General features: G+C 37.3%; 2 protein-coding genes across 6 annotated transcripts; both read left to right on the top strand.

Moving 5' to 3' along the window:
- Window positions 1-12,107: 12,107 nt before the first annotated feature.
- On the top strand, window positions 12,108-63,672 carry tead1b (TEA domain family member 1b). 5 transcript variants are annotated; one of them, XM_014987587.2, is made up of 14 exons: window positions 12,109-12,675; window positions 28,253-28,505; window positions 46,440-46,504; window positions 49,181-49,243; window positions 49,334-49,396; window positions 51,945-51,956; window positions 53,380-53,511; window positions 53,767-53,813; window positions 53,915-53,976; window positions 54,744-54,868; window positions 55,682-55,855; window positions 56,990-57,130; window positions 57,281-57,433; window positions 60,012-63,672. In XM_014987587.2, exons 2-14 carry the CDS (start codon window positions 28,349-28,351, stop codon window positions 60,123-60,125), a joined length of 1,308 nt encoding a protein of 435 aa, XP_014843073.2. In that variant the 5' UTR covers window positions 12,109-12,675; window positions 28,253-28,348; the 3' UTR covers window positions 60,126-63,672. The 5 variants fall into 5 exon arrangements, with proteins under 5 accessions (XP_087860416.1, XP_014843073.2, XP_014843074.2 ...); XM_014987588.2 differs by lacking the exon at window positions 51,945-51,956; XM_088004290.1 differs by lacking the exons at window positions 51,945-51,956; window positions 60,012-63,672 and having other exon boundaries at window positions 12,108-12,675; window positions 57,281-58,354.
- Window positions 63,673-66,945: 3,273 nt separating this feature from the next.
- Window positions 66,946-70,051, top strand: rassf10b (Ras association domain family member 10b). The gene has a single exon (XM_014997200.2). The coding sequence runs from the start codon at window positions 67,102-67,104 to the stop codon at window positions 68,422-68,424; it is 1,323 nt and encodes a 440-aa protein (XP_014852686.2). The 5' UTR covers window positions 66,946-67,101; the 3' UTR covers window positions 68,425-70,051.
- The last annotated feature ends 2,038 nt before the right edge of the window (window positions 70,052-72,089 follow it).

The raw sequence follows: 72,089 nt of genomic DNA, 5'->3' as shown, positions 1-72,089 counted from the left end.
AATAAAAAAGAAGATTAATTTTCACCAAAACAAATGGTTTGTTTTCACATTTTTGCAAAATGTCCAGCAGAGGCAGAGATAGGTTTGCTTTGTTGTGTTTACCTCTGCAGAGTCTAATCTGTTTACTGACCTCTCACAACTCGTCCTTCTCTTTTTTCTTGTTCAATAAATGACTTTTTCTTTAAATGCATAAAGAGTAAAGGAGAAGAGAAAACAGGCCGCACAGTAACTATGATTAACCTCCAAGCAAAGGAGCAATCAGAGTCTGAAAATTGCATTGAAATTACAGAAGCTGTGAAAGTTGATGAAAAAACTGGAAAAGCTGGATAGTGATAAATCTAAAAATAAAAATGTCATTATTTTTGCACTTTTACGCAAATCACCCTGCATTTAAAAACAATTCATCAGTCAGAGGAGACACAAAGCGCTGCCAGAGTTAACAAACAATGTAAATGTTCGGCTGAAAGTCAAAAAGCAGCTTTCATTTCACCATTCTCCTCCATTCTGAACACTACACAATTCTGTGAGTGCAAACTTCTGGCTTTACCGTGCAGAATATGAACAAACAGAAACTAGAGGAAACTGGACAAAAGGACCAGCACAGAACCTCTCGCTCTCATGTTGCCACACAGGAACATCATGAGTGGGGTCATTCAGCGCCTCCGTTCTGCCTGCTGCATTTAACCTGCTGACTTATAAGTGGAGCTGTGCTCGCTGTCTTTAAGAGTGCAGCTGCTGCTTCTGCTGGTTCGACGGCAGAAACAGCTGCACAAATAGGCCAATGCTAAAGCTACTTACTAGAAAGGAAAATTAAAACTGAGATTGTTTGATTCTTCTCATCCGCATCTATCTTAGTCTAGGAATTTTTAACATTTAAACGATCATTTTGACAACAATATGGTCTTTGTATTGAAGAAATCGCAAACAACAGAGGGCATAGTGCAAAAGATGATCTTTTATGTTTTAATTTTTTTTTTTTTTTTTACCCAAATGAATGGTTTGGTTGGTTGTACTTCTGTGACTGCAATAAAATTATTGGCAGATTATTTAATTTGTTTCTCCCATTTCCCTTTTTTTATGACTTTATGCCAAATTTATTAACATATTTTACATGTCATTCTAACAAGTGCGATTTCTTGAAAATGTTGTGTTGTTTTGCATGCCTTCTCAATGAGATTCTGTTTTCCTTCTTTTATTTCTTTACATTTTTTTGTACAGTTTTGCAAGACCCAGCTGTTTACTCATGCTCATGTTCAACTGAGTAAATTTGCAACAAGAACTGAAAGAATCTCAAGAGGGTGGAAGATGTCCTTATTTGTCTTTTTTTCTTTTGGTGCCAAATTGGCAACAAAAAGGAAAAGATTACAAAGAAAATCAAAATTATTTCAGGTATTTGAATGAAAAGGCAACATATTACTAATGATTAAGTTTGTTTACTTACAAGCCTATTATATAAAACTATGAAATCTATTTTAAGCTCCAATAAATTGCAGAATTGCTATACAATGTTGTGTCTATTTCCTGTTTTCTCTTTTTTATTAAGATGACAGATCTTTTTTTTATTTCAATGGCAATTTTGGCAAAACAAAAGAAATTAAAAATACTAATTTGAACTTAAAAAAAACATCTGTTTTTTTCTCAATTGATTAGATACTTTATGGTTCCACTCCCCCAAGATTTATGTTTCTTCCTTTTCTCAGGAGGCTTTTTGAATTAAGCTCATCTTCCCTTTGCATCTGTGGTTCCACAAGTTGTTCTGCAATTCCATAACTCAGCACTGGACGACTGTCAATGTGAATTTATTAAGTGGAAAAATGCAGCTCAGGATCCTTGAAGAAGTTAAAATAAAATAAAATAAAATAAAATGTTTTTGGACATGTCTCCTGGATTCAGCTGGTGCTGGGAACCTCACACACATAGCTGTAATTGCATTTTTAAAATCTAATCAAGAAGGACAAACATGACAGCCTTCAACACAACCAAAGTCCTTCAGATTTCTACATGGCGCCTGAAGCAAAAAAAAAAAAGAAATTCCATCAAAATGCTCAAATCATGCCTCTGCAGCACGCCAAACAAGGTAGAAAAAATGTTGTTCAGTCTTGTGCATTGTTGCTTTAGTGCCGGGATGTTATCATTTCAATTTTGATCATTTTCTCCATATAGGTAGGCAGAAAGACAAATAATTGCTGTGCATTATGTGCTGTACATAGTTGTATAGAAAAGCTATTAAAAGAAACCATATTTCTGGTAAATGGACTCGAAATGAGGACGTGAAAATCAATTTAGATAAAAATGTCACGGATTATTACTTTAATTGCATTCCACATACTTGTCATTTACCAGTTTTCAAAGTGGAATGAAATATAGCTTTTCTTAATAATGCAATTATATTTCTGAACTAAATTATATATAAAAAAAAGCTGATAAGTGATACTAAATTCTGGGAATATTTTCCACTGCATCGACTAATTGAAACATATTTTAACTGTTTCACATAGTGTTTTTCTAAAGGATTTTAATAATTAAACCGTGTATAGAATAACGCTATTTAATCGTCTGTAAATCAGAGAGAGGTGAACTTTCTCTACGCAATGTGATTTTTAATTACTTGCATTTTTTTTTGTCCTAAGGAAAGTCAGGTCAGAATTATGAAAACATCACCGCATTTTCTCATTTTCTGTTCAAAGATCTTTTTAACGTCTCCTGTGGGGGTTTGCTTATAAAATTCAACATGTATGTGAACGTGTGTAGCCGCAGATGCAGCCTGATGTTGGAATTAACTGAAAGAAGTCCGGTTTTCTTTTTCAGCCTACTGATGTGCTCTGATTTATATCAGCTAAAGAGGCTTTCCACAAGGACGGATGCAGCAGTCGGAAAAATGGGACTCGTAGATGAAAACAATAGATGAGAGGGTGGCACGGCTACCCTTCCTTCCATTAAATTATTTTTCAAGATTATTAATTCAAGTGGGTGAATAAGGAGAATAGATATTACAGTGATGGGCCAAAAGGAATATTTTAGGAAACCTATTCCAAATCTTTTGATACGATTACACAAGATGTTTTTCTTCTGTGTGTTTTATTTATGTGGTTGGATAAAGAGCTCAGTGTTAATGCAGCTCATAATGATATTTCAAAGAGTGAAACAACAGGGCACACAATATAAGTCTGTAAAAGGCTGAATTAATACTTTTTTTTTCAATAGCAGAAGAACACTGATTAAATGTAATTTTTCCTTCTTTTTTTTTACCCAAGTATGTCATAATCCATTGAGGGTTAAATGAGGTAATTTCTACTGACATCCTGACCTGATTTGCATTTTGCATAATGACTTCTTAGCTGCTCATCATGGTTTAGTGGTTAAAGAAATGTCTCACTCTCAGGATTAGTTCAGGTAGAAATTCTGCTGTCAAAAATACTCATAAAAAAAACAAAAAAACTCAGAAGGTGAATGATCTCTGCAGAGCCTTTGTAAAGAGGTCTCCTTTTGGAGATAGAGTATTCTAGAGTTACTCAAAACTGTTTACATATTGTGGTCCTGATGCGATGCGTCATATTTAGGTTTGCTTGCATGAAGCCTAAGTTAAAATATTTATTGTGTATTAAGAAGTAAAACTCTTTTTTTTATTAAATAATTTAATTAAATCCAACTGGAGGTATACCAGCTGAGTTCAAGACTGTAAAAAAATAAAAATAAAAAATGTCCATGTACAGAGTTTCAGTTCCTGACCTTTGTTACACGTCTTATGTCTTACATCTCTGGAGGCTTTCAGCTCCCCTGATGCCAAACAGCAAACTTTGGAAATCAAAATTACACTAACATGGAAGCTTTATTATTTTTTTCCACTTCTCTCACCTATTGCTTTTACTTCTGAACACCTTTATCAGTGGATCAGGTAACTGAATCAACCATTAAAATGGTGACACAAGCACCAAACGTGGCACAAATACTCCTTAACCACTGTGTTGGTGTTGTTGGTAGTTAGATTTATTAGACTTGCCGACTTATGATGTCACACTATTTGACTATCTGATACACTGCACACCTGTGCAGAATCAATAGTGTTTTTTCATTCAAAATGACTCAGGAATTGAAGGAAAGTCATTAAATCCTTTTATTCGGTTTGACTATTATTATTCCAGTGATATTTCAAATCAGTTCTAAGAGCCTTGAGCAGTTATAATGTGTTATGTATCCATTTTCCTTAGAAAATTAAGTCTTGTTTTTTTTCCATTGTTCAACCTTGACAACTTTCTTATCCTAATATTTAACACTTTTCACACGTCTCGTTCTCTTCCTCCCTCTTTAGTTAGTTTTTCTTATTGTATCACTGAAAAGGATTTAAGATGTTTTATTCCTGTGTGATTGATGTTTTGGGTTAAACAAACCCAGTGCCCTCTTTCCAGGTCTTCATTGTTGGAAAAAATAAAAATAAAAGGATGGCAGCTGGGGATAAATCTGATTACTGGCAGCTGGAGAATGCTTTCTGTCTTGTTTTATTAAAGTATTCATACATATTTTCAACAGACTAGAATAAATCTTCAACACAAAATATGCAATGATTCTAGGAAAAAGAAACCCTTTTTTTTAAGATTTTTTCTGAAGAAGTTTAATTTAAAGTGAATGAATAAATTGGCATTATGTCTGATTTTTAGCTAAAAAAAGAAGTATGCTGTTTTTTTTTTACATAATGGTTTATAAAAACACAAAATACAAAGTCGTATAATTTTAAAGTTGTACAGTTTATGTCAGAATCACTCCCAGTTCGGTGCCCCTAATTTCGATTGTAGGTGTTCACATGAACTAAGTCCAGGTTGTCTTGCCAGCCTCCTCCTCTGACATTTAAGCTTGGATTGTGACAATGCATTTCAATAGCCTATTGTTCTGAACCTCTATCATCTGTGGCGCCCAGTACCTGGATGCTGCGCTTTTTTCACCAAAAAGCAGAAAATGATCACCCATAATCAGACATCATACACCAAGATGTCTTGAACAGGAGCATTTCCAGCCATTAGGTGTAATTACAGCCCTGTATCTGCCTTTATATACCACTGTATTCATATCTAATAAGCCTCTCTGCACCTACTAAGACCACAGTCTCTCGCTGGCCTTTTTATAGGACAACAGCGGTTCAGCAAGCAGTTAAGAAAAACACCCTGAAAAAGTGTATACTTGGCAGAGCCGAAACTGGGGATGAGTGTCTATTAAAGGTTTGGAGCTCGCATGTGCTTGTTATTGATTTGTGCTAAGGCGACAGAACGGGAATATTTCACAAAAATTATCCATGTTTTCCGCTGTTATCATGTCTCTGTGTGGACGTGTAAGTGCAGGTTTGTGGATTTTGAAAATCTCCAGAGAAAATCAGCACCCCTTTTTAAAAATATACACACCAGAAAAAAAAAAATTATGTAGGGAACATTTTTTTTGTGTGTGTGTCATAATTTTGGAGCCCAAAAGCTTTTTTTGTGCCAGATAGGAGAAATTTGACAATAGTGTTAGTTGTTTTGTGAAGCACAACATACAAAAAGAAGAAAAAAAAATAAAAAGGAAACAGGCATCTGTGTGATATCAAAAAATCCTCTGCCTGAGATACAATCGGAGTGCACATCTGGTCATAATCACATTTCAAACATTGGTTATGCAACAATCTGCCTTTAATGTCTGCAGCCCATTGGCAGCACCATTGAAATGAGATAAAGAGATTTGTAGGTATCAACCATGTATGCAAACTGTTTAACTGTGATAAAAAACAGGGAGTGCAGTGTTTATTAGGATTTAACATAATTCCATCGAGTGACACATTTTTCAATCACTCCTCCACTATCCGTTTTGCGACTGCATACTCCTGTGTGCTAGTACACGTGGTATGTAATATCTGATGCAATTTGGTGTTTTGGTTTTATGGTGACTTTGTCATTTGATAAAAACTCACAACTATAAATTAGGTGTTGAAATGTTGGGTGAGCTCCTATTTAGAAACGTGAGAGTAGAAAGAGTTTTTGACTATGAGCTGAAGAACCGATTGCTGTTGATCTGAAAGAGAAATGCTTTCCTACTTCTTCCTGATTTCAGCTGCTCAGTAGAACAGGGTGATCTTTTGTTTTTCTTTTATTCATAGGGATGGCAGGCTTTTCAAAAACTTTCTTTAGGTTATCAAAACAACACAATTCTTGAACGGTTGGAGCATCGTTGATGGCTGTAGTTGGTACAACTGAGAATCAGTTCAACAAAATAGTTGACCTTCAGAGTATTTTTTCAAATGAAGACAAATATTTTCTCTCACATTGGAATTAAACTCGAAATGAAAAGCTTTAATAAATTTAGTTTGGTCTTGCATTCCTCAACATTTTGTCTCTGGGTCTGCTTTGATAAGTACAATAATAAATCACCTTGTTCTAAAAAAAAAAAAATAATAATAATAACTTAGCAAATCTGCAATGTTGAGATATTGGAAGTTCTACCAAACTGAGCAGATAATATTGCATGTTTCTTTGTGGAAAACCATGTACTAGTCATTTATAGATAATACTAAGTGGATATCTGGTTTTGTCATTTATTGAATAAAAAAGCAAGACATTAGTCCTGTACAACTATCTATCAGGTGAATTTTCTGTCAGTCTCGCCTTCATTTCTACAGATTTTCTCACTATTGTTTTCGAAAGGAGAAAAACCTCTGGCAAAAAAGCCAAACAGACACGTCAACAAAGAACTAGTTGTAAATTATATATATAGGCATGCTTCCTTGCAAGGAAGGACACAAACTATTCCCATTTCTTTTGGCTAAATTTGGCTAAATTCACAAAACATGACAAAGAAAACAATGGTTTGATGGTGCATAAATACCATTTTATGCCAGTCTATGAAAAATGTAAGAAATTACTTTAAGTAACAAGTCACAAGTTTATAGACCTGTAATGTACTCCAACCTCAAATGCTGGTTGCTTTCACAAATGAAGTTAAGGGTAAATAAAAACGGAATGACACAGAGAGCAGATATTGACCACACTTATGGTGTGGGAAGCAAAAATACTGATACAATTAGACTGTTCGATTTGACACCACTTTCTTGGATCAGAACCTGGAATATATTACCTGTAGCTGAAGTGTTAGGGTCTTTGGTAATTTGAGTTTGTTTTGGGCTTTGTTATTTGTGTTCCTTAATTCTTATCTCTATTAATTCTGCTTTGTTTCTGTTTTCACTTCAGTTGAATGACATGAAAATAGACATTGGTTGATTTTACTTTGACTACACATATCCTCTTCAAAGCTTTACTTTCCTTGTTGCTCACCTAGAGTTTGTGTATAAGTGCAAACTTCATTAATTTTCTTTGCTGCAAATAAGCAGATACACATCTGTTCATCATATTCCTAATTAAAATCACTTTTTGGTATAGTCAGTGTCTGATTTGGAACAACACCCTGTTAGACATTGAGGATCCAGATAACATGTTAGATGGTTACAAAAACCCTTTGTTTCTTCACAGGGTTTTAAAAAACTAATGTCTCTTTTGAAAAAAAATAAAAATAAAAAAGGTAAATACTGATTGGGAATTATTTAAGTTGCATGTTTTAAACATTTCAATATTCATAGCTTTATGACTAAAATAATATATTTGCTCTTTCGCAATCTGTTGAGATGTTTGACTTGAGTCATATAGCCATTTGGCAGAGTAATATAGGAAAATAATGAGTTAAAGTGACCAAAGTCAAGAAGCATCAATGGAATAGGTATAGCTATGCTTTTAAAAGAAAGCTCAATTAGTGATATAGCAGTATTTTAACTTTCAGAGGCTGTGTTCCCTTTGACCACAGCAGATAACCATGGAAACCAGAGCACTGTGGCCATCAAACTAGGGAATGATTCAGCAGCTGAGGTCTTTTGATCCAAAAAGGAAGATAATTAAATTCAGTAGAGTTCTGAGCAACTACTGGTCTATAAGTAAAGATGGTTTAAAAGTGAGGCTTTTGGATTTTGACCCAGTAATTATCTGTGCAGCAGTTCAGAGACTTTTAGCTGTAACAGTGTTCAGATTGTTGTTTTCAATTTTTGGCATCATCATCCTGAGAGAGGATCGAGTCTTACTGCCAGCGCATCTTGTTTTTACTTTCAACTTTATTTTTTTTCCCCTTACACAGCCACAAGCATGTTTTGATTGATATTTGCTTATAAGACGATGCTCTCCTCACACCTTATTTAGTCTGCAACCAGTGCTTTAAGATCATTCTGCCACTTTAAGGGGTGATGGAAAGAGACCCTGATATGAAAAAAGTGGACACAAAAACTGGGTTATTGTGTCACCATGGAAACTCTCATCCCCACTGTATTTTACTGCATATGCCCAATCATGTTTACTGCCTTTGACTGCTTTCATTTTCATTTTTGAAACCATGCAGATTCACAAGAAAACCCTGCAAAGCTTGCCCATTTTCAACAGTTGGCTCACTTCTGAAAACGCTGATCAGTTACAGTTCACTCTCCTACATCAAACTGGAGGCTTTCTCCAGTACATGATTTCATTTTAAAACATTACTGGGGTTAGAATATTCTATTCTATTTAAATGACTTGCATAAAATAAAAATAATAAATAAATAAATAAATAAAAATTGTAATTAGGAATGTGAAAATGTATTAGCCAGGTAAGATCAGTAAATAAAAAGTGAATGTAGCCTTGTGTCATAAAACACATTTTCTTTATGTGCTTTGACACATAAAGAATAAACACATTAAACAACACGAGTGCAACATAAATATATAGAAAGAGGAGAAGCTGCATTGGCTGAGCGGTGGGCTGGCCCATTCCTTTTCGTTTAACCTGTAAGTGGCCCTCACTAGTCTCTCTCTTATCTCTGAATAAAGTGAATCAGTGTGGCTGGCTGAGCAGTCTAAGCGGAGAGCCAGGAGAGCACCTGGCCTTACACGGCGATCTGATTAGAGGAGGTTGCAGGCCAGGCTGAACCAGACCAGGCCAGAATGTGGCAGCAGCAGGGCATATGTGAGTGAAGTGAACAAGATCAGACTAATTCTATTGCACCATTACCTTCTCCTTTTTTGACGGAGCAGGGTCAAATCAAAGCATTGCCGCAGCACAGACCAGCCTTTTCAAGCCCAGTAACAGGAATGGGGGGCAGGGGGAGCAATAGACACACTACTGCTTTCCTGGTTCAGAACAGATGAGTAAAGTTCTGTGAAGCGTGTATTTAATAATCCAGGTGTAGTTATCTATGATGCCCCAAATTGGCTTTCAAATTAGACTTCTCTGACATATTTTTCTCAGTGTGAAATTGAGTGAATATTGAGAGTCACAGTAAAAATTGAGGCATTTTGTAGGGTTCTACACACAGATATGAAAGGCAATGAAGAGTTATCTTTTTTATTACTATGATAACTCATTGTTTGGAAATGGGGTTAAAACAGAAGTTAATTATGGTGATATGACATATTGTAAAGTAAGTGTAAGTATGTGTTTGACAGTAAATGGTTAGTTTATATGATATAAAATACATCTGGGTCTGTTTTTGCTCAGCTAAGTCATTCTTTATAATTTACTAATTGCTAATGGTTTGTGAGATTCAGTAAAAATAACTGATGGGGGAAGTGATTTGGTTTGAACAAAATTGTTCATACGCAGTCAGTAAATTAACTTCTGTCATTGCCGTGTTTGATTGCCTGTGCTTCAGTTCAGATTCACCTAAATGCAGATTTTTCTGTGAAACATGCCTCCAGATTATTAACTCGCCGATTCACAGATTGTTTTTTTGTAAAACATATCAAAACTGTTTGAAACAAGCTAAAAAAAAAATACCTCTGCACAGTTGGACTTGACATGTTGTTGTCTGGCGTTGCAAAGCAGCCAATCCAGGAGTGGCTGCAGTTAATAATGACAAGGGTTTTAAAGTTGAGTTAGAACAACCTATTGAAAAGTAATCAATGTGAAAAGTTTGGTTCCCGTATTCCTTTGAAAGAGGAGAAGTTTGTTCACTCCAAGTAAATTAACTTGTTCAGGGTATCTCCAGTTGAAATGTAATAAATTGTAAAATGAAAACTGTGAGTTTCTCCAAACACCAGACGTCCAGGATGTCTTTTTTTTTTTGGCGATTTAAGCTTAGCCAGTCATCACTCACATTCAGCCCCCAAATTATTATTTTTTTCCTATTTTCCTGTCCATATTTAATCTTAACGACGAGAACAACTCTGGGTTTAATGAGCACTAAAAACTTTAAGAACACATTTAGACATCAGCAGCAGACATCCTCAACAGATTTTTCACTTTTACTCATTGGTCTCTTGTCTCATAAATTAGTTAATGCAACTTACACAACAAGAGCATACTGTACACCACACTACCGCTTTCTGACTAAACAGAAAGTCACTGTTCTTCTTTACTATTTGTGAGAATGATCAGATTTAATACAGCCACTACAAACAGGAAGATTTCATTTCTTTCAACAGTTTAGCTGTTATCATTTGGTGAAACAACTAGCAAATTCTGTCCCTCCAGGACACTGAAAATGACTCAGATCCTCTTACACGTCCCCTCTTCTGACACTGGACACATGCGAATATACTAAGTAAATAAAATGTAATTTATGCAGCACCTTTTAAGATATAAAAATCACAAAGTGTTCCACCGTGAACCAACACAACTTCACAAGAACCTTGAAGCCTAAGAACACAGCACTGCTTCTAAGCAACACTAGTTGACAAATTGCCAGTTTTGGCTCCAGCTGCACTTTTACATTCTTCTTCAGTGTCTTACCAAATATACTGTTCAATATTTTTCTGGGTGACATGATATTAGTTGCTTTGATATTTGGAACTACTTCACTATGCAGATAGCTGGATGGAAAAGCAGTGGTCTTTTAAACCTGAACATGCAGAGACAGACGTTAAACGGTGTTGATGGATGTCCTCACAGGAGCAGTCGTCCATCTTCATACAGGCATTTCTTCTTGGGGATCGGTGTCAAAACCCTGGCTTCTGATGAACAACTTGTTCAGGCAGGACTGGAGCTGTGTGTCTTCACTGTTTCCTGTCGCACTGTGTTTGGAGTCATTCTCGTTAATGGAATCAAGCTCATCGTTATTGGAATTAAAATAGTCCTAAAATGGAGTTTGTGCTAAATGACACCAGCAAAGCAAAAAAATAAAATAAAATAAAATAAAAAAAAATTCAGTTGCAGTTAATAAAAAATGAGCTCTTATATTTTCTTATAGAGCCAGGTGGATTTGGATAGTTTTTTGTGTTTGTTGTGTTTTAAGAAAGTGTTATAAAAAAATGTCAGTTTTTTTATTTATTTAGTTTTTACTTTCAAAGCTGCGTCTTTTCATCGGACATGGGGGAGTATCTGTGGTGTTTTCGACACATTTTGTGTTGCAGTTAACTAATTTTATTTCTATCCAATGCAACGTTCAACAGAGTAGATATCCCTGGCTCAGCAGCACCTGGTGAAATATGTATTCTCATAAAAAAAAATGTATTAAATATTAACATTTCAACTCAGATTCTCAGACTGTAAAAAAGATAAGATCTATAACCTTATTGAATGTCCAAATGAGAGCGTATTAATGATTGCAGTGCATGGGCAGCTTTACAACTGTAAAGCGGTGATTAAAAGTGAGAAAACAATGTTTGTATTGTTCTTCTTTTCGCTTTGCCTCCGTGGCATGCAGCTGGTTTCATTCTGCGAAGCTAAGAATTCGGAGTTTTTTGTTGTTCCCTGAAGGCGTCAGCTCCTGGGATGTTTAGTGCCTCCTCCTCCTCCCAGTCCCCGCTGCGCTGCTGCCGCTTCGCCGCTGCTGCTGCTGCCTACTGCCCGGGCTGGCTGCTGGCCGCTGGGCCCGGGATGACGCCACCTCTCGCTCCGCCCCGGCGTAAACTCGCTCCCTGCGTTCATTTCATTCCTGCTCTCATTCCGAACATTCTTCGCATCTCTGTCAGTGCGCGAAGCGATTCACCTACACCTTTCCTGGCTGGCCCAGAAACACTAGAATAACTTGACATAGTATTCAAAATACCCACTAACATCACATTAGCAAAAGAAAGGGACATTTGTAAATGAGATATCAATAACGAGGTAAGTTTCATTTGTAGTTGCAGGTATGCAAACTGGTTGTAGACTTCTGCTCCCGAGGGTTAGTTTAGGTGTCTTAGAGTGACTGCACAATGTATTAAAATGTTATGTTATTTAGGTATTTAGGAAATATCCCATCTGGTGAAGTAAGGTTTGGTCGTTTGTTTCCTCGGTGGGGATAGATGGCCGCTGTTGCAACAGGGTGCTCACTTTAAACACTCTGCTGTAGCCCACGGCTTTGACACGGCAGCGAAAATCTTTGACATTTTTCACATTTTTTGAAAAGAAGCCCTGATCCTACGCCCCTTATAAAAGCCTCTGGTGGCGTTTGACCCGTGTCAGGCTGCAGGGAAAACTCGCTTTGGATTCAGGGCGAATAAAAAATAAATACACAAGAGGAATTGAAGCTTTTTTTTTTTTTTTTTTTTGGGACAAGATGACGGTTGAAAACGTTGCTGTTTTTCTCTCCGTAGTTGGCTCGGCCGGGAGTTGTGGGAGCATTTTCGGACCACCTCGGAGAAAGAAAGAAACACGGCGGGGAGACTTGTTGCTTCAGCTCGGCTGACGGCGCTGTTTTAAAATCGCCGTCGAAGTTTTACCCGTGTAAGTATCGCTTTTTTTGTTTGTTTGTTTTGTGTCCCTGTGTGTGTGTGTGTGTTTTTTTTTTTTTGAACGCTTGCTTGTGATTTATCTCTCAACCGCCCGTGTGTTGCTCTCCATGTTGTTACTGCAAGTAACAAAACCGACTGAACAGTGGGAAAAAAAAACTCCTTATTGTTTCATATCAAATCTGTCCTCTTCGTCTGAACAGGGCAACTGAGTTTAACAGCTTTGCACATTCTGTGACCCTTTTTTAATATTCTGAAACCGTAGTAAAATGGGATCTCTCGAGATTTTTCCTGTTTGTTGTTAATGAGAGAAAATTTAACTAAATTTATCAGCAACTCCCTCCTTTTTACAACCGACTATTCCTTTTATTTGAAGCTATAAAACGCCCTGTGCCGACTTATTTGAACTGAAACCAGACTATATGGAGTTTATAGCGCTTTAATCTGGGGTTTCCTTCACTGTTGTCCTTTTCCTTTCTCTGCTTTGGGAAATGCCTGCTCAGCTAAAACTAGAGTGCCCCCCTCCCTGTCCAGCTGCAATCCAGCTCCGTTACACTGATTTCATCCACTTACATTGGACTCTGGGGACAACTTTTCTCCTTCATAAAGAAATACTTTTTTAATAGAGCTCAGCTTTTATTAGCTACTCTTTTTTGTATTATTACAGTGGTGCAATTATAATTTTTCAGTTTTTGTACCTCATTGTTTTCTCAGACTTTTGGGAAATGCTTAATAACAATCTTGGAGGAAAACAAAACATATGCGTTATCAAATTATAACACAGATGCATGCATACAAAATTATGTCTTGCAAAGCTATTTTACTCCTTGAGCTTTTTCACATTATGCCAGGTGACAGCCACAAACCTGAATATGTTTTGTGTGATAGGCCAAGTTAACGTTGTACAAAACTGAAGTAGAAAGGAAACAATATTTTTTTCAAAAAAAAAAAAGCTCTTCTGAATAGATAATGTGTACATCTCACTGTCATTACAGCTGCATGTATTTTGCAGTACGTCTCCACCAGCTGTGAAAATCTAGGAATGAATATTTTGCCTGTCTTTCTTTACCTCAGTTCAACATCATTGAGATTGGATGGGGAGCATCTGAGAACAGCTGTCAGATTAGTAATTGTATTTAGGTCTGGACTTTGACTGGGCCATTCTGACACAAATAGGCTTTGATCTAAGCTATTTCATTGTGATTTTGATTTATATATTTAGGATCGCTGTCCAGCTGGAAGGGGAACAGTTATACAGTTGTGGTCAAAAGTTTACATACACTTGTAAAAAACATAATGTTATGGCTGTCTTGAGTTTCCAATAAGTTCTACAACTCTTATTTTTCTGTGATAGAGTGATTGGAACACATACATGTTTGTCACAAAAAACAGTCATAAAATTTGGTTCTTTCATAAATTTATTATGGGTCTGCTGAAAATGTCACCAAATCTGCTGGGTCAAAAATATACATACAGCAACATTAGTATTTGGTTACATGTCCCTTGGCCATTTTCACGGCAACTAGGCGCTTTTGGTAGCCATCCACAAGGTCCTGGCAAGCTTCAGGTCGAATGTTTGACCACTCTTCTTGACAGAATTGGTGCAGTTCAGCTAAATGTGATGGTTTTCTTGCATGAACCTGTTTCTTTAGCACTGTCCACATGTTCTCAATGGGGTTTAAGTCAGGACTTTGGGAAGGCCATTCTAAAACCTTAATTCTAGCCTGGTTTAGCCATTCCTTTACCACTTTTGATGTGTGTTTTAGGTCATTGTCTTGTTGGAACACCCAACTGCGCCCAAGACCCAACCTTCGGGCTGATGGTTTTAAGTTTTCCTGCAGAATTTGGAGGTAATCCTCCTTCTTCATTATCCCATTTACTTTCTGCAAAGAACCAGTTCCACTGCCAGCAAAACATCCCCAGAGCATAATACTACCACCACCATGCTTGACAGTAGGCATGGTGTTCCTGGGATTAAAGGCCTCACCTTTTCTCCTCCAAACATATTGCTGGGTGTTGTGGCCAAACAGCTAAATTTTTGTTTCGTCTGACCAGAGAACTTTCCTCCAGAAGGTTTTATCTTTGTCCATGTGATCAGCAGCAAACTTCAGCCGAGTCTTAAGGTGCCTTTTCTGGAGCAAGGGCTTCTTTCTTGCACGGCAGCCTCTCAGTCCATGGCGATGTAAAACACGCTTGACTGTGGAGACTGACACCTGTGTTCCATCAGCTTCCAAATCCTTGCAGACCTGCTTCTTGGTGATTCTTGGTTGACTCTTGACCATCCTGACCAATCTCCTCTCGGCAGCATGTGATAGCTTGCGTTTTCTTCCTGATCGTGGCAGTGACACAACTGTTCCATGCACTTTATACTTGCGTATAATTGTCTGCACAGTTGCTCTTGGGACCTGTAGCTGCTTTGAAATGGCTCCAAGTGACTTCCCTGACTTGTTCAAGTCAATAATTCGCTTTTTCAGATCCACACTGAGTTCCTTTGACTTTCCCATTGTAGCTTTTGTAGCTGAGTCTAATCACTGGGTCAAATGAGCCCTATTTAAATGGGCTCATGAGAAGTCAACAGCTGTAGTCAATCAGAATCACTTACAAGAAGTGAAGAGGCCATGACATGAAGCTAATTTGATTGACACAACTCGCTACATCACCAAAATTGACAAATTTTGTTGCTGTATGTATATTTTTGACCCAGCAGATTTGGTGACATTTTCAGCAGACCCATAAAAAATTTATGAAAGAACCAAATTTTATGACTGTTTTTTGTGACAAACATGTATGTGTTCCGATCACTCTATCACAGAAAAATAAGAGTTGTAGAACTTATTGGAAACTCAAGACAGCCATAACATTATGTTTTTTACAAGTGTATGTAAACTTTTGACCACAACTGTATGCGCTACTGTGTATTGGTTTGTTGTACAAAATACATAAGCATATGGTTGTGATGTGACGAATAATACTTTTCAAGGCTTTACATAAATTTTTTAGCACATGCCCTTTGCCCTTAACTTTGCTGGGAAGACTAACTCTAAGCAAACTAAAGAACATGCGATTTAAAATAAAATGGATTCAGTTTATTTTCTGCAACAGTCTAAGAGATGTAACACATCAGTGGATAAATCATGCAGATGTATACAGACATAAAAACTAGATAAGATTTTGAATATGGGCAGGTAGTTTTTGAGTTCCTACATATTTTTGGATTTCACACTTTATCTGTTCTGCCTTTGTTGCTGACATAGCTCTGATAACCTGATGCATTTCAATCAAGTTGTTTTTTATAGATTATTAGTTCAGGTGAGAACGATGCATCAAATCACGCAAACCTATTTGGTCACCTGTCAGCTCTGTTTTTAAATACTTCATTTAGGTTACAAACATGTTTACATGGAAAAATAGGAACAGTTACAAAAGATTAAATGACATGCTCTGAGTGCAAGGGGTGTCTCTGAACCTGTCAGATTTTTGCAACTTAAAAAAGAAAATCTGATAAAGAACACTAAATTCTTGCAATTAGTGTTTGGAAATCAGCTTGACTGCTGTCAGGTGTAACCGTATGTCACAGTAAATCAGCTTACCAAGAAGAAGGGAAAAAAAAACAATGGCTTTGTTTTATTTTATATTATACAACTGGTGGACCTGTTGGAGAGAAGCCTGCATAACATTTGTACAAGAACAGCTTATTGTGCCTGCATTGGCTGTGGACTTCAACTCAGAAACTTAGACCCAAAAAAAAAAAAAAAAAAGAGCAAAAAACTCTGAAACTTATTTTTTGGTCTACTTTAATGCACTTAAAGCATGACCAGGAGAACGTAGAATAGAATAGAATATTTAGGCAAATATGCATGAATAAAAGTATACTTAAAATATGTATATTTTGAATTTCGTGTTGGATCATTGTCCATGGAGGCAGATCCAGATACATTTCTGAATGAGAAGGGTTCGAGCTGAGGGACATCTATCCTCATTGTTCAGGTTGGCTTTCTTCTCGCTGCGTCGTCCGGGTCAGAGGGCAGAGCTGCACAGTGTAGTCTATCTGTGATGAAGTGTGGACAGAATAATGCGCTTTTGTGAAGCACAAAGTGGATTGTGTTACTTCTTGGAGCCAAGTGAGACCTCTTTCTTTCTCTTGTTAAGAACAGCATTTTGGTCAGAAGTTGTATCAGATAACTATTTTGTAGCACATTTTTTTTCGAAGATGTAATTTACTCTGGCAATTTTGTTTTATTTCAGTTTTTTTTCTTTCTTCTTGGTATTAATAGCGTGCACAGACTGCAAATCTCGTTGTCTTTGCATAGAATATTGATAGAAGACAATTATTAAATTAAAACATATACATACATATGATCTTTTGATGCACTTTTATCAATTAATAAATGATTAACACTACCTGCATGACTAAACGTATATTAGAGATTACAATACTCACAAAACTGATAATCATAGAATATCTTTCTTTTAGAAATGTCTGTGTCTGCGTGGCTGGCATGAAGCCTGGCTGTGAATAAAAGTCCGTCCTTTCGAAGCTCCTCTCTGATGGAATAGAGGCTGCAGCTATGTGCCCGTGTGCTTTTGCTAATTTCTTCACTTCTTACCCCCCTGATGGATCAATGTGAATGAATGGTGTTGTGGTCTGGCAGTGAGGATGCAAATGATCTGTGAGCATAGTTTCCACTTTGTTATATTTCTTAAGTAAAACTACAGTGGAAGAGGTAGGTGCAGAATCACCTCAAGTTTTTATTTTGCGTGTTTTGTAGGTGGTGTGCTGGAAAAAAAAGTGTACAGAACAGTGTCATTGCTTGGCACATAACGTTGTACACTACTGGTCCGTTTTTGCAGCTTTAGCATAGTTTGTTTTTGTGTGGAGGATTTCAGTCTCTGCCCGTTAGAAACTTGATTTGTAACTTCAGACTTAGTCCTTATATAACTATGATGTAAAACTGTGTCTAAATTTGAACTGAAATGATGCTCAATATTATTATTCTCATGAAAGAGCTTGTCTGTGTTAGTTTGAATAATGATACAGTTATTAAATGTGTGATCGGATGGGGTGCCGGTGGCTGAATCACATCAATGCATCAGTTTCCCCCTGTCGTGGTAGAAGAGCTGCTCTCCTGCAGACGTCCAGAATGTGTGTGCCCTGAGCTAAACCTGATCTAGAAAGGGAATTTCAGAGTACGCGCTGCTGCTCAATAGTTTCAGCAGGGACTGCTGAGGCCCATGGAGAGTGGTTCTTAAAAGGAAAAACTGGCTCAGAGCCACTGACGTCATCTAAGTAAATCTGCTCCAGTAATGCTGCCATAAAATGAGTGCCAGCTACTACATGCACTTTGACCCTGTCCACCACCTGAGTTGGAATACTACTCACCCATTTTGCTCTTTGTGCTTACTGTGTAGAACGTCATATTTAGGTATACTAAGATGGAAATAGTTGTTTAAATTAAACAAGTTTAAGTTTCCAACAACCAGATCACTATTGTTTATCTTGACAATCCTGAAAGAAATTTTAAAAGCAACTTTAGGCGAAGAACATAATAGTCTATTTGAAAAGCTTAATGCTGTCTGGGGAAAAAAAAAAAAAAAAAAGGACATTCTCAACACACACCATAACAGATTTAGTGGAGCTGCGTTCCGCAAGTTAACCATATCAGAAAAAGGAGGGAAAACAAAGAAGAAAGTCGAAGGAAAAAAATCTGGGAAAAATGTTAATTAGGTAACAGCAAAAGAAAGACGAGGTCATCAAAATGGTAGCCAATCTTGTAGCTGTTTACCTGGTAAGCAATGTTCAAATAATTATGTGGTTTTGTTTGTTTTTGTTCTGTCTTGACGTGGAGGCTAATAAACACAAAACGCCTTTAAAATTTACAGCTTCTGCTTGGTACAATTAAAACTTTAGCTGCAAAAGGTAATGAATATACTAAACTTTCATATAGGCCCTTTATGTGCTTTTCTAGACAAGGCCAGGATTTATTTTCCTGTTTTGACGAGAGATGTTTTCAATTTTCTAGACGCAAAAAGGAACCAGACACGTGTCATTTAGAATGAGTGCATTATGTAGAAAGGACTCGTTCTGCATAACTTGCCTGTTTGCACTGCGGTAATGATTAAAGCTGAAATAAAGAAAATTTAAAAATTCACACACCTGTGTCTCTGCATACAGTCAGAGCTACAGTCACACAAATACTACAAACATATAAAACATCATAAACTAACTATAACTTTAGATAACTATTATAAGATAGACCAATTCAGTACACCAGATACAATAAATTCGGCAGATAAACAGCATACAATATTAGATTCACACACCAGAAATCACATTCCAAACTATCCTCTTCTGCAGATTAGATTTGGCTGTTTTCACAAGTAATCATAATTATTATTGCTGTAATTTCCCCCACAATTATAAACAAAACAACATTTTCCCGTTCATAGTTAGAGAAATTCAGAGTGGGAATAATTTTTAAAGCAAATATATACAGGAACCAATTTTTTTTTATTTTTAATTGTTGAATTAGAATAAAAGAAAGAAGGGTGATTATGAATTTGTATGTGTCCCCTTTTTTTTAAAATTTAATTTCAGTGAAATCAGCCAAAATTAGAAATGGCAGGTCAAACCTCAAAGAAGATTGGAAATCATTCTTGGCCCACCAAACCTCGATTGGTGCACGGCTAATAGAAAGCCGTATATAAGTAGACGATTGTTGGTGTTTTTAGTTACACTGTTCATGGGCGTCTCAAATTTACCAACTTTCTTGTGTTGCTTTAAATAAATCATCAAATGACTGATCCACCCTTATTGTTTGAAGTCAACCCAATGTAACCCACTCTACACTGTTTACAATGTGGTGGCCTTAATCATTTGTTGTGTACAAGAGAATTTCGGCTCCATGATCCCTCATTTGGTCTCTAGTGTTTCAAAACCTTTTAAATGATATGTGCTTCCCCTTCTGTTATTACAGTTTTTTAAAAAGACAAATAACTGAGCTTCCTCCTCATCACACACACAAAAAAACAATATGTACTCCATGAATCATTTTATGAGTCAGTTTCTGAAACCACTACAAACACTTCTAGCTTTTAGCCGCAATGAAAGCAGGAAATCTGGGCTTCAACAACTTCCTTTCTAAGTGCTGACCAGAGAGGCAGCAGCGATGCGCAGCTTCTTCAGAGTGAAAGGAAAAAAAAAAAGGCATCCAGTTGCTTCATTTATGGAAACTGTTTTTTTTTTTTTTTTTGTGGCTTTTTGTCTATGAATAATCTTTGTCGCACAACAGCTGTACTCCTAGTCACTGCTTGGGTCAAATTTTTGCGCGAGATTTCATCAGTGACAGCTGTTCTGTTATCATGGCTAACACGGATCAGAGAGGTTCTTTTGTGCCCCGAAGTTGTCCGAGGTCCAGTGAAAGGCACAGACAGAGCTGAATGAAGGCTTCTAAAAAAGAATATGATGACTTTGTCTGGTTTATTAGTTTGTGGTCTGTTCCAGCACTCTGCAGCTGGGAGCTGCCATCCAACATCCAAATCTTCTGTTTTTTCTGTTTGGTTTGGCAAATTGGCTAATACTTTTAAACATTTCAACAAGGGTCTTAGATTTATATTGTCAGCATCATAATTTTCCTATGGCATCTAGGACAAATATATAGTCTTAAGAGTACTAATTTTCCACATTTTAAGCAGAAGCTTTCTTCTGGGAAAATGAAGTTGAAATATCTCTAATTGCTGCCATCCTTTTTCTAAACCAGTCACTGGTTTAGTATTTTCACTAACTTTCAGGAACTTTCTCATTTGATCTTCTGTGATTAGTCAAATATTAGGATCCTAATGATGTGTAATCTTACGAACGGGAATAAACACAAACATAACCTGAGGTTTTCCAACATGTTTGATCATGTTGCAAAATCAACTCATACTAAGGGAATGGGGACAGTAACAAATAATAAATACTTAAGTTTAGTAAGTTTTATTAAAGGTAAAAATGTAGTAGCAGAAAACGGAACAAATCTCTAAAGTCTTATTATTGATTGTCATTAGGATATGAGATGCCTTGTCTCACTCTAATAGGTAGAGCCTTTAGTTTTAAAACATTCACTGAATTTAGAAAAAAAACAAAAACAAAACAAAACAAAAAAAAACTAAAATCTTTTAACAGGAAATTCTCAGATTTCGATCTTTAGCCAATCAATTCCTGCATCTATATTCATTACTCCATTACTACTGATGACCTTCGGAAAATACTTGAGGAACATTAAATTTTATTGCACCCACTGGTGTCCCTGTCTCAGCCATAGAATAAACAATTAGTTTGTACTTAAACTGGATTTAGTAAAATTCAAAATGCTAATCAAAAATCTTAATGACACGACTTACAGCAGAAGAGTTTGTAGTACGGAGGAATAAAAACAACAACTTGGCTTACGGAAAATAATAACAAAAGAAAGATACGAGGGGATAAATGATGGTTGTGGAAGCAGAAAGAAAGAAAGAGAAGAAAGGCAGCAACAAATGCAAATGGTGGCCTTCACGCTCATCACTATGATTTGTTTTTGTCGTGCTTGTCCGCACGCGGCCTGAACGAGCCAGCAGCCAGCCCTCGGCCTGCTTTGCTCTCATAACTGTCAGGAGATCCTTTATCTGACAGACCTTTATTTACAGCTTTAATTTCCTGAGCTTTATGTGTTCCGCTCACACTCCACGCCGCTGTGACATGGACTCACGCCGCCTGGAATGCACTGCACATTTTTGATAGGCAAATGCCCCCTGAGCTATCATTCCATTTATGTTTGAATGGTAAATTGTCCCCCTTTTTTTATAGTCTAATATTACTGGCAGAGCGGGGATGTGTCTTCAAAGGGGAAGATTTTGTCATTGCAGATTTATAGTCAATTTTTCTGCTGTTGTTCAGCGTTAAAGACTTACTTGCACCTGTTTGCTGGACTGCGAGTGTCTCTCTGTTGTCTACATCTTGTTGTTATCGTTCCTTAGACTGAGACAGGTAGAGGGGCTGCTTTGACAGAACCTGTAAATCAATCTAAAACAAAGATTGATCCTGCGGTGGCCTGATGGTTGCTGGGTAGTTGGATACAGGCCTCATGTTTGAGAAAGATGATATCAGACAGACTCCTGGCACTTACGCCTGCCAGTTCAAAGAGGCATGAAATAAGCACCAGGCTGTTGTCAATAACAAAGGCGGCATAAGTCAGCTTTCTAGCATCTGCTGGACTTTTGGGCATTATTTGCAAAACTATTTTAAGGAATCTCTATTACAGAGGAAGGTGTTGGTGCAGAGTCGTCATTGGGATTGTTTGTGATCATGCAATATGCACTTTTTATTTTCAAAAACTTCTTTGAAAAATGTTTTTTGCTTTATATTTTCTGTATGTGATTTGAATCGGTATTCGACAGCTGTTGGATGCCTCAACTTTCATTTTGTAAGAATTTAGAGAATTTTGCTCTTTACTTTATTTGTCCATTGAACCGCATCTGAAGGTCCTCAAAGATCTACTGTAAAAGGTTGCATTCCATAAACATGCGATTCTCAAGGTAATTCATTTGTTTTGTTTTCTTTTTCTTTTTCAGTGATAAAAAGTGGAATTTTAGCACTTTGTGACTGTTAATGTTCATAGTTAGTTACTTTCATGAAAGGGGAATAAATCTGACATTGCTGTCATAATTATGCAGAGGCCAGGATATGTCTTTACAACATGTTAAAAATGTCGAGTTTTGAAATCACACGGTAATTACAGTTTTGCACATTGTGGCCTTAGCTTGTGTGGGCCATTATGGGGTGCACAAAAGTCATTCACAGAATCATTATTGCACCCTCTGAGATAACGGCACAAAAGAACTCCACATGGAAAATTACATTTGAGACCTCTCATCTGCTATTTCATTACCCTGATCTGTCTGATGGGTGAAATGGCTTCTCTTAATTTAAGGAGCTGGATTCCAGCTTGGTGAGTGGTTTATGTAATCTCACAGTAAGTGTAATTTCCTATAATTCCATGTCACACCTACTACTCTGCTTAGCTACCACATTCAGTTCTCACATTGCATGCCGTCTTTTGCCACCACATCTTACAAATAAGGCCATTTCTATGGTGTGCAGCCTGCAAAGACAGAAGTATGCAATTATTTTTTAAGCTGCAAGTGTTTCTATGGGTGACATTCATACCTTCCTTTGACAGACGTAATTAGCCTGCAGATTCTGCAGCACTAAGAGACCGTTCCTACTGAAAATTGCTAGGTTATTCACGTGTTTAACACTGCAGAAGCATCTTGTTGATGCAGATGCTTCAAATTTAGTTAATGGAGAAGAAAAAATATATGTTGTGGGCAATTTTTGCCTATATTGTGTCTAAGTTTGGACAACAAATCAACAAGCATTACCTTGCAGGTAAACAAAGCAGCCGCAGTGTCAGCAAACCCCAGCAACATGTTGTTGATTACGTCCATGCAGTTTTTTTTTTAGCTCTTAGTTTATTGTAAGAAATGTGTTTTATACAATCCCGTACCATTAATAGATGTTTCATTAATTGAAAACAATAAAAATGTTGGTTTTACTCTTCTGAAACCATTAAGACTGATCATGCTGAGAGTCATGTTGTGATTGTGGTTATCTGTTGATACTGCATTGAACTGTTATAGTGTTTAGCTTTTGTAGAAGCAGACTATTGACCTAGAAGTGGGAGAACAACCGGAACTGCAAAGTGAACCTGCAGCTTATATCCCGCTGGTTATAGTTGATGAGTTTCAATACTAAAAAAAATGTTTCTAAAACAGTACCCATCTTCTTCAAATAATCACTTGACTTGTTACATTTCCATTGTTGCAAGGGCAAAAGCCACACATCAATGGCAACAAAACTTCAAAATGGCTTCATTTGTTAAAATTCAACAATAAATTTGAGACACTGGAATCGATTACATCCACTTAAAACTATTTTCAGTAAGTTGCGATTTAAAAGTTGTATTGCTAATAAGGACAGATCTTATTGCACTCATAAAAGTAAACTTACAGCAAAGAGAAGCAAAAACTACATGCTCAGTGCAGTGGTTTGGCCATTTTCCTTTACCTTGCACCTCTTTCAGAAATATTTGTTTGGTTAAAACATTTGTATTAACTTTGAATTCCCCCCAAATCCTCTCATTTCACATGCTCCCAGAAAGCCATTCACGTGTTCAGGAATGCGTTCCAGTGTTTCCACCTTACCTATACAAGGCTAATTGCTATTTTTCAAGATATTCAAGTGAAGTATTCAAGTATTTCAAATTCAAATATGCAAAGACTGTTTAAACATTTAAAAATCTGAGGTGAACATGAGAGTTTATCTGTATGTCTCTTGCACCTCTTCAGTGAACTGGCAGCCTGAAGTGACTCTCCTTACCTGCTTTTTTTCATTTATAGAAAGAAAAGCTATTCCATGTGAGAATAACAGTACAATACATTAATCTTACCAATGACATAGGATATGAAACTTAGTTTATCCGTACTTAAGGTGGAAAATCTTTTTCCAAAAAGTTTCTTTCAGCACTTAAGTGATATTTTATATTAGGCTATAGTGCATACAAACATACTTTTTTTAAATTCAGACTTTGCTCTAAAATGGAAGCTGGATTTGATTAGAAGCTCAGTTCATGATTTTTTTTCTTTGGATGAAAGGCAGAGATCTAGAAAAAGTCCCTGGCTTTTAGTGGTTGAAATGGGAATGTTTCCCCTCCCTCATCAGTTTGTTAGTTCTGCAGCGTCAGCAGACACCACACAAAAACGGAATTCAGTAAAAGCTCCCTCTGCTCTCTGGGAGGTTTTTTTTTCCCCCTCAACAGCTTGCTCCCATCCCCCCTTCCCCCTCATCCACTGACATGTTGGAAGAAACATATGCTACTATTCCTGCTTCCTGACAGTTTGCACTGCTTCAGTGGGATCTTGCTTTGGGAGGAAGCAGTTGTCTGGAAAACAGGGAAGATTAAGAACTGAAACTGATATCGGTGCATTGATATCAAATGGACTAAATCGAAGTATTTTTTTTTAAAGGGCAGTAACTGGTTGACAGCCAGAGCAGTAATATTTTTAATGAAGTCTTTCTTATGCATTATACAATTTATGGTGATAAAATCAGAACACATTGTGATAACATTGTGAGATTTTCCTCGATGTTAATAGCTAAATCATTCAGCCTCTGCACTCCAGATGTTTAACTGAGCTCACAGCCCAATATGCAATCTTCTATGTTGTATGTTTAGCTGAAAAAATAGATGAGAAGGCTAAATAACATTTCAGTTTGCACAGTCCATATGAAGTGGAAACAAATATAGTAAAGACGGCTGCATTGATTTGGAAATTGCAGGGGTAACAAGTGTGGATGATGCAGCCAGTAATCCCTTGAGAGTGATTGGTCAATTAGAAGTAAATTAATTCATTAACACCTAAGAACTTGTTACCTGGAGTAGGTTTAAAAAACTTGCCTTCTAGGAAATGACATTTTTCTTCATTTACGCTAAAGGCCTGTATTTTTGAAAAGTTAGTACCATTTATTTATTCACACATAATCCAATCTGGTGTAAAGCAATGGTTTCTAGAGTGAAAGTCTGGGCCCCACTCTGGTTTATGAAATACACAAAGCATGGCTCCTATATGCTTTTAAAACGATGATGGTGGATTGAATCTGGTTTATTTAAATCATGACAATTCAGAGCAAATTTCATCTCAGCACGAACAAGCCCCATTGATAAATATGTAATCAAATCAGGCTAAGATATTTCAATTACCGTATATAGGCAGATTTCCGTTTACTACATACATTTCAAATTTTTTTAATGTTTTTCTGGAACTGGTGGCCTTTTAATTGCAGCAGATCAGACAGGAAATGGGTGGAAATGGCCAGTTAAACCATACACTGAGGACTAACAGCCTCTCTATACGGGGCGGCTGCTCTGCATACATCCCAGTTTGATCCTAATTATATGACAATGCAGTCAAATTCAGTTTATAATGCCAGTTGACAAAAGTCAATGACTTACTAAGATCCTTGAGTCCGAGTATTTCTGCAGATGTCAGGACTGCGTCTTGTGCTGGAAATCTGAGGTGAGAGTACAGTCCCCTGTGGTGCTTCTGTGCTGCTGACCACTTGGCCAAACACATGACTCTTTAGACTCTTTAGTGTGGTATGTGTGCCAGGTGATTGTTGAGGCCTCCACCTGCGACTTCTGGAGGTTTTGAAAATGCAAATCAGGTTGAATTGTGTTAAATATACTGGAGAAATCAGTGATCCTCACTGTGCTCCCTGCTTTGTCAAAATGGCATTGGATTTATTGAAGCAGGTGTGTGTGATTGCATCTTTAATTCTAACTCCATGGCAATAAAACTGCAGAGGCTCCTGATATGTGCCTGTTTGCTTACTCAAGTGGGCCAACAGGAGTCTCTGCAGGATCGTCATAATATGGGATGTCAGGGCAACATGTCTGTAGTCATTGTGGATAAATGGGTGAGCTTTCTGTGGTCCGGAGCAAGGCAGGATGTCTTCCACAAAACTGGAACCTTCTCCTGGGTCAAACTGAGGTTGAAGAGGTGCTGCAGAATCCCACAGAGCTGCTCTGCACAGGCTGTCAAGACTCTGTCTGGCATTGACACCATCTGGGCCTGCAGTCTTGTTTCAGTTTAGTCTTTCCAGCTGCCTCTTCACCTGACAGACAAGTGGAAGAGGGAGGGAAAGGGAGCAGCAGCATCTCCTGATTGGATTGAAGACAAAATGTAGAAGCAGAAGAACCTATGGCTGAGGTGGACATAAAACATTTGAGGTGTGTCGGGAAAGCTGTGGGTGAAAGGAGGGTAGGGCTGTGTAATTTTATTGATTCTGTGATATTTATCAATATTTTTTTTCCCCTCAAAGTATTGACTTTTCATCCACGATTATTTATACATCGATACAATCCTACTTTGAGTTTTATGTCAAATCCACATGAATTAAATGACAGCTGTCACACGGCATTTTTTACCCAGTTGCACATCTACATTAAAAACGACATGTAATGAAACAACCAGTTACAATTAATTGATGAAATGAAATGAATAAATTACATTATCTAATATAAGTGAATAAGACAAAAAAGGTTCCTTTCCTGCATAACCAAAAACACAAAGCCACACAATTAACATTTAAACAAAGCAAATGCATAGCAAATGTATAACAAAAACATTTATTACATTACATCAGTTCAATTAATTCAATCCAAGTCTATAGAACAGTCCCAAAATGTCACCAAAATCACTCTGTCCCTCTAAAATCTTTCAGAAAATCTTAAAAATGTATCAAATCGTATCGAATCATATCGTTTACTGAATATCGATATATATCGTATCGTGAGCAGAATAACGTATTGTATTTTATTGTGAGATTAGTGTATTGCTCCAGCCCTACAGCAGGGTAGGATGCTTGTTTGGCTGGGGGCAGATGAGGAGGATCATGAGCTTGTTGCTGAACTGAACCCATTGAAGAATGTGTTCAGCTCATTGACTCTGTCCAGATCTCCATCCATCTGATCCTCCTCCTACCCGAAGCCTGTGATACTCTTCACCTCTCGCCACACATCTTTCTGCTGGAGCTTGCTCCAGTTTCTTCCTCTCTGCCAAAAGGCAACTACAGCAGCATTTAGTTTCATGAACGCAAAGAGATAGATAGGGGTTTTTAAGTACTTGAATGTCCAAATGTTTTAAAAAGTTCAAGAAAAATCTAAAAAAAAATCTGTTTTCAGACAAATGTTAGTCATTATTTGATAAGATGGGTGTAATGGTTGCTTGAAATCTGTGTTTGGTCATTTTTTCCAATGTTTAATGTATTTATTAGGAATTTATTTACACACTTTAATCAATAGTGTTCTCTGCCACTGTTGTTTACAAAAAAGAAAAAAGGGGGCTGGGGGGATCGAGAAATAAAGCATAAAGGTGTTCTTTAAAACTTTAAAATGTCTGAAGTTAACATACTGCAGTTTCTAATAAATATGGAATGATAAAAAACACTTAGAATAAATCATACTTTTTCATTATGTATTGTATAACTCATGAGATATACATCTCTCTGCTCCTTATACAATTCTTATCTCACACACCTTTAGTAGAACTTCAGGCAAAGGTCATGAATGTACCACATGTTGATTTTTGATATTATATTAAATGAGGAAAATCTAATTCATCACAAAATGGGATTACTTTGAGGATCTACCAGTTTACATAATTAATAACATATTAAAACCGCATCTTTTGCTGTTCTAAATAGTTCCTTGGTATACAATGAAAGCTGCATGCTGGTCTACTTGATTTCTGCCCATCATCACACTCTATATCTATGATTACTCTATAGTTATTGCATGTACATGTTAAAATCCCCCAAAAATCGAAATCACCATCTTCTAGTCGAATCAGCGTGATTGTCTGTCCGTACTTGATTTTCTGTTATTTTTCCAGAAGCTAACACTAACTAGTACTGTGCACTGTTGCAAACAGAGCTCTTCAGCTGTACTTTGTTTAATGATGACTGGGTCTCTGTGTTGGTTTGGGAATTCCAGGTCTCTCCCTAGTCTGCTCCAGGCTTCAGCTTGGAGAGCCCAACCGCCAAGATTGATCCGAGCAGCTGGAGCGGCAGCGAGAGCCCTGCCGAGGACATGGAACGGATGAGCGACTCGGCGGACAAGCCTGTGGACAACGATGCCGAAGGGGTCTGGAGTCCTGACATAGAGCAGAGCTTCCAGGAAGCCCTGGCCATCTATCCTCCATGTGGTCGCAGGAAGATCATCCTGTCAGATGAGGGAAAGATGTATGGTAAGTACGGATGTGTGTGACTTTAAGACTAAGCTTCAGAGCATCTGTTTTTCTGTAATCTAAGAAAAATGGGCTTTGTGTTTTGGACTGTCTTTTCTTTCCTTTTTTGGGAATCTGGTTGATAATATCAACATGACAATCTTTTCTTCATCTGAAAGCTAGAGGCAAAAACATCATAAGCTTACCATTAAGAGTGAATCGGCTCCATCAGATGGGCATGAAATCTGCTGGTTACCGCTATGAAAGGTTTTATCTCATTTTTGTCCTAGGAATTAATTAAAACATTTCTTGATTTTTCTTTTTTTTTGTTTGTTTTTGTTTGTTTTTCAGGTTGTTTCTAGATCATGGGAAAGGGAAAGGTTATACACACACTATACATTCAGCCACATTTGTGTTCCTCTTAAGACCTAGTGTCTGTATCTGTGTCCAAAAAGTGAACATTGGTATTTTCCAAATATTGTTCTTAGATCCTTAGCTGTGCTTTTCAGTAAAATATGATGCATTGGTGACCATACAGCCAAACTACATGGTTCACATGAGTGCAAGTTTATGAGTAAAGCAACATGAACTATTAGCCAGAAGCAGATGGTACCACAGCTGCCACCAGCTGTACCCCCCTCTCTTTGCTTCGCCCTCCACTCCCCCCTCCCCGTTCCTGGCTGGGTGATGTCATGGAAAGAGGGAATATTTCTTTTTGTGATGTTGGACTGTCTCTCAGCCTGTCAGTGTGAAGTGAAAGCAGAAAATCCCGCTGAGCAGTAGCTTGCAGCTGTCATGCGACCCCTCCGGCCAAACAAAATGTAAATTTCACGAGTTGCATTGAGACCTCTCAGTGGCCACTACAAAGATGTAAGCTCAGACAACACCTCCCTCCCCACTGTCCTTTCCTCCAGCTTCTCCAACCCAAACAGAGTGTAGCTGCCCATAAATCCGGCTTTCTGCTGTGGATAAAAGCAGGTTAATTTTATTCTAGTTACAAATAAACAATCCTAAAAGGAGGGCATGTTTCTGCTTAATACTAGTGTAAAAAAAATAAAAAATCATGTAACAATATTCACATGCCCTTTCTGACATAATTGCAACTCGTCAACTTAAATAATCCAATTTAAATTGCATACATAATAATTATACCCTGCCAGATGTGTCTCTTTTTGTTTCAGAAAACATTTGTGTTTTGAAACAAGCTGAAAGACTTTTTCTTTTTTAATATTTGTGGTTCTTGCTGAGGAGACATCTGCATCGTTGTTCGGAGGTTTGTCCTACCAGATGTGCTCTGGATCTAGTTACAGATGTCCCGCCAGTAGCAGTGGCCTCAGGCTGTGTCCCTTTCTTACAGCATGAAGACTGTAAGAGGCTCCAGTACAGTGTTTGTTTGTTTTTTTTTTTTTTTAGACATTGATGGGTGAGGAGACAGAAGCGCAAAATGAAAATGGCAAAAATAATACCTAGATTAAAAAAAATCGGGATGTTTTTGAGCACTTATTTTGTTATTGATGATGCCATTGTACACTGTCTCTGTAAATCAAAATTTGGTGGTAATGTGTTGCAAACTACTGGGTGCTTGTCATTTCAGCTTTGCAACCATCACTGCGTTTTTGCAGCAGTCTTATAACAGAAAATATAACCTATTCCCAACCTCCATCAAGTAGATATCCGTCTACTGTTATAACAAAAACAATCTGTTTTGTGTGAGGAGCGTTGTTAAAAGAATCCAGTATGTGCTCAAAATTGTAGACAATTTGTCATTGAGCCCTTTAGATTGTGTAAAGAAGCCAGTAAAACATGATGGCGCTGCTGCTGACAGTTCTGAATCAGAGTGCTCCATTAAATTACCTTTTTTAAAAAATGTCAGTGAAATTAGAGTTGTTATGAGTTTGGACATTTTGTTCCACATTTCTTGTTCTCTTAAATCACTGAGAGTGACTGTTTTGGCTTGACTTTTTTTTTCCTTGTTTGATTTAGCAGACCTTTGGTAACACTTTCTAAAAATGGCCCTGATTTCATGTTGTGCCCAAAGAGATGAAGTTGAACATTGGGCTGCATTTATAAGAATAAATAAAACTTCTGCAGAGTTGTTTTGAGGTAAACTTTTATCACCTGTTGCTGCATACTGTAGGCTACCTGACTGAGATAAACTAATAACTTTTTCATTGCTTTTGGAAAGTCAAATTCAACAGTTTGTAATTATACCCGTTTGGCAAAAGACGGGTATAATTACCCGTCTTTCGTGGAAATATTTTGACTAATTTGATTGTGATTTTGATGCCATTGAAGACTCCAGTGAATTTTGATATGTTTGTCTGTCTTTAACATAAAACAACAAAGAATTTTTCCAGTCGTGATGCAAGCTACGGTTGCAGCCCTTAAAACACACCCAGTGCCAAAGAAAACCTCTCATGGCATCTGAAGTAAATGGTGGCAAAAAGAAGACAGGTATTTTGTAGTTTAGAGACTCTGGGGATGGCATAGTGTTCCATACACAGAGCTCATCACAAGAGCTGCCCTGAGTGCCCTTAAGCCCTTTGTTATCCTGGGATAGAGTGCAGTTAATTAGCAACAGTCACTATAGCAACCGTGTTGCAGTACAAAACAATTTCTAATTTCTGCTTCTTAGCCTATTGTGGTGTTTACCTGAAGGGCTTCGAATGTGCCGAGACCAGTGTTGGCTGGCACTGCGCCTTTTGTCTGAGGCTAATTGTGGCAGCACTGGAAGACACTACATCTGCATTTACTGCTTCACTAGTGCTGCAGTTTACTTAGCAGAATATGCTTTAAAAAAAAAAAAATGTAATTCAAAATGGACGACACCGCCGCCTAGCCAAAGGCCCAAGATGTGGCACTTGCATAATTTACCTGCTGTGCGCGGCTGCATTCATTTATCCTAGAAATAGAGTTGATAAGTGACACAACACGCTTCACTCAAATTGTATGTTTATTCATTGGGTTATGTATTTGCTCTACTCAGCAAGCTAAATATCATTGTCAAATATCTACCAGTTACTGTCAAGCAGAAGCAAACCAGATTTTATGCCATCTGTAGACAAATATGCTAATACTTCAGCATATTTATTAACATTAGTCCCCTTTCTTAGTGTCTTTCTGGTAGGGACGTTAGGAAAGATCAATAGTTTATGATAGTCATTATATTACATCTAATGTTTTCTAATAAAAAGTTGCAGGACCAGTAATCAAACCATTCAGTTCAAGTCTCCCTTTAAAATTGACTCAATACGTTAAGGACCCAAATATGTAGTTTGGCAATTGGATCTTATGCCTCCATCCACATGTCTTTTGATGTAAAGCTGTTCCTATCATCATTCTACTGTTTGCTCTGCCATCTCATCAGAGGTCCAGCTCAGACCCCTCCTGTGGGAACTAAGTGGCACTTGGTTTGCAGAGATGCCAAGGATGAGTTAGATATAATGAGCAGACCTGGCTTGCCCCTGATGGCCCAGTGCTGTGCTCCTCTGGGGCTCGTCTCATCGGGCCAAGCATGCTCCGAGACGGAGCGAGCGGACCTGATCCCCCCTGCTGGGCAGATAATGAGGAATTCTGGGATCAGCTCAGGCTCCCCGAGTCACCTGCATTCACTCGGAATAGAGTGTGAGGAACTTCATTGCAGGAAAGGCATCACACACCTCTAGAATAATCCCTCGTTTGCTTGCCTGCTATTGTCAGTAAGGAACTACCGTGTTTTCACACACCACGATGGTGAAAAAGTACCAATTATTTTATGGGTTGTTTCTTCAAAGAAGTAACTTTTGAAAGTGTAAATGGAATTAATACAGCTATGGTAAGTTATTTATTCAGTCTGCTGTGGCAGTATGGAGTCATGGACGAGTAATTTCATCTCACCTCAAACTCAGGTCTCACTTCTTGACAATGAATAGTCATGTGATAGAAATGTAAATTTGAATGAAATGTATTTTAATAATCACCATTGTAGTAAAACTACCCTAAACAACATAAGCATAAATGTCCCAGTAGTCTCTCTAAACATCAAAACTGATTAACAAAAGGGAAAATGGACGAACTACAATTTAACAAATTGAACATAAATGATTCCAGAAGTCGGGTTTTGACCTTTTTCAACTCAATCTTGGAAGTAAATGTAATATGAGCAATATACTTTAAATAATGTGAAATTGATGTTTTGAAAAATAATTCCACATTTATCCCCCCGTCATTTAAAAGTAACATCTTGGCACAGGTGTCAGAACCTGGTGCATGTGATCAGATGTAGGATATGTTCATTGTTCCTCACCAGTTTATATCACTGTATTTATATATGTCACTGGTTTTAGGGTAGTTAAAGCAGAACAATAGCACATGATCTGTATCTATTCCTTCCAGTTGTTTGTACAAAGAAATGGCATCGTACCTCCCATCTACACGGCTGTGTCTCCACACAAATCTTTATGGATGCAATTTCTATTTTAACTTATAATTTTGTCTCCCTGTAGGCTTCTGGTTTAACTGTTATTTTTTCAAAGTATGCATTTAAAAGTCTCAACAAACGGATCCTTTTGGCTCCATTGAAGACTGGCTTCCTCTCTTTGTAGATGGGTTTGCAGTGAATGGTTAGATAGCAGGCTGTGGCTCCATGCCTGTATGAATCAGGAGTACTCGGGGTGTGTCCCTGCTCTCTGAGGTCTGTGTGAGGCCCTCTGAGCCAGGCTTCTGGTTTCAGATTGCATGTTCCCAATTGGCTGCTTTTGTTTGACAAAAACACAGTCAGACTCCGGTTTCTTAAAGATGCAGTGTCACTTTTGGTGCTCTATTTACACAAACTTTGCAGGTTTTTTACTTGATTGCACAATATCCCAAAAATAAAATACTTATATTCTGATGACACGGCATAAAATTGATGGTACAATTTTGTGCAATCAAAATATGAATGGAATTTTAATGTTACTGCTTTGCTCTCACAAGAACATGGGGACAACACTGAAGCGCTGACACAGGCTGTCATCTCTTTCTGTGGTGGTGTGGAGAAAGGTCTTTAAACACTGAACTTCACCCCTGGAAACAAAGAAGGTCTGTAGCAGTCACTGTAAGATGATCATAGCAGTGCTGTTTTATGATCTAATGCTGAAACCGTATCCTTTTCTAAATCAAGTCAAAGTCAAAATGAGACTTATTATCTTTTTGCTCATACAGCAAAGAGCGCACCACAGAAAAAAACTAAACAAAATGACTTTAAAAAACACAAAAAGATTAAAACTACTGACTATAGACTAACGCTTTTGCGATGCATAACAAAATCAGCATCATTCTGAAAGAGAAGAAAGCAATAGAAGGGAAAATGATTATTTCACACAGAAAATTTGAATTGTAATTTTAGGGGGTATGTATTTTACATTTCATCCTGCTGTGAATTCGACCAGAAGATTAAAAGAATAAAATCGTAATATATCTTACATTTTATTTCGGCCCTCTAATTTGCTTCTGTATCTATGAAGAGGCCAATAAATAAACTTTAAATGAATTATACCTTAAACGCAAGCCCCGCCCCCTTTTGTGTTCATAATTGCAAAACAACATGCAGGACATGAAAACCCGTCATGACCACAAAGTTTGACTTTTCATTTATACATATTGGTCGCAGCCAGCATGTCTTTCTCTGTGCTCAGATGCTGAATTGATCCTGAGAGATTGAAAATATTGATTCGACTCGGTGTCTTACTTTGTTGTGGAGAAGAAGGCCAGGGCACCTTCCTGACTGTTAGCACCGTGTTCACACGTTGGACCTGCCACACTGCCAGTTCCTCGGGAGACTCATAATTACAGCAGTCCTTTCAGATTAGTCCAGCGGCCAGCCCAACTGTGGCCATATATTTCATCCTCTTTTGCCTCTCCTGAGAGGCAGACCTCCACACAGTGACCATGGCAGCCTCTACAGTAATGTATGTGATGATAAACGCGGCGGCTCCTAATTGATAGAGTGATTCAGACAAGGCCTTGCTGTGCAAATTGGTCCCCTGTGAGTATATTGCATAGAGTTGGGACCGTAGCAGGTTTCAGCTCCAGCCTTGTTTGAGAGGCACAGAGCCAGGAGAGCGGAAATAGAATGGGCTTGGACCCGCTGAGTGATAAAGAGGCTGTCTTTACGTCTGTGTACAGGCACAGTTCAGCAGAGGTTGGCTGCTGTAATCCCCTCAGTGTCTCCAGGAAGGCTCAGGTTAGTGACCTGCTGCTTTGTGATGTCTTGTAAGATTCTCAGAGAACGCCTCACCTTTAATCACCCACTGCTCAGCTAACACATTAGCTCAACCGCTCCTGACCCAGCCTCTGCAATAAAGCCTTTTATCTAGCTCAATAAGGTCATTTGAAGTTAAGTATTGATTTCTTTTGCTCTTCAGAGAAAAATGGATTTTTAAAGAGCTGTTAATTACACTTGCTCACTGCGTTATATCGAGAACTTAATTTCTGTGACTGTATTTTGTAATCCTGGCTGATACTCAGGCGTACATGTCAAATGAAAGATTTGTGTGCGGAAGCTGAATGCTCAAACTGAATGATGCATACATACCCAGAAAGCAAAAATTAAGAGCATAAATTTGGAAAATGTAACAAAAAATGTTTTCTGTTTAGGTCAGTGAAAAACGAGTGTCAGTGTTAGCAAAATGCGACAAAACTGACTTTGGATTAATGAGAATTTTACATAAATGACGGAAAACTAAATTCCTCGTGAAGAGATAGATCATGGCTCAGAATGATGAGAATTTAACCTTATAAAAAACAATTCAACAAAACAATGCCTTTAAATTCTAATTTTACATACAAGTGAACAATAAGTCAACACTGTCGATGCAGAATCGCCACAACAGAAGGATCCTCCGATGCATTATTTGGTAATGTATCATCATTAAAGGTCATGCATTTAAGTTCTCAATGCCACTAATATGCAGATGAAGCGTCACTGTCCTTGATGTTGACACTTGAAATATAATTTAATTACTTGAAAGGGAAAGTTTCCTAAAACTGGCAAGACAATTTTGTTTGCAAAAATAAACAGAAATCAAGAGCATCATCACAATGTTGTGCAAAAATATTGCTGCGTCACATTTTCCTATCATTGTGTAACCCCATTTTTGTATTCATTTAATCAGTCTGACTTAACTTCAGATTTTATAATAGCCAGTTTTTACCCTTTTCTCTGCAACAACTCTGGCCAAATTTAGATCATGTTTTCATCTCATGATCTACATTAGTTCTGACCACCTCTGGGATCACCCAAGGCCATCCAAATTAAATTGATCCTCTTCTTGTGGTTGGCTATCATCCACCCTAGAGGTTAATCAGAAAGCCATAATCCTTAAACTTTGATAACATTCTGGGAGTAAAAAAATAGAAACTAATATAGATGGCTAAACTCAAAATAATATTGGAAAATATGTTATACTTTATCCTTTTTTATTCATTGAACCAAAAGACATTAGCTGATTGTGTAAATCAAATCATCAACTTAAACAACAGGGATTCTCAGGATTGCTTTGGTGAATGAAAAAATATTATGAAGAATACAGAATAAATTTGCACGAAGGGCGAAAACAGTTTTGCCTCAGTCTGTTTTCAGTTCAGAAATCATTTCCTTGAAGCAAATGAAACAGTCTTAAGTCTTTGGCTTCTTGTTTCTCTGCTTTCTGCCCCAAATGGATCAATTTTCAACAGAAGAGCAGGAGCTGCCACATGTGTGCGAAACCAGAAAACAAGAGTCCCTCAGAGTTTGAAAACTGCTACTTACAAATTACAGCATGCTATAGGACCGCTATAATAATCACCTCCCAGTGTAAAATTGTTACAATCTAAAGCCAAAGTACTATACAAACATTGTTGTGTTTTGTATCCTTCTCAGTTATTACGTGTGTATAAGTAAAGACTGAACCAAAAACACACACGCCACATTAGGAGAGGATGAAGCTTAAAGCTTTGTGCTTTCCCCGCAGGCATTGAGATGGTTTTCACTAGTTTGAGAGTGTTGTACAGAGGAGGGATTTATGTTGTGTGGCAGAGAATAAAGCCGGCCTTTGTTGTCATCGTGGCGTCACACATGCAGCAATCGGCCTTGAAGTCTTTCTCATGTGCTAACACTTGTGAGCATGAGAGCTCAACAATGCAGGATGTTAAAGCACTCATTTGAGGTCACTGGTGGATCTTATGATGAGCGGAGATCTAAAATATTTGACTTTAGAGTGGGGAGGGGAAAAGAGATGCATGCGATTTGTTTTTGTGTGAATAGTTATCAATAAGCTAACAATTTTGCCTTTGACCTTCAAGACATGTCCAACATAATGCTGTGAATGGATAGCATGTGGATTTTCCCTTATAAAGGGGACTGTCAGGTTTTCTTTTGAAGCCTGAAGTGAGTGGTTCTTCTGTGCCTGGCCAGCAGCTTTGGTTTCCTAGTGATATTTCAAGTAAATGGCTTGCTTCCCCCTTTTCCTGTTCCCAAAACCTGGAGCGAATGCCTTCGTATTGTTGGCTTGGTCTTTTATGATGCTAATGTTTGTCTGAGACCACCGAGTCATCTATCATGGATGACAAGAGAGCTGGGGCACTGAGACGGTCAACTGCTTTCACACCTACGCACGCATAGACAAAGGCATAAAAATGAACCCTCAATTAGATACACATTTTACGTTAAAATCATCTACGTTTGTTTTTGCAAATCAGATAAACCCCGTCTTTTGCAAGTCCACATTGTGGTTTTCCTAGTGTGCCGTCACCTAGAGTCCAATTATTGATCTCTGACACTGCACAGCATACTTCAGGGACCGAAAAGGCTGGGTTTCAACTTTATTCAGGACCCCTCTGAATAGAAAAAGGCAGCTGTATTGACTCTGAAAGCTCTGAGCTCAAAATGTACACGTCCCCTGAGTTGTAATATTCCCATCATTACCGCCAAGAAACGGCTGTTTAACAGTATAGCTATGGTTGATTGATTAATCTGAAAATAAGGTAAATGTCAGTGGTATTGTTTCTCACTAAAGACTAGAGCCGGATGTTGACGTTCTTATACACAAAGGTAACAGTCGACTGTCAGTGAGTCACTGATATTTGCTTTGCTGAACTTGAGTTGGTAAGAAAAATCACTCTGATCTGCTTCTCTGTGTAGTCAGTTTGGAACAAGTCAAGTCATGACATCTGTGTATTTGTATAAATAACCTAAATCAACATCACACACAATGTATTTTTTTTTAATGTATAATCATTATCTTAAAAGAAAAAAAGTCTTGTAATTCATAAAACAAATTGAGAGAACTAAAAGCAGAGGATGGGCTAGTATCAAATTCTTATAAACTAACCTTATATGAAAAGAAGGTTTTTCCTATTGCTGCTAAAATAACATTTATTATAATAATATTTATAAAATTCAGTTAATATTATTTTTGATAGGCAGAATTAAGCAAACTAATTACACTATAGCGCTCTTTAAAATGAGTAAAAAAAAAAACAACTAAAATTAGTGTTTACAAATAATACAGATACCAGCTGATGTAAACAGAATAATTTGTCAGGCTGCATCCCGCTGCTTAACGGGCAGAGCAGCTGCAGCTAAACAACTGTAGTTTTAAAATGGCGTTAATTTAATGACAGAAATGTTTGAGTTTACACATTACCTTCTGTGTTTCGTACAACCAAATGGTTTTTTCCAAGTAGCTGGATTTGTCCTTTTTATGGAAAGTAGCAGTCTTCTCTCAGGGGCCTGACTGGTAGTGCACAGCCAACAGATGGAGGAGTGGAGTGGTGTGTCGTTTTGGTCACTGAAATACTTTTAATGAGGACAATTTCAACCTGGAGGAATAGTGTATTGTGAAAATTTAGCCTGATTAAAATCTGCAACTTTTTAAGCCCTCAGTATACTTTCATTGTGAAAGCTAGTTTGTAACAGGTACCGTATTTTCACCACTATAAGGCGCACCGGATTATAAGGCGCACCTTCAATGAATGGCCTATTTTAAAACTTTTTTCATATATAAGGCGCACCGCATTATAAGGCGCATAGAATAGACGCTAAAGTAGAGGCTGGTTATGCATCCACTAGATGGAGCTGTGCTAAAGAGAATGTCAACAAAACAGTCCGACTCCGGTCGGCGAGGAGAGCCTTCCGCGACTGGGCCGGGGCGTGGCCAGACGATGGTCACCTTTCTCCGTTCGAGCACAGCATGTTGGTGGAGAACGTGGTGCTAAATGAGCTGCAGACGACCTGATTATCAGGTTGGTAGGTAGATAGGTCAGTCAAACTTTATTAACAAACCAGCATTCTGACAACTATCCCAGCATGCACCGCGCGCTTCTTCTTCTTCTTCTACGGGCGAAAATGAAGTCGGCGGCTGCTTACCGTAGTTGCTAGACCTGTTGTGGCTCAATATTGGTCCATATATATAAGGCACACCGGATTATAAGGCGAACTGTCGGCTTTTGAGGAAATTGAAGGTTTTTAGGTGCGCCTTATAGTGCAGAAAATACGGTAATTAAAAGGATTTACAAGATGTCATTTGTTTCCCAGTTTTCAAAAAAAATGTTCATTATCCACTCTACCCACTCACAGTTTTTGTTTGTTGGGAAAGTAAATTATTTATGTCCTCCTTCTCGTTCTTAAAATTACTTGTCTTTATTTGAGGGGTTTGGAGAAAGTCTGTTTGCGGTGTCTGACTTCCAAACTTGGACCGCTCACCAACACTCAGAACACAATGTCTTTTGTACTTTGGCAAAAAAAGTTATTTCACAAAGAAGCCTTTATTGATCTACTAGATTGCTTTCTAAATGCAGATGGAGCTGTTTTCCTTTATGCACAGCACATATTAACATATGTTTTGTAACTGTGGGAGAGCTATTAATTGTTTTTAGCTTTCTCGTGAGCCTTTTAATGTTTGTTCATTAATTTTTCAATGTTTAGGTTTAAGTGAAATAGAGTGAATTGCAAAGCATTCATAAACTGAAGTACCACTTTTATGTTGCTGAGTGTTTCCGACAGACAAAGAAAAAAATTTATCAGGTAATTGATTAGGGGGAAAAAATGGCTTCATCCAGCAGTTGATAATTTTGTTACTTATTTTACTTTAAAACTTAGAACTACTAAAACCTATAATTAACATAAAAAAACAAATATGGTTTTGGAATGCCTTTCTAAGTCAATTACAGCTTAATAAAATCTTTATATGTGCTTGCGCTGTCCCTCTCTGCTCCATTCGATCAGACTCCAAATACACAGAGTCAATTTGAAGCCACATGTATGCAGGCGATCTGCCGGATGATTCTGGGCCAGGCCCGGTTCTGTCTCATGGCAGAGAGCTGGGCCAGATGTGACTGTGGTTGTGCCTGCATTAGAGGGAAATAAAAGGCTGTTACAGGAAATGGATGCTTTTAAAAGGAGGAAAAGGGGGAAAAAGGGACCAGAGCATTAACCTGTTCAAAAGACTAAACTAAGTCAGTTTTTGACTCGATATATTTCATTTAAATTTGATCGGGTATTTAGGTTGTGCAGGATTTTTAACGGCTTTTAGACTGAATAAATATGTAGGCCATTATGGTAAAAAATGAAAAAAAAGAGATTTAGCAAAGCTAACCTAGTTTAGTAAGCTTCAATAAAAATTCAAATAGGAAATTAAATTTAAGTAAAAAAAAAAAAATACAAAGTATTAATGCGGGGACATTATTTGAAGTTGATTCAAATAATGAATATTAATAATGAATATTAATCCTCTTTCGATTAATATGCAGAGCATTTTTTTTAGAAATAAGAATGAACTACTAAGTCTTACTTTTTGTCTTCCAACTGATTCACACTAATTTCTAAAAGCAAAAAGATGCGTACAATGTTGTTTGATGAAATTTCAGAAATTGTAATTTAATTAGTCTGGATTTCAAAAGTATTTAAACATAATAGTAATAAAAAATATATTTTGTTATGAAAAATAAAAAAATGTGTTATAACAGAAAATAATTTAATTTAATCATTTCAAAAAACAAGTGTGGAAACATAGAAAAATGTAAATTCTCAATTACATCAACCAAAGGCGCCAATTTAAAGGGTCTCTACCTGAAAAAAATATTTGCTGGTGTTGCATTGTGTGAAGAGGTGAAGGAAGTAAAAGGCTAATGGTCTATAGGTTTTTAAGAGCTTTGACTCTGTTGGGAAGCTCAGAAAGCCAAGGTTTTTTCACTTTAATACCTTGTGACTGTTTAAGAGAAAAATCACCATTTCTTGAATGGCTCTGTTGTACATGCAGCTCTGAACCTCAATAAGCTCATGGAGCGAGTCATAAAAATAAACTGTTCTGTAGAGACAGCAGTGGATCTTAACATTTGAACTAACTTGTGCTTGAAAACACTCAGACTATCGCTACAAAATACATTTTGTGTACACTTCACACAACAACACGTCTTTAGAGACAGAAGATAATAGTATTTATTTTTTCTTTAATTTTTTTTTTTTTTTTTTTTTTACAGCAGTTGACAATGAAACACTGGAGACTGTTTTTGCCATTTTTACAGTTCTTTGATTACCAATGCAATGCTTGTCTTTTTGTTTCTGATTTCACTATAGTGTTATTTATTTGAGCCGGAAAAATATGATTTATGTGACATAAACCCAACAAAGATTTAAAAGATACACTGAAAAACTGTATTCTTTTATTAAGTTGCAACGTGGTGCATTGTTTCTTACCATTGTATGTTCAATATAGACAATACTTCTTCAAGTGTGTTCAGGCAGAGTCTCGGTGTGGGGAATCTTTGGTTTGGGGGTTTGTTTCACATGATTTTTATCAGAATTTAAACAAAAAAAATTGCATGAAATGTCTTATTTTATTAGCCATGTAATTATAACTGAAAAAATACCTGATAAGTAAATATTGTATTTTACATAACCATTGTAAGGTAATTGGGTGGTTTGGTATTCTCAAGAGATGGAGCCTTTTTCATGTTGAGGAATACATTGAATGCCTGGGTGAGGAAAAAAAAAATTCTAGGGGACTCTTTTGAGAAAGTTGAGCTACCATCCCTTTGTGGAATTACTGCAGGAGCGCCATTCATATGTGATGGATCCTCTAGAGTACGATTCATGGAGGAAGTTCACTCAGACTACTCCACAGAACAGATCTTTCCAGGAGAACCACAATAAATATTTAATCTTTTTTTCCATTGCTTTGACTGACAGGAAAATCCTATAAACAGTAAATGTTCTCTGTTCTGAACAACTTTTGATTCCTGGACTTTGCTGTGGACTTAAATTGTAACAAGAAGCATTTTAAACAAAGAGATGACTTTGTTTAAAAGTCTACACAAGAATAACCACACTTTTATATAGTTTCTATATTTAAGTATTTAAAAAAAAAATCAGTTTTTGATTTAAAGATGTTTGTGATTACAATTCACCTTTTAGAAAAAAAAGTAACTAACCATAATTATGTTTCGAAAAGAAAAGATGAAAAACATATCACATCCTACACGGGGTTGCCCGTGTCCTGTCCTAAATATCTAATGTCCTGCAACTTTTAGATGAATCATTTCTCCAACACACCCGAATCCACTGAGTGGCTTGTTACCAGGACTCTGGCATGCTGATATTCAGCCATTTGATCCAGGTGTGTAGGTGCAGGGATGTAAAAGTTGCAGGATGTATTGTAGCTCTGGAGAACTTGACTTGGACCTTCATTCCCTACCCCGTGATTGCCAGTGTTACCCCCTATCGTTTAAATAGATACTGAGTATCGGACTGAGGTATCTTGTCTCATTCCTCACCATCTTCAAGTCACCTTACCACATCTCAATCAGATTGAGATCTTGGTTTTGGCTTTGCCCAGGACTCTTTGGTTTCTTCTTTGGTGGACTAACTGGTATGTTTAGTGTAATTGTTTTGTTGCAGCGTTCAGTTATTTTTATTTTCTACACAGTCCTGTATTTTTCTCTAACATCCTCTGAAATATGATAGAATTAATGATGGATTCTGTGATATGTCCTCCATTTGTGAACTATTTTTAGTAGGCCGCGGAATGGCTCATTTGAAATTCTTTGGGGTTGAGAATCCCTCCGCACACTCATAAGATGCCTCCTCCTGAGGCTTCAGTTCTTGTCGTGGCGTTTACTCACTCCAGCAGTCACTGCACCCCAGATGAAATGCCTGAATGCTGAGTAATGATGTTCTGATCAAATGCACCTGATGTGAACAATGTTTAATTTTGGCCATGTTAAGTGGACATACATGTGAGTTTCCTTACCGGAATTTGCATTTTTAATACACTTGACAATTTTTAAAGGTGTGTTGTTGTTGTTTTTTTTTTTTTTTTCTTCAGTTTTTATTGTTAAAACATTTAAAATTTCTAAATGTCCACATACGATCACAGGATGCTATCTATTTTGTTTTACACAACTTTATATATTATACAGCTGCAAAACCAGAAAACACTAAATTAAGATTATATTCTTGGCTATTTTTTTAACACTTTGTTCTTATTTATGAATATTTGTATGGTACAGCTACAGTTTTGATCAGGGTTAACTGGAAAACATCTATACATCTGTCACAATGTATTTTTTCCCCAGAATCATCAGTATTGCATTTTTCATTCAAAAACCTTACAGCTCTTGATAAGTGAAATAGAAATTCTGAATAACTTTCCATAATTTGATAAATAGGTTCTTGCAGACTATTTTCTGTTATACAATTACTTTCAGTGGCTTTTGAGTCAATGTATCTTAATATAGTTTATGTTAACAGCAGAAGACTTGAGTTTAAAGCTTATTTTTATTTTTAAGTTTGCTCCACTGATTTATTTAAAATAAATCATTTATTTAAAATAATATATATATATATATATATTTATTTTATTTTATTTTTATTATATATATATATACACACACTCAAATACATAACAGGTTTTCATTTGTCATCTCTTAGTAGGTGTATATTTTGTAACTATCAGATGGGGGGGGGATGTATTTGTTGTATGTTTAATGTGTATACTACCATTTTCCCCCCCAACTGCTATTGTTTTGCACTGAAGAGGGGAAAACATTCAGGCTTGCTTGGACCCACTGGGCTTTTTTCTCCAGCCTGGTGAAAAGAATGAATTATTCAGCAGTAGGCAAGCTTTCAGCTGCCCATTTGTGTGCTTTGATGTTGGAATCAGGACTTTGCATGAATGCCTGTATTGTCATGTTGCGTGTCTTCTGTGTATGAATTACTGAAAATGACGCTGATGTCTGCTTCATCAAGTAAACTTTGCAGAAAGTGCAAATCCCCAGATGTTGTGTTTTGAATGTGTAAGGTCATGTGACGAGGTTCGGACTGGCCTTGGAAAAATGCAGCTTGAAAATAATGTCAGGGTTGACCAACCAACTACAGCTAGAAGTTGAATCCCAACCTTCTACTGTTTAAATTGGAGAGTAGATGGAAACAGACTACACCTTAATTTAATACTCTGAAGATGTACACTGGCTTTAGAAAATACATTTTCAAGAGTTTGACTTTGCTTTTTTGTTTTTCTATTCGCAATATAAAAATTCACTAAAGTGAATCAAAACTGACCAAGATGGTGAGAAATAAAGTTAAAGTTTCAACTTCTGACTTGTGACTTTTGACATTGCTCTTCTATACACGTCTTAGGTGTCACCCATACACACAAGTTGATTCTTTTAATGCAAAACCTTAACAAATGTGCTCTAATGAAGATAGTTTTATTAATTTTTGGGATGTGAAACTTGGTAGACGTTGTGGCGGACCTTTTTGTTTTGTTTGCTGCCGTCTCTACTGCTTTGCAGATACTGATAGTCGTTATGATTCAGGCTGCCTGTCCTAAGATCTTGAAAAGATGAGAGCGTCCATGAACCTGGTTCCTGTTGGCATTCTTTTTTCGTTTTAGGTTTTTAGCCCCACACAAAGCAAAACTTCACTGATAGTTCATTAATCCACAAGCCTATTTTATTGACTTGGCCATATCATAAACTCTCATGCCAGAAGTGAGAACCATGAGATCAAAATCAAAATCAATGTACCTGTCATCTTTAGGTTTGTAAATAAAGGAGTATACCAGGTGGGGACAAATTGAAGATTCATCTAGGACCTCTCACACCCAAAGCGAGAGAGGTCCTAAGACTTTAAATAATGCTGTGGCCCTAAACATTTTTGTGTTTAGATTTTCTGACACTTTATTCTTCAGACAATCAAATGATTAGCTTAGATTACATCCTAAGATGCCTCTGGAGTCCTAAGACTGTATGTCACAGAATGCATGGAAGAAATGACTCTTTCAAATTAGAGCTCTTAAGTGACTTCCTCTCAAGAGAAGGTCTCAACCTCATTGTGCGTTTCCATGATATGAACAAAGATGTCCTCCAGAGAATATCAGATGTCTTCTCTCCCTCCTACATGCAATTGTGAGATTTCCTCTCATGTTCTCTTTTCTTTTGTAATGTGTTACCTTTGATGAAAAAATCTTTTCCCTCCGATTCCCCAAGATATGCTTTATTAATACACATGCTACTTTGTGATTCACTTGTCGGAGCCACAGCAAGACCTTTTAATTGATAATGAAGTATAGCTGGAGGAAAAAAAAAAGAAGCTTAATCCTGACTGGGTTTGGCAAATTTAATGGAGGAGTACTGCAGTGCCATGGCACAGACTGGCTACAGCTGGACACATAATTAGAGTGCCTCCCTATCGATAATTTGTGTAATAGTTTTGGTTGGCAGTGTGTTATTACCATATGAAAGGGCTAAGCAGGGTCAGTGCATTGCTACAGCAATTAGAGCGGAGCTGAGGGCAGAAGAATGTTTTGGGTGGTTGTTAATTGGAAATTTCTACAAAGCTATGCTTTAATTATAATTGAGTCAGGGCTGCACTGTTTTAAACCCAATATATTCAGTTGCCATTATTTTCTGTAATAGCATGAAAAGCTAGGTCTGTTTCCTTTCAAAATGTTGGGCTTTGAAGAGCCTGAGGTGGAATTAGATTAATTTTAAAGGCTCTGCTACCACTGAGCTTTTTTTTCTTCCCATGCTAATGGAGCACAGTGTTGTCACAGCAAAACTGGATCTGATTTGTTAAAATGTACATGCTTTGGAAGTAAGCATAAGGTATGTACATACCTTATGCTTACTTGTGAATTATTTTAGTACACCTTCCTTGGTAAAAGAAATAGTTTTATATTCAACAGCTACATTAAGTCAGCTGGAATGGAATGGAATTTTTGGGCCTTACTTTTTCCATACTTTTCATCCAAACAAGAAAAATGCAGAATGTAGAGTCATAAAATATCTTTTGTTGTTTTTGTCATTGCTGAGAAACCAAACTTTGAACACAAACAACATAAACAGTATTAAACACTGCTGAAAACACAGTTGTATCTTAGTCTGAATGTTGGCTCCATTAGGAGTAACACACTTCAATTCTCTTAAATTTATGTTTTTATAACAACTCATTTGGATTTTTTTTGACCCATATTCAAACATATTCCAATCAAGCTTTTGTTGGGCAGGGATATATTTTATACAGATGCAACCATCAAGTATCTTCTGTTCAATGTTAATTTTCTTTCACTATTGAATCATTTTTGAGCTGACAGATGTAAAATTGTTGGTTGCCTTTTTTTCCAAGGGATGCAAAACATAGAAGAAGAAACGTGCTTTGGAGTTCTTGAAAGAGGAATCATAAATCCAACAAAAAAAATAAACAATTCATTGATTATGCCTATCTATGCATAAAAAGCACATATCTCAAATTTATATTTAACGTTTAATAGATTTAACAAAAAATGCATCACAGTAAAGACTCTAGATGCATTTATAGAATGAAAGTGATAAGATCAGTCACCTGATTTACCAATCTCTTATCAGTGTGATAGGAAAATTTGCCCATTCCAAACTTTGCATTTCTATCTTTTTCTTCTTAGTTATTCAAATCTGTTTATCACGCTCCTGTTGTTTCAGGTCGAAACGAGCTGATAGCCAGATACATCAAGCTTCGGACTGGAAAGACAAGAACTCGCAAGCAGGTAAGACAAGTGACAAGAAGCTCCTGTCAAAGAGGTATTGTTTGCTTTTCTTGGAGCAAACAAGAAAGCTAAACAACAAAGTTTAGTCAGCCGACTTATGGGCTCCATTGGAGTGCATTGATCAGGATTTTTAGAACCTATTATCAGAACTCGCAGATAACAATTACATATCAGAAGTTTTTTTTTTCTCTTTTTTACTCTATCAGGGCTGTTAGAGTAAAAAACTTCAGTGGAAAATACACCAATTCTAAATAAAAGCTAATTGCAGTAAATTACATAGACTGGCAAAATTAAGGGATTTCCCTCTGCACTGCTATTTTTATTCTTTTAGTAATTCTGTTTACCTCAACCAAAGAGGCAACATTTACTTAATAACATAAAATTCTTCTTCTATTCTGATTTTTCCTTTTTTTTTTTAAACCTGCCTTTTTGATGGATGGTATGTATCTATCTTAAGTGGGGACTTTGAGTAGGCAAAACATTAATATGTCAGAAAACCTGTTGGTGAAATTTAAAGGCAACCTTAAGCCAAAATTTGCCGAGGTGTAGAAGAATTTTGGGCTGGGTACTTCTAGTACCCAGAAAGTACCTCCAAAATAACCTCGGGTGAGGATTCAGATCCTCTTAGTGAAAAAACAACATTGATAACAACTGGCATAGATATTACAAAATACGTTTTTATTGCAGAAGAAAACAGTTTAACTGAATTGTTTCTGCTTAATTTTTTTATGTGTAGATGATACATTCTGTTCCCACAACTATTGAAGCATTTAGTTTTATTTACTGGATCCACATACATCTGCGCTCACACAAGCAAATTAGTACCACTTCGCTCTCGCTTTTATTTTCAAGTGGGATGCATTTTATCACATGAAACAGCACTAGATACACAGCGGACAACGTGTCTTATTGTTTGACAAACAGAGAAGTACCGATTGTAAAAATAAAAAATAATAATAATATTTGTGCAAGCTTAGTCCGGTGTGTTTGAGACTTTTCCACACGACGGTGTGAGACATTCGGAGCTTCAATTGAACTGTGGTTTTCCAAAATAACTCTAATCTTTCAAGACAAACATCACATAGTGCTTCATGATGATAGGACATAACAATTAAAACATTAAATTAAAAGACGGTTAAAATGAGAAAAAACAAAAATTATGTACATAATTAAAAATTGTATTCACTAATAGTGTTTGAAAAGGTATTAATAAAAGAACAAAAGTCCTTAATTTTTGAGTTGTGTTTTGTGTAAAGTGTTTTGTAAATAGTTTTTTCAATGTTCTGCACTCCCTAATGAACTTTCTAAATAAGGAGATCCATGCAGTCTTTTCTGTCTTAGAGACACTTTTGATCTTTTTACTAACTTTTGATCAATATAATTTAGGTAACTATTGTAAGTAATTAGCATAATTAGTAGTTGATTATAAATAAGACAATTCATTGATGTGAAATGTTGTTTTCTTGACCTATAAGGATATTGCTTAAGGAATCCATAAGATGTGTATGATTTTTGGATCAAAGTGAGACATCATGGGATTTCCTTAGTGATATTTCAGGAAATTATCAAATCTCAATGATATTTCCTTTTAGAAATAGAAATCCCTCGAGGACCACCTTAGTGAATGACTATAATAAACAAGGTGGTGTCTGCAGTGACACTCAATCCCTGAGTGTGTATTGATCAGTCTGGACCGGAAAGGCTGCATGGTTTGCTGCTCTGGGACACAGAATTAGGCTCGGGGGTTGTTGTTTACACACAGCTACAACAAGAAACGCTTCTTTTCCTGTTGGTTGTGCAAATTGATATTGTAAACAGTCCCATCACATGCATAATGGTTTACTTACTCATTCATAGCACAGTGCAATAAATAAATTAGATGCACATGTAGATTTTATGTAGATTCTGTCTGTAATTTTATCCATGACTTTAATGGGAATATCTGTGGAAAAACAAGCTGAAGCTGCAACAACTATCTGATTATTGTACCTCATTTAATTTTGTTCTGTAAATAAGCTCAAACCAAAACATGCATGGTTTCTGATGCTTAATAATCAGATAATTGCTATAGCCATTGTTCAGATACCAAACTAAGGTAGGTCTGTCTTGATATTTGTGTAAATTGCATGTATATTTTTGAACTACCAGGTTAAAAAGGCAGCAACTGCTGATACTTTTCCATTGAATCCCTTTACTTCTGTTACACTATTCAACTTAACTGTGATTTGTGTGATTGGAGTCTACGCAGCCCACCACTCAAACCTCCTATTAATGCACATTACTTTTAATTAAAGTGCTTCTACACTGCCTCATTTCTAAGTACAGGATCGTTTTGAATTGTACGAGCGACTAAGGTAAACTTGGCTGCAGAAAAGGCCTTGCTCGGCACCAGCAAGATACTAGACCAGCCAATTTTCATTCAGCACACAGTGGATCACATCTGCGAGCTCTTAATGTGTGCAAAAGGAGCCTGCATCTTCCCTAATCAGCTCACTTAAGTCACGACAACACACTGTACATCGCCTTTATTGGTTGTTAGCTTGGTGTGTGCTTTCAGAAGGCTTCACTTATGCTCCTTCAAGTGTTTTTAAACAAATAAAGAATCTGTGATCCACTCTGAACCTTTTTTGGGGTCTTGTTTTTTTATTGTACTTTTTCTCTTGTTTTCCAATGGAGGTGTCTAGTCACATACAGGTCTTAGCAAGAAAGAAAGTTCGAGAAATCCAAGCTGCCATTAAGGTACGTCTGGCTTTGCCCAGTTGCAGGGGGCTTTTCATTGCCATGGTTACAGGCTCTTCCTTTGTTTTCCTCCCCTCCCCTGCCCCGCAGGTGTCTAGTCACATTCAGGTTCTTGCCAGAAGAAAATCTCGTGAGTTTCATTCCAAGCTAAAGGTATGCGCTTTTCTGCTTTTGGGCTTGTTGGTTGCTGTGCATCTTAAACTTCCTGTTCCTGTGGTGATGGAGTGAATGCATGGTCCTCTGGTTCCCTGTAATTCCTGACCCTCTGCTGACTGTTACCTGTTCAGCCTTTTCTAACGTCCCTTCCGTTTCTTGCTCGTCTTCTCACCTGGTCATGCTTTCACTGTCCGCCCTGTGGGTTTTTTCTGTTTGTTTCTCTTTATGGGCCATTGCTTCAACAGCACCTGCACATCAATTTAAAATCTGTCAAGCAATAATGAAATTATTATTAGTATATATATTAACCAAATAAACGGATATTTGGAAGTTACAAATAAATTTTTTTTTATTAAAAAAGGGCAGCTATTACAGTCGCTTTGCTTTCGTAAACTACAGGCAGTCGAGATTTGTTTTTAGAAGAGTGCAACCCGTCACTCTATTTAAGCTAAATTTAAGGAGGTTAGCTACCAAAGCAAATAACACTGAGAATTTACAAGGTTAAATCAACTTCAAATGACTACCATTTAATTACTGGTTTTGACTGCACACCAGTTGTAAAAGACATATGTGCTAAGTGAATTTAAAGATAACAATATGACCTGTGATAAGTAAACAAATACTTGAATAAACAGTGTTACTTTCATTCTTCTCTGGGTTCTTGCTAATAGTGAAGCCTGATAAACAATCCAGCTAGAGGAAAAAAATACACTTATTTCCATCTCAACAACATGGTTGAATAAAAACGCATCTGTCTACATTTACTGTTTTGGCAGTAAAACAGATTAGTTGTAGTTTCTTACTGACTACCAAATTTTCTCCTAAAATATTTTCTGCAGCATTAATAATCAAGTATTTTCAAATATATTATAATATTTAATGCAATGCAAGAAGTTCCCAAGAATATTGATTTTTTTAATAGAGATATTGTGGTAATGTTAAACTTAAGAGTTTTCTTTTGATGATTTAGGTATAGTGACATATTAAATCTTTAAGCTTATTTAACTGAAACCAAGAATCTGCATCAAGCTGACTGAAGTAAAAAAAAAAAAAACTCCCACTTCTCAGTTTAAAACTACAAAATTTGACACAAAGCACCACAGAATGATATTGACTTTATTGGTATTTTATGAAAAAGCAAAATCCTGAATAAATTTGAGCTTCATATTAAAAAATTAAATGTGTCCTACTGATCACCAAAGTCTCTTGGAGTGAGACAGTTTTTTTTTTTTCACTTAAGTGAAATTGCTAATGGTTAAAAAAGATAAGGATATGTTCAAGTTTCTTAATTGGTTTGGGCTTTAATATAATTGTGGAACAGTCCAGGGCTTTAATTTTTAATCTATCTGTGTTTAGTGAACATGTTGTGAAGCATGCTGGCACTGGCTGTTGGTGAGTGGCTGAGCGCTGACTCTGTGCAGAAAACTGCCTGTGTGCCTTTCTTCCCAAGCGGACTTCATTAAAAAAAGCTGGGGCACAGAACGGGAGGAAGTGTATGTGTTTAGTAATGAAATGAAGAAGACCTTATTCCTCCACTTCCTTCAAAAGAGCAACCCAACTTTTCTTGGCTGCCGGGAGTCTCATTGGCGCACATTTAGAACGGAGAATGGCTGTGAAGCTGCCTCTTTCTGAAATGCCCTTTTTATTTGTTCTTGTCCTTTTTGTCCGCAATCTGTTGATAACTCTAGGTTCTCACAATGCCATGGCTGTCAGCCTCTTTCCTTCCTCTCAGTTCAGATGTCGTCATTTCGGAGCGTTCGCTTCAGTTATTTCAGAAATGGTGAAATCTGTTAAAGTCACGAAGAAAGGCTTTTCAGAAAGGCAGAATAAAGTGGGAGAAGCGCATTGTGAAATAAGTAATCTTGAATAATACCGACGGGTATTTAAGGTATTTTTTATATCAAAGGGCACTTTACCCGTGTGCCACTTCCACCTTTTTCCTGGGACTATACATTTTGACTTTCACACTTTGCTCCTCTCCTTGTATTCAGCACGAATTAATGACCCCTCATTAATCTGTGTGTGTGGAGAAGGAGCCACTAGCCACATCAGTGGCTGCCCTTTCAGGGGCACAGGCGGCTGCATGAAGAAAAACAGACAGCTTTTGTATGAATCCCTGTCTTTTTTCATTTAAAGCAAATTAGTGTTCAGCAGCAAAGAGAAATCCAAGTGTGTCCTTCATTTAGGCAGCATCAAAACCTGCTGCCTCTGCTCTTTTCTGTTGCATTTCAGTAAAATTACAGTCATTATGTTACTGCTCTGTTTTGTCTTGAGTGATGACTACTGATCAGGAAATTATAGAGCAAGACTTTAACCACAAAGGCTAAGGCTAATTTGTAAATACAAATTTCATTACCCTTTTGTTCCTGAGTGTTCCTGACACTTACGTGCATACTTGCACACTTGTTCTGTAGGCAAGGTTTCACATTTCATTGAATTATTAATTACATTTTAAGTATTTTTTTGTTTTATGTGTATGTGTAAATTTTAATTATCTGCATTATTTTTGATAAGCTTACAATGAAACCTTGTTCTTTGCATTTAGGTTACGAGCATGGTGAGTATTTATTTTCATTTCTGGGTTGCAGTTTCTGCTTTATTTAAATGCTGCTTTGTGTGTTGCTGCTTATTTTGCATTTGTGCTGCAGTCATAGTGACACAATAGTTTTTGCACTGTTTTTTTGTGTTTATTGGTGCCTCTTTGTGCCATCACTCCGCTACACTGACATCCACTGCCAGCATGCCTACATGAAGCTTCTGCCACCAATACGTCTGCATGGGCGTATTGCATGTAGACGTGTGCATGCACACGCTGCTGCAGCATTCATATCTATGCATATTGTACAGTTTAATTGAATATTAACTTGGTATAATGTTTACATTAATTAAGCATTTAGCCTACCTTAATTACTTCCAAACGTGATTACTCTTTAATAATCTCTTTTTTCCTATGGATTTTTTTCTAGCAAAATCTAGAATGTGGCTGAGGTCAAACTGGAAGAAGAGTTAAAAGGAAATAAACAATATTAAAAAAAAACAATCTAAGAAAGAAGTGGCAACAATTTACCGAGAAGTTAATATAAACGAACCTCAATTATAATTATTATTCCTTAAAAAAATAAAAACAAAATGCCACATCCAAAACTCAGGATAACCAGAAAAACTAAAGATAAGTCGAATTTATGTCCAGGAATTCAAATAAACAGTAGAGCAGCGGAAATTTAAAGACGCAATTATTTGGCCAAACTGAAGGGCGGCGCTGTTCATTTAAATGATGTAGTTCCACAGTGAAACACAACGGCGGCGCTGCACATTTACAGTTTGGTAGGTAAGTGTAACAAAACTGTGCTGTTTATTTACCGTGCATTTTTTAAAATAGTATATAGTTTAATGATAAATTGACAAGAAATAGGGCGAAGAGAGAAGGGGAAGACATGCAGCAAAAGTCCTGACCATGTTGAGGACTGTAGCCTCTGCACAAGGTGCAGTGCTCTAACACCTGAGCCCCCCACCGCCCTGGTCTTTATTAATCTTACCGAAGCGGAGTTGACGACCTTCAAGTTTACTTCAGAAATTCTTTCAGATGTTTTTATGTGATGTATTTTGACATGCAGACAAATGCAACCTTGAGATGAGTGTTTCTGAATGAGCATTTTAAAAATATTTTCATTGGAGATTAGTCATCAAGTAAAGTTTAATTCCACTGCATACCATTCCCTGCTGTCATATCTTGGAATTTCAAAGTTATTGTTTAGCGCATACCTTTAAAAAAAAAAAAAAAATTCTCAAGTCTTTCCTTAGCATGGCAATGCTGATGGTGCTTCTTTCAATGTGCTTTCTGTGTACTGCTGTGAAAGAGGTCGCTGGTGCTTTCAATGTGCAGTTTAGACTCTGTTTCTTGCTACCTCACCAACATGTGCCCCAAAGCTCCCCAACTCTCTCCTGTGCGAGTGCTAAGCCTTTTGTGACTGCCCTTAAAGGACCAAGCCGTGAAGGACAAAGCCCTCCAGAGCATGGCCTCCATGTCCTCGGCTCAGATCGTCTCCGCCACGGCGATTCACAACAAACTTGGCCTGCCAGGCATCCCTCGGCCCGCCTTTCCAGGAGCAGGGGTAAGAACTTCACCGGTACCCTGTTATTGATCCATCCTGTCCCACTTCACCCAGAGCAGGAGCGGGGCCAGCTCCATCAACACCCTGGCCAAATCACATTACACACCACTGTTCCAATCTGATAAACACATGATGAGAAGGAGTGCTAGTCAAGATAGCTGTAATCAGTAAAGATTAGGACCCTTTTTGATGTTGCATGTATCAGATGCCCACAGTTGGGCTTACTTTGATGATTTATGTTTCTTCATTCTCCAGTTATGGCAGGGTATGATATCAGCTGGGCAGCCGGGATCCTCACAAGAGTAAGTCTCATCAATAAGTGTCAGAAACATTTAATCTGTTGTTATACGTTTCATGCCTCCATAAAGCTCTTTTCACTGAAACCTGTGCTTTCCCTTTTCAGTATTAAGCCTTTTACCCAGCAACCATATCCAATCCAGCCAGCGGTCACAACAGCCATTTCAAGTAAGAATCAAGTTTATAAATAACGGTCATATCTGTCATTTTTAAACTGTGAACATATAGGATAAAGATTAACTTGTCTTTACTCGAACCTAATTTAGTAAATTATGTTGTGCTAAGTTTTTTTTATGTTGTATTTTCAGTCCATAAGACTATTTAGTTCTGATGGGCACAACTACTTCCTGAATCTTTCTTTTTTAATGTTTAAATGAAAATAAATATAAACTGATTATTGCTTTGAATTCAGAAATGTTTTAATATCTTGTGCAAGCAACGAAACCATCTGTACACTGCAGGTTTCAGCTTCACTCAACTGAATAATGTGGTCCATCTTTTTTATCCACACTGATGTTTAATAAATATGTCTGTGACTTCAGGAGTGAAGTGGGCTTCACACTTGCTTTTAATCTTCTGTAAATATGTGTGAAAAGCCAAAAAAAAAATAAAAAATCCATACATATTTGGTCACAGTAGCATAATTTCATTATTTTATATTTGTACAAATAAAACCTTTAATTTAAGTGAATGTGTAGCTTCCTGTTTTAGATTGCTTACGCCATTGCCCTCCTTTGGTTCAGACATGAGATAACACAAAGAACCATTTCCGTCTATTGGTTTTCAAACTTACACTTGTAAGCTGTAACTCATAAATTAATTTGCCTTTTCACTGAAGGAGGACAGCGATTCTTTAATCCTGAACGTGTTTAGTGTTTACTGTGAAACATTTCAGAGAGGAGATGAAACTCTGGCCATCCTTCTGTATTTTTCAGGTTATGAATCTGCCACTGCTCCAGCTCCCACAGCTCCAGCGTGGCAGGGCCGCTCCATCGGCACATCCAAACTCCGGCTAGTGGAGTTCTCCGCCTTCTTAGAGCAGCAGAGAGACCAAGACTCGGTGAGGAGAGTTGTGGACCTAAAGACTTGACTTCTAGTTTTCATTCCCACCTTGTGTCAGCCAGCAACTAGCTTCTCTCTGTGAATGAAGAGAAAATATTTTCCCAGACAAGCATTCAGCTATGTGGAGGCCAAAACAGGCTGAGCGGGATAAAGTCTGCTTTGCAGCAGCACATAATGATTTTAGATTCAGTCCGCTTTCTTAAAGCATCTTCTTTAAACCCAGATCAAATTTATGCAGAACTTGGATTCCCCATTCATTACCTGGCTTGTGTCTCATGTTTGCTTACAGTCATTTATTTTGCATAAAGCTGAAGGATCTAAAACGTTTCATTTCTCAGGAAAGCTGCATGTTGTAGACATTGATCTGACTCTTTCACTATCACCCTCAAAACGTTTGTCAATGGGTCCTTAAGGACACAGTGTCCTCTTGACAGCTAGGAAGTTTTAAACTTGGGGGGACAAAGCATGAAATAATGTTTATGCTGAAAAACATTCAGGAAAGAGGGACCACCATTTCTCCACAAGCATTTAAAAATCTGGTTGCAAGTTATTATGAATGCTCAACAGCACCTAATGTTGCCAAGAATGCCTCAAACATTTACTAGGTTTGTAGAGAAATTACTTTTCACTTATGGGCAAGGCTGGTTTTGAAACTGAATTTCCCATTTGGAAACTTTATTTTGTATTTATTTAGGTTGTCTGTGGCTGATCTGATATATTTAACTAGTCTTTATAATATCAAAGAATATATTTTTAATGCCATCAATTGCACTTTTTAAATGAATAAAATACGACTCCTTTGGTCTTTTAGTACAACAAGCACCTGTTCGTACACATCGGACAGACAAATCATTCCTACAGTGATGCTTTGCTTGAGTCAGTGGACATTCGTCAGATTTACGATAAATTTCCTGAAAAGAAAGGAGGACTGAAGGAGCTGTATGGAAAAGGTCCTCAGAACTCCTTTTTCCTCATCAAATTTTGGGTAAGTGTGAAAATACAATCCACATTTCTAAAGTTATTAAATGCAATTTAGAATCATACACGTAATTATTGCTAATGTAAAAAAAAAAAAAAAAAAAAAAAAGTAAAAATAAGATCCTGTTCTGTATCACTTTGTTCAAGTTTGTATTTGGTGATTTGGAGTAATCAGTCTGCACAGAGAAGATTGTTCCCTTAATGTTTGCAGAATGCACTGTGCTATATTTGGACTTGCATAGCAGGAGAGCCTTTTGATCAAAGCTCTCGCTAATTCAGCGTAATATCTCCTAACAATGGAGTGACCTGGTTGCACTCCTAATGGCTGTTTAAACATTGTATGTATTTCCTCCCTGATGCAAAATGCTAACAAGCGGCGGCCAACAAAGTAGCCCCCGTATGCATTTGGACTAAGTCCCCTTGAATTCCTTTTGAAGTGACCGGCAAATCTGAATTTCAAATGAACGACAGAATCTGCGAAATAATGAACGTGTAGCTGCTTTGCTTAATGAAGGAGGAGAATGTTGTTGGGAGAATGTCTCCTCTCTTTGTGCCCATAATGAACAGGATGTTTGGGGCACAGAAAGGCTGCCCTCCAGGAGCCGTCCCATTCGTCCTCAGAAATCAGTCGCCTAATGTAACTTCATTTAGTTCTTGTTAGGTGATGCCTTCCTCGGGTCGGATGATCTTACATGCTGAAAACTTGAATTCAATGCATATTAATAATCCCAAGAGATCTGCGATCAATATCTGCTATGTGCGTATGTTTATAGATAGCATTTTTGCCAGATTTTCCTTGAATTAACATTGTGATGTTTTATGTCAAAACCGAAGAATATGCAAATAATATTTAATGTACATAATGTTGCATACAATGTGTGAGATGCTGATAGAAAAACAAACCCCTGCAGACGTGTAACAAATACACAACCCTCCACATTTATTGACGCTCCTGTTAAAAATGTGTAAAAGTTAATATTTTAGTCTCGCATTGAAACAAATCTCGTTGTTCTAACTACATATGGGCAAGTTTAGGTTTTAGGTTTTCTACTGGTCATTTGTTGGCTGTAAAGACGAGACATATTCACCTGTTTGAACCTTAAAAAAGATGATCATTCTGTCTTTTTTCTTTTCCATCCAGGCCGATCTAAACTGTAACATTCAAGATGATACTGGATCATTTTATGGGGTGACCAGCCAATATGAAAGTTCAGAGAATATGACCATAACATGTTCGACAAAGGTTTGCTCCTTTGGAAAGCAGGTTGTTGAGAAAGTAGAGGTATGAACTTTTTTCTTTTTCTGTCACTTAGATCAAAAATGGCTCAAATTGAATTATTGTTGCAGTGGATTTATTTATTTTTTTTGTTTTTCATTATGTTTAGTTACATTATATATGTTCCAGATTTGAATACTCTTTTCCTTTCCGCAGACTGAATATGCACGGTTTGAGAATGGACGCTTTGTGTACCGGATAAGCAGGTCTCCGATGTGTGAATACATGATCAACTTCATCCACAAGCTAAAACATCTCCCAGAGAAATACATGATGAACAGTGTCCTGGAAAACTTCACCATCTTATTGGTAAGCACCTCCCCGACCCTCCCCCGGACTCATTCTTCCTCTTTTCTCTGTCAGGATGTGCTGTCGGTGGTTCCAGCTGTCATTTTTGCCGCTCTGACATTCCTCTCATTCCACAGAGGATGAAACTCCGTCTCAGGAGTCTCATTATCTGAAAGGGAAAGGGAGGATAAGAGAGGGCAGGAACCCCTGCTATCAGGGGTCTTAAGTGTCATTAACCACAAAGAAATAATTAAGGCAAAAGAAAAAAAAAAATTAAAAGACAGGCGCAGATCGATATTTGTGTGCGAGCGTATGCAAAACAATAACCAGGGTCTCTTTTTATGAAGCATTTTATGAGTTTTGCTAAAAGCAGGACCCCCTGGGGTATTAGAAGCAGTGGTAAAATAATAATTAACCTGCCTCCCATCTAGACAATAAATGCAAGAGAGGATATATTTTACTTTTTTCTAAACGCCAGGTTGCCACCATGGCCAAAGATTACTGACTCTGAAAGTGTTTAACAGCTTCTCGCTTCAACAAATTGAATGGACTTTGTTATTCAAGAACTTCCTCTCACTCCTCAGGCTCAGTAACTTTTTAGTTTAAGTTAATTTTAAAGATAATACTTTTGCCAAGAAAACATGGCATCATTCCAGCCCAACGTATTTTCATGAGAGCACTTTGGTCCCTAAGAATCAGTGACAAATACAGATTTTAGCAAATCAATCAAATGACCTACAAAGAAAACTTAGTGTTGACCCATAAACCAAATCCTTTTTTTTTTTTTTTGTCTCATTAGCTGTGAGGACAAGTGTCCTAGTTTATGGTTCTTCTTGTGAGTCTTGGCCAAAGTGACGGCCTAAAACAACTAACAGGTTTATATTGAAACTATTTGATGCAGTGTCAAACAAAACGATAAAGAAAGGTGTATAAAATACGAAATATATTTAAAAGAATTAAAAATTAAATTGGCAAAAACGGAGCAAGTTATGAGATAATAGTAAGCAGATAAAGGAGAGGAAGTCTGTAAGCGGATATTTTACTGCTCATTCCAATAATCTCATCAATGAGTTGATAATACATGCCAACTCATTTTTATGGTGTGCTGATAACGTCCGTAGTGAAACAGCACAGTGCCACCTAGGGGCAAAATCCAGTATTTTTTTCCATGTAAGAGAAAATTCTGCTGTAGCACTTCTCGACAGGAAACAAGTATTCTTCTTGGGTCTTTAAGTTATGAATTACCATTTTTTTAACCCCTCCCTGGTGCCCTCTTCAATTGTTTACATTATTTTTAACTCTTACATTACTTTTTTAACTCTTTTACCCTCTTAAATGTGTTTACACAAGCGCTCAGTTTCTGAGAGCTCAATGAATTTTCTTATTTTGTGTTTATATGCAGTTGTTCCCCTTGCCACAGTGAGTTAAACATCTAAAATTTACAGAGGTCTTGAAGTGAAATATATCAGTAGAGATATGGCTCAGTCTGAGTTATCAGAGCCTAACAGGGTGAATTGTTCCACCCCTGTTGGAGATTTCAAGAAACTGCATGCATTTAGATTTTCCACCGTTATTATTCAATTTTGCACTATTTTAAGCAGGGTGTAATTAGATTTCAAATTGCAAAATATGTAACCCCAGAGTGAGAAATAAAATAAATAGTATATGCAATTTAATGAAAATGAAATTCTAACTTAAACAGACTGTTCATTGGCTAATCAGATGTTATAGACAATTCCCTAAAAAAGCCTGCACATAAATGCAAACATAAATCTTGCTTTCCTGTCGATTTTAAGAAGAAATTTCCACTGTCATTATTAACTCCTGATGGACTTGATGCAAAGGTTTTTTGTCTTTGAACATAATTCAAAGTCAAAACTTGTTGATTGTTGAGCTTCAAACTCAGAGGTTCCAGAGACTTGATTCAGTTACAGCCTCATTTTAAATATCTTCAGCACAATGCACTTAGCATATTTTAGTGAAGTTCTGGTTAATTAAAAAACAAAAAAAACATTCACCTTCATACACAGCTTTCAAAAGGTTACATTAAAAACAAGAACAGCCAATAAAATGTTCATCATGGGAAAAACTATATTTCTTAGATTGACCTAATAATGTGCAGAGGTTAATTGTTAACCACAAAATGTGACTTTTAGAAACTGGTTGCGCAAAAGGTGACCAAATAGCTTTCTGTGGAGCCAGGACTTTAATTTCAATATATAAAAAAAAATGACTTGATCTGGACATGGTGCCTGTAATAGAATCAGAAAAGTCCCATTTCAAACAATTTTAAAACTGCAGAGCAAAACCTCCAATTGAATATCTGGAATGTTTTAGAAGAAATTGGATAATACAACAATTTTCTTAGCCTGATAAAGAATAATTTTAATATAGTTTCTGATCTGCCCTTTAGATAATATTCAGAAAGTGTGATACGACATGCATGCTTTTGCATTTGGGAAGGGAGTGGGAGTTCCCACAGAATAACCACGCTCACAAATATCTCAGCTCTTGGTTCTCTTGATGATTTTTCTGTTTCTTTTGACGAAAGATTCTTAGCTCTGCTCCACTAGAGAAAGCTGTACGTTTTCTGTTGCAGGTGGTGTCAAATAGGGACACCCAGGAGACGTTGCTATGTATGGCTTGCGTGTTTGAAGTGTCAAACAGCGAGCACGGCGCCCAGCACCATATCTACAGACTGGTAAAGGAGTGAAAGCTCTCTCCGTTTTATACATTTCTTTCTTCATAGACGTATCAACCTCAAAACAAGTGGCAGTGCCTCTGCATGGAAGTCAGCCTTTCAATGCTCTTTGTTTGAGGGAAGTTGTGAAGTCGGTTTGTCATAAGTTTGTTGTATTTGTTGTTGACCGCAGCTGTGAAATATGGTACAGTTGTTTTATGTTTTAATGGGAGTTTTATGGGAATTTTCATTTTTAAATATGTTTAGTTGGTTGTTCCAAAAACGATCGAGAAGATTTATTTGTTAAATGGAAATATATGTGTTGTCTTTTTCTGCTCTGTTATGTAGACTAAGGGGAAAAAGAACTTGCAGCCTGCGATGGTCTGTACAGTTCGTGTTGAGGATGTTTTGTAAATCTGTGCTTCATAATTTGTCAAGAGTACATAATGTAGAGAAACAGGTTTTCACAGCAAAATAGACTTCCCAAAGAAACACAACTAACACTCCAAATATATCAACACAGTGGCTGAAAACATATGGTTGTAAAAAAAATGTGTATATATTCTTGTTAAAGCACTCCAGATCTCAGACACCAACAAGAAAATACACTGTGAAATTGCAAAATTATATTTAGCGTGCGTACAGTGTCTTATAAAAGTATTTATCTCTCTTGAACTTTTTTACACTTTGCTACAAATAAAACTACAGACTTCAACAGCATAAGTTAGTGGATAGCTGTGTAGTTTAAGGAAAAGGATACTTGGTTTTACAATCTGAAAAGTGTGTCTTTTATTCGGACATTTGTTTGCTGTATACAATTTTAACTCTGGCTGTAGGTTTAGTGCTGTTATCTTGCTGGACATCCAACCCAGTCTCAAGTCTTTTGAAGCCTTCAGCAGGTTTTGGTCCCGTGTTGTCCCCCGTTTAGCCCCATCCATCCTCCCATCAGTTTTAACCAGCTTCCCTTTTCCTACTGAAGAAAATCATCTCGACATCATGATGCATGATGACAGCAGGGTGTGGCTTGTCATTTTGCTATTTAGCCAAAAAGGTTTCATTCTGGTCTCATCGTTTCAGAGTCCCTTGTTGCACATGTTTGCTATGTCCCCTAAAACCTTGTTGTAACCTTTGGACAAGACTTCTTACAAGAGTCTTTTAGCATTGCCTTTCTTCTTGTCATTTTTCCATAAAAGGAAAATTTGCAGATTTTCTGTCAGATTGTTTTACCTTTGCTGTGAATTTCAGCTTCTCTGAGTAATGCTTTCCTTTAAATGCCTGACTGTTGTATGAGGTGTATTGTTAAGGAAATGAATTTCACTGTTTTCATTAAAATGAATCATAATAGAAGGAGCTGAATACATTTTGATGAAATGTAATAAAATGAGAGAAAGTTTACGGGTTATAAATACTTTCCCAGTCACTGTATGATCCATTTGCCCACTAAGAACCATACTTTTGAAAACAAACATTTCCTGTGTGACAACTGACAGGATAACTCTTGATGTTCTAGACAAGTTAAAGTACACATAACATGACTTGCTTTAGTGATGCTGCAACTTTAACAAGAAAAATACACACAGGTTAAAGTATCCTGGCACTACAGATCACTGAGTTGGCACATCCTGGAATCAGGGTGCAAGACATTCCCGTTGAGTTCACACGTTTCTGTTGCCTGCTCCTATCTAAAGCCTTAAACCTTAATAAAGCTGTTTGTGGACTCCAAAAGATGCCATAAAAACTGTGAACTGTCATACACTAGACTTGTTTTGTTTGCAGTGTTTATTCTGTACAATCAGCCAAAGTGTAAGTGTACAGTGCCTTAGAATGTACTCATTACTTCTGCTTAGGTCTAACGTTGGTTTTGTGAGTGAAACGGGCAAAAACAATATGCTACTGCTGCAATGTCTTATATTACACTTCATCAAATCAGTGCACTCCTAGAAATCCTTGTTTTTAAGAGGCAGTGCACTTAAGTTCAGATAGATTTGTAAGCCAGGAGAAGAGTTTCTAATCATTTTCTATGAGTGTAATACAAACGCATAACAGCTGCCTTTCCTGTTGTAAAAGACCAAAAAGAATCGGGAGAATCTCTTGTAGTGTTCTGTTTGGTAGCGAGGAAGTGCCTTTGGTTTCAAATTTCCAGCTTCAAAAAGATTAAACATTAAAAAAAATCAATGTTGCTAAACCAAATATAGGACACAAGTGACACCAATCACCACATTGCCTTTTTTAAAGGACTGAGGATTGATTGACAGCAGGAGAAATATAGATAATGGATAAACAATTCTTAATTAGGATATTAATCGGTTTTTTTTTTTTTTTAAATGTTAGAAGAAAATTGATTTCCTCGCTTTAGACTTTCATTTTTAGACCCCGCCAACTGCAAGCAGAACGCAAAAACACAGAAGCAGTATGTTTAGTGCACACTTGCAGGTTCAAGTGTTTGCAAGCAGATTGTTAGAAAAACTGCGGTTGTCTTGTTGCAGTGACCGCTCTTTGAGACACGGGGAATATTTGGGTTGGGGGGGAAAAAAAACAAACTCTTGGGTTTTCCTTTAGTGATGCAGACACAATTGTGTTGCTCTTAGATAAAAGTTTATTTAACAGCATGAAATCTAAAATCACATACAGGACTGTTTTCTAGTTAAACTGGGATTTGTGTCCAAACTTTTTTTTTTTCTTTTTTTTTTACAGCTGCTGCTGCAGCAGTATGAGTGGATCATCAAAGCTAATACTTAGACTATAAGGATCTTAATTACTTAAACATTTTACAGTTTCTTACAGAGATTTTATTCAGCTGGAAGAACTTTAATAAAAGAATTATTAAATAATTACAGACAATATCTCTGGAGGATGCAGTTATTTAGTTCAGTATTTTGTGGACAGCATGGAGCTGTAACAGCCTCTGTTTGTACGTTTACCCTGTGTATCTTTTCACATTTATTGATCACACTCTGTAGTGAAGTGTTTCTTTTCTTCTTGTGCCTGTATGCTTTGTCCTGTGATGACATCATCTGTATGCTGAGGCTCATTCTGATGGTAATGTTGTCACTGCTGACATATAAACACTAAAACCGCAGGACTGATGGCTCTGATGGGACTAACATCTGCTGGACTGTTTTTAAGCGCATAAAGAGCTGTTTTCAATCATGCTACAAACATATCAGCAGTTTGGCTCTTATTTGTATTTTTGATTTTCATACGGGGTACTGGTACCTTTCTGTTGTGTGATCATCCCTGACGATGGTGGCTTTAAAGTGACTTTTGAAATGACTCACATTCACTCACTTTGGTTTATGTGTGCAGATCTTTGTTGTTCTTTTGTATAAAGGTGTTTTGTATAAAAGTATATCTTAGCCTTTTCTTGGTACAGATGTGTGATATGTTTTCCTACTCATGAGCGTAAAGTGGTCGGAGCAACGGAGAAAAAAGAAGCTGTGCCGTTTCCCGTGTTCTTCTCATGGTCTTGTCTTTGCTCCGTGACATTATGATGCCTTCTTGACAACACTAGATATTTTGTAGCTTTCTAGATACTTTCTATGTATGCAACATCAAAGTTTAATAAATCTAAAAGAAACAATGGCTCCTGCTTTTTTCACTTGGATGCAGGCACATCGTAATACTGGTACATTTGAATACAAGCAAAATGTGGGTTTTTTTAACTGTTTTTTGTAAAAGGTGAATAAATTCATTACACACAGAATGGTATAGTTTAACTGGATTTTTTTTTTTATTATCACGTCTTACAGTAATTCCTACACACACACACACACACATCCTTTATTTAATAAAAATGAAAAGTACATCAGACAAAAATGTTTTTTTTTTCTTGTTTGTTTCAGAAATGTCAGGTTTTTTTTAACATGTAGGTGTCTTTGTGATTTCTACACAACCATGAAGAAGATGACTGACATATTTGTCCAGCAGACAGTCATATTGTGTGAGCCACAGAGGTTTTCTCTCTCTAAAAAAAAAAAAAGCTGTTCAGAGTTCTGTATCTAAGCTATTAAAGAAAAGTTGAATGGAACAAAAGATGTGGTAGACAGAGATACCCAAACAGAGAGGACTGCTGCCTTGTGAGAATTGTAAAGTCAAAGCAATAGTTTAGGGGAGATGCAACATTGTTGGTGTTGGTCCACTGTCATCCATCAAGTCCCAAAGCAGCACAATGGTCCAACAAGAGATTTGAGATTACCTCATCCTTTCTTCTTCTGCTAAACTTTCTGGAGATGCTGTTAGTTTTCCAATACCTGCCATCATTACCTGAATCTGGTTTGATGACTGTAGGGTCACTGTGGTCAGTTAACCAGCAAGCATGTCTGACTTACGCCTGAAGGAGAATTATGGGGATTGTCGGGATGAAGATGAGACACCAGCCCCACCGACGTAAAGGAGGTTGATGGTGTCGAGTGAACCTGGGCTTCATTGGCCGATTGCCTCCCAACACTGACGTATTGGAGCCCTAATGCAAAATGAGCCCAATGTATTGAGTCAGCAGCTTTTTATTAATATCATTTAATTTAGTAGTTTTCTGTGAAACAGAATTCTGGATTTTTGTCAGCCGTAATACATCATCATCATCACCAAAATGAACAGAAATAAAAGCTTGAAATATACCACTCTGTGTAATTATTGTGTATTAAATCACATTTTTGCATTAAATTACTGAAATAAATATAACTTTTTAGTTTATCAAGATGTGTCTATGAAATGTCATGTTTGAATCATGAACCTCTACTACGGATCACCTCCTCAGCAGTCCTACACAATCTTAGAAAGTCTGGGATGTTAAGTATTTTCCAGTCGTGGATATTTATTGAAAATGAAAAGTGTGTATGAAAAACTTTTGCTTTTCCAGATTTTATTCTCTCTTTTATTATAAATGTATTGAAGCATTTCTAAAGCACGTTGTGTTACCCATTGTTTTAATGCTACGTTTTAAATAAAAGATTGACATACAGAGATTGTATTTTTATCCTTCTGTCAATCTGTCCTTCCACCAATCCATGCCATCCAGCACGTCATAATGTGGCTTTTTGTAGGTTCTGTGTTTATACACTGTAGTTGTATAAAACTCATAGTAGAAATTCATATTTATACATTTTTATTTATTTATTGCTTTGAAATTTTAACTCAAAGGATGAAATTGCCTTGGAAATTTTACATTTTAACTGAACTATCCTCACATCAACAGCAGAGGGCGGTGTTGCTTTATCTCCCCGGGGAGATGTGAAGCGTTTATCACCAAGATGAGAGAGATCGCCACCAGAGGGAGATGCAATGGGTTCAAAAGCGAACATTGAGCACTAAAATAATGAATGTAGTTAAAGCAGTCATGGTAAGTCCAAGACCTGATAGAAGTGAACAATAATAGTTGGAATATTCTCAGACAGTTCCTTCATAATAAAAAGAAATCACTTTTTTTACCCACTCCTGGAAAGAATCGTATGAATCCTCCTTATCCTTGTGTGAAACATGAGACAGGATAGTTCATGAACATAGACTACCTCAAGATGATGGCCACTTATAAAGAGGAAATTTTGTTTTGCACTGGTTCTCTTAAATAAAGCACCCTGTAGATATTCGTCACACTTTAGCGATCAACTTGTAGGTCCAAAATATATATATTTTTTGTGAACAAGAATCAGACTGAGCCCTTGTTTTGCATTTAGCTCGTTCTACATTAACATTGTAAAGCCAAATCTTTGAAAACAACTAACAGAGAGGCTGTCCTTATTTGGCTTTGTAGCTTTTTCTATAATTTTAGATTATAGGACAACTAAGATCTGAAATATTACATTTTATTAAACAAGCAAAGCGGGAACAAACTTTTGTCATTTGTTATCAATTTGTTATCGATGTGTTAAGAATAAAACTGTTTTGGATTAACTTAACTTGCACATAAGTGCAACATACACTTAGTTTCCATAGATTGGCCATTTTTTTTAAAAAAGTCTCCATTCAGCTGTTCAGTTAACTACTGTCTTGGTTGAGGTCACACTATGATTTAAATTTCTTACTGTGCCTGTCTGGATCCTCCTTCATAACTTGGCTCAGTCCATATTGAAAAGTTGCACACAGCACATGACTGCAAGAGAAAATTTAGAAGTCACAGAAATAGCTCTAAATCCACAATATACACTTTTACAGCTTTCACTTCCCAAAACACTACAGGCCAAATGTTCTATATAATTTCTGCACAATGTGCAAGCAAATAAAAAGGAAAGTTGAAATAGAGGAAAGATCAGAGATTTAAGACAGAAAGGGGAATAATAAAGACCCACTGGAAGGATTCATAATAACTCCAGATTAGCATTCTTACATCCAGGTAGGAATGTATTCATTCTTACGTGTGTACAAAAACTCTCATTGTTAAAGAGAAGCGCAGAAGGACACTTCTCTTAATCTCTAAGAATTATCATATCCCACCTGGATCTCTTTGGCCATTTTGGGGGGAAATGATCTGTGGACTGAAAAGGCTTTTTTGTTATCGTTGTTTGTCAAAACACAGATTCCAAAGGGTGTAAGAAATTGCATAATTTCTTACATGTGTGTTCAGGACGTATTGTGCAAAAATAAAAGTTTGATGTTAAGAGTTTCCAACGAGAAAAGATCCATGCAATGAAACTACTCTGAGCTTGAAGTAGCACAAGAAAACCCTTGAATATGTTTAAAATGGAAATAAGGATTCATCCTATGACCTGTTTTGGCTCCTCCTCTTAAATCAGCGGCAAATAACAGTTAAGCTCAATATGGAGCCGTTTGGCTGACAAGCGGTCACGTGATCTCAGCCGAAGCAGTCAGCACTCTTAAACGTGCACAAAAGTTTTCCCCTTAGTGGACCAAAGGAACACACACAGGGGAACACATGAGGCTCCCATCATCCAGCTCCAAACTTCAAACTTCTCCGATCCGTCTGGAGGCGCTCCACGAACGGACCCTGATGCCAGTAGTGCTTTTCCTTCCTTACTTTTTCTTTTAGAAGAGAGATTAGCATATATATTCGACTATGGGGTCTCCCTCAGCTCCAGAGGAGAGAAAGATTTCTGTGTGGGTCTGCAGAGAGGAGAAGTTGGTCCTCGGCTTGTCAAAGCGCAACACCTGCGCTGATGTCGTGAAAGTGCTCCTGGAGGAGCAGTGCGCGCAAACCGGCCTTTCCACGGCGGACTCCTACTGCATCGTGGAGAAATGGAGGGGCTTCGAGAGAATTTTACCCAACAAGACCAAACTTTTAAAGCTGTGGCTCGCGTGGGGAGACGAGCGGAAAAACGTCAAGTTTCTGCTGGTGAAAACAGACGCCTCTTTGGAGAACCGCAGGGCCCGGAGCGCAGAGGCGCGTGTGGTGCCGAGCAAGCAGAGCCCCTGCGTCACCAAAGGGTCTCCGAGGTCCAACATGGCCTGCATCTCGCCGGAGAAACAGCGTCGGATTGTGAGGAAAGCTTTCAGAAAGCTGGAGAAGATCAACAGGAAGAGGACGCGCGCGGCGCACAGAGACGCATCCAGTGCAGAGAAGATGGAGACTTTGGTTCATCTTGTTGTGTCTCAGGACCACACAATCCGACAGCAGGTTCAGAGGATCACAGAACTGGACTCAGAGATCGAAAGGTGTGAGGCAAAGGTGCATCTGGACAGAATTAAAAGACACGGCGTCAATTACGTGCAGAACACGTATCTGTTGGGCGCAGTTTACGTCCCAGCGCAGGAAGGAAAGGGACTTTACTCACAAGAGACGTTTGCCAAACTTGAAGAGTATGCTCGGCAGTGCGAGGAGGTGCTGAAGCTACAAGAGGAGCTTTCTGAACAGGAGGCCCTGATGGATACGATCACAACTCGCATTCAGGAGGAGCTGAACCTCCGCTGGATGCAGCGCAGGAAGGAGGATTTGCGCATCAAACGGTCCTCATCTCTCTCCTCCTCCCAGGAAGACTCAGCGTCGCAAAGCGCGCAATTTATGGAGGAAGAGAGGATCAAAACGCAGCTAGATGCGAGTTTATACATCGGCCTGCGACTCAACGCGGATTTAGAGGTTATTAGGGGCGATTTAGAGCTGTCCCAGCAGATTGGCGCTGCCAGGGAGAAGGAAATGAGGGATTTGCTGGACAAAGTGAACAGTGTAGACATGGAGGAGGAGGACGCCGATGAAAAGACGCGCCACGGGACAGATGACAAGGAGACCATGACTGACACTTTGGAAGGGGAAAGCGAGTGGGTGGAGCAAGCGAGAGGTCTGTCTAAAACAGAAAATGTGAACGACGACGACTCAGACACAGGCTTAAGTTCTCTGCACAGTCAGGACTCAGACGGCCTCCCAGTGTGGGAATCACTGGTTTGAGATTTTACAAGAAAAGTGGCTCATATAGAGGCATTGTGTTCATAGTCTCAGGTAAAAACATCACTGAAGTCTATTTTTATATAATTGAGATACAGAGTATATGTGAATTCACAACGGTTATCATAGATCCACTCCATTATTACACTGGCTTGTTCAGATTTAGTTGTGGTTAGAACTGAAAAAGAAATTGTTTTGATAATAAAAACTGTTTTAAAGCTCGAAAATATTGGGAGTTTATTTCCTTTACAACATCAGTTAGTTTGGGTGAAGGAATTTCATTAAATATGACACAGTGAATGTGCAGCTAAAGCATATTTTCAAAAGGTCTGCCAGGATACACAATTCAGGAACAGCATGCTAACACAGACAAATATGACCGCAGTGTTTAGGATTTGTTTTTCATGACCTCTCACACGGAAATTTGTTTTTGCATGTGAATCCTGAAGCCATAACATCATCTAAAGTCAAACCAGAACTGCAGAGATTTAGCAGAAGGTCAGTTCCACATCCGGACAGATGACAATGAAGCAGACATTTAACTTTCAGATGTCCTGCAACCTCTGAACTTAAAGCTCCATCAAAGCCGAACACATCCAACTAAAATATTGGTACAGGAACAGAAAAACGTCACATTTTACCCATTAACATTCAAAGAAGCTAAGGCTTTTTGCTTTGTTTTAGAAATCAAAATAAAGACATGACCTGTTCAAAAAGAGACCATCTGCACTTTCAGTTAAAGAGCATTGCTTCAAGAGGGAACAGTAGTAATTCAATAAGTTTTGTTTGCTCCCTGTGGGACATAGAAGGGTATCGATCATCTGAGGATGATGGTGTCTTTATGGGGACTTAAAACTGCAATTTCTTCATTAGCATGAAGACTAATGTGTGAATTTAAAGTAAAGACGGTGATGACATTGATAGGGTTACAATTTGGAGCTGTCCAATTATTTGGGAAGCTCCAAATTATTGGCTAATGACTGTACATATAATGTGTCTAAATAAGGAGATTTTTTCTTTTTCAAACAGTTTTGGTGACAATGGGTGTGTTATTTATTTATTTTTTTGACAGCTGTCATAACAAATAAAGCAACAAGAATCAAAGTTTCTCAGCTTTTTATTAGCATTTTTAAATTATAACGTCAAATGATCAAATAAAAATGACTGAAGACAGACCACTGCTTCTGTCTTCAGTTGTAGGCAGAACTGAGGACTGAGACACTGAAGTTAAAGCAGGCTGTTGGAATGTAATAAAAACATACATTCTGCGTGTTTTGTAATTCACGTTGACTCATGGATACTTTTTGCTCACTGGTTATCAAAGTGGAGTGTTTTCATGTGCCTTGTGAAGTTCAGCTAAATTATGGTTGTAATTTTAATTAAAATGACAGAAAATGCATAGAATTGCTTTTTAAAATGTTCTGGGTCTGATGTGTTGGAAGAGAAGACGGTAAGAGCAACAAACCAGCAAAAGTCCACCCATCTCACTTCGCAATGAAATGCTGTTAGTGTGTGGAAAATGGGTGAGATATGATCATTTCATCCTCTTATGTATAAGGAAATCACTAATTCAGCCTTCAAATGTTTATTTTTTTAAATTAATATGCTAAATAAAAAGAAATCAGTACCACACTACTTATATTTGTTAATGAATCTCATGACAAACCGTTTGAGGATATTTCACCAAGATCAAATTCCCCCTGCTGAGTGTAACTTATAGCATTAGACATATAAATATCCTCATATGTTCAGAGAATAAAGAGCAAGAGACGTGTATTAAGTTTCTGCTCTTGATGAACCCACCCATGTGCCTCTTTTGTGACCAAATACACAATGAGACAAAAAAAACACCAAAGTACACAATACTTCCTCCGTCCCTGGAGTTGTATACTTATGGTAGTTAATAGGCGTATTGAAACACACTGAGCCGCAGGGGGAATAGAAGATGATCACAGTGTTTTCTCAGCAGATACAGTGACTGATTCACAGAGGAAAAACAAATGAAGAAGCTGTTAAATTTAGAACTAGTGGAACAAAATATGGCATGAAAAGATCCGTTCCAGTGATGTTTATTTGATATTTTGATTAGGGCAACAAGAAGTCAACAATTATATAACAAGGTGATTTCTTAAAGAAAATTGTATTGGGATTTTCACTGGTTAAGTGTGTAAAATGAAACTGAGCTGAGTGAGTACATGTCACGAAAGGCAATAATGGGAGTTGGTCAGTTATCTTTATGTGGAAGATTTTTTATTTTTTTTTTATGAGAATTGATGAAGCATGTCATTCATATCGCCGTTAGCCTCAGAACGTTTTGGTGGTGTTTTGTAACATCTGGAACAGGAAGTCTCTTTGGTGATGTTTTAAAAGCTTGGCACATCCAGCAACTGAGATTTCTGTTCAGTCCTTAAGATAGAACATCTCCTTCAGGATGGACGGCTTTGGGTTGTTTACTGAAATCTCTAAGTCTTAACAAAGATTAACAATCAGAGCGAGGACTTACAGAGAGCAGTTTTTGCACAGCTTTTTTATGGCGTTATCCACCATTCCTTTAATTTAATCAAGAAAAACACTTTTTTCTTTTGATATTTAGAAATTTAAACAAAGTCAGAACCCCATCTGCTCTTATTGACATGATTCCAGAGCCTCCCAGATGCTTGTTTTAAATGTCGAAGCAGCAGTTTGTTCTTCATCATCTGATTGAAACATCTTTCTGAAATGATTATATAAACAGACTATCCTTTCTCTGCAATGAAGTTTAGTACGTCCAAACATTTTTAGAGATCATCCATCGTAATCTATACATTTTCAGTAGTCTACCCTTTATCATGATTGTACCAAATCAGCTTCAAGTTTTAGTCTTGAACACATCGCATGTTAACAACCATAACTGAGAGCAAACTTAGTTTTCATTCTTCAATAGTGTTTTATCTAAAACTATCTATTGTTAGGTTGGGTTATGCAGCAGCAGGACATATTGTTGTAGATGGCTTCAAGTTTCTAATAGCAAAAGGCAATGTCTTAATAAAGTCACAGCAAATATGTGTGGCTGTGATATTGTCTTTAAAATAGGTGCGGTCATTCATCAGGTCGTATCATCCTGGAGTTTGCAGTGACTGGAGAAAACAAAAAAATTACTTATTACTTTTGCTTATAGATTTAATCATGTTCAAGAGGTCACAGAAATATTATGCTTCCAGAAATGAAAGAGAAACAAAACCCTGATTTTCCAACATTTTAGTGCAATTTAAAACCCTCACAATAGAGATATAAAGTTGGACAAACTTGCACTTACAGTACATGCACACAGCTTATCTTAAGAGTCTTTGTTCTTCGAATTTAGGGCAACATCAGTGCCAAAAAGGGGCCGGTGCCATATTACATGTAATGGGAGGGACAGATTTCTTGTCGCTTGACAAACAGACGTCTCCTCTGTGCTCAACTCTCTTTTCACTTCCCACCGTGTTGCACTGAGGGACTTAAATTGATCTGACCTGATAGAAGAAACCTGTTATCTCACAAGCAGGGATGTGACAGTGCATGCCGTGTCCTGAGAGAAAACAATCGCATATCACTTGCCTTTTTTTCAGGGGCCAAATCCATGGGGAAAGTTTTAATAATGTGGAGTTTCCCTAAAGGTCTGAAGTTGAAATAGAAAAAAACAACAG

Source organism: Poecilia mexicana, unplaced genomic scaffold (genome assembly GCF_051168715.1).
Source record: "Poecilia mexicana isolate PSO_F unplaced genomic scaffold, ASM5116871v1 scaffold_3, whole genome shotgun sequence".
NCBI classification, from domain to species: domain Eukaryota; kingdom Metazoa; phylum Chordata; class Actinopteri; order Cyprinodontiformes; family Poeciliidae; genus Poecilia; species Poecilia mexicana.
The sequence above is the reverse complement of the archived record's forward strand: the minus strand, read 5'-3'. Positions and strand labels throughout refer to the sequence as shown.

Bases quoted from the DNA above. Each gene is read 5' to 3' on its own strand.
- rassf10b (XM_014997200.2), top strand. From the start codon at position 67,102: ATGGGGTCTCCCTCAGCTCCAGAGGAGAGAAAGATTTCTGTGTGGGTC.
- tead1b (XM_014987587.2), top strand. From the start codon at position 28,349: ATGGAACGGATGAGCGACTCGGCGGACAAGCCTGTGGACAACGATGCC. The intron at 53,512-53,766 runs GTAAGAACTTCA...TTCATTCTCCAG, and splicing joins CCGCCTTTCCAGGAGCAGGG to TTATGGCAGGGTATGATATC. The intron at 53,977-54,743 runs GTAAGAATCAAG...TGTATTTTTCAG, and splicing joins GGTCACAACAGCCATTTCAA to GTTATGAATCTGCCACTGCT.